The following is a 72,089-nucleotide window of genomic DNA, read 5'->3' on the forward strand; positions in this document are numbered from 1 at the left end:
GAAGATAAATTATAGCCTTTTTGTAAAAATAAACCAAAATCAACTGTTTTATCTAAGGACTAACTTAGTCACCTTGTTTAGACATAATCTCATTATTCTAATAAGGCACAAAGATATTCATATTTAGCTGAATGATGTCACTATTAGGATTCACTTTGAAGTCTGGCACGCTGACTTTGTTTTCCTTCAGTGGATTAGTCTCCACAGAATGACTTTTGTTCTACATGCTACTCTGTCAAGTAATGGCCATACGTACGATAGCTGCCCTCCTTCAGAAATTATTTTCATACAGTGACAAAACCCTGAGCAAGAAAAACAATATATGAAAAATCATTTAGCATGGGCCAACATATCTGAAAAAAGAGATAATCACAGCTAATACTGATCACATCAGTAAACTCCTTGGCACTGTGGGCTGAAGTTCTAATAAGAAGTGATTGCTCCCATATAATTTGCTTTACAGCCTGCAGCACTAAAATCCCAAACAGTACATAAGAGCAACACTCAAAAAACATTATGTAGGTGTGAGAAGGACAGTGGCTATCTGATAGTCTTGACTGGGATCCTAAATTGTGAGAAAATGTAGGTAGGCAGTGTGAGATAAAAGGTCAAGAAAAACAGAACGCTTGAACTGAGGAACAAGATTCCTTTGTCCATCTGCTTAAACTCAGAGTTACTATGAGAAAGAAGAATTTCTGCCCACATAAAAGTTTGCTTTAAATATTCCATGGCAAATATTACTTCTAATAGTTATCAGATGCTTAGTAGTTCCTTATTACTATCATTGCCACTGTGAGTACAGAATTCCTCCTCTAACATGTAGCAGAAAAAGCATCCAGAGGGATGGAAATAAAGATAAAAATAAAAAATAAAAACTAAAAACAGGGGTTGGAAAAGAAAATATTTCAAACATTTTTTCTTTAAGTTTCTCCTGAGTTCTGTGGAAGCCATCTAGTGTTTTTCAGATATTTTAGAAGCCTCCAGGTGCATGAGTGCATAAATTTTACCATTGTAACAGTGTACTACTTATCTAGTTACATGCCTAATTCTTCATGTACTGCTGTAAAAAGTCTGTTTTCTGTGGTACCAGTGTCCCAAGGGGAAATCCAATTGCAAATGTAGCTGTGCTTCTTTGGTATTATTACCAGAAATCAGAATTCCTTTGGAATCCCTAATCTTGCATACACCTTTGTGTGTCAGGCTCTGCATAAGCAGGAGCAGTCTTCTTATCATGTACTGAAGCATTTCTAGGATTTAGGATCTGCTGAGAGAAAGGTTTTTTCACTACATATTGTTTTTAAATGTTTTCAGATAAGCAACCGTTTCAAAGAATCAAAACCAACCAAATAAATTCTTTTCATTTGCCATGTAAATCCAATAAGATGTGCGAAAAGTGGCAAAAATCATTAAAGTCTTTGTTATAATTAACTCTTAAATTATTAGAAACTAAGTGATAAAAGAGAACATTTTTTGTAAGAGTCCATCTCTACTAGATTGAACTGCTTTTGGAAATTTTTTTTTTTCGTAGCATCTGTTTAAATGTACATATGTTCCTATTTATTTTATCATTATAATATTCCATCAGATTTTTCCCCACGAGATTGGTTATACAGTATCTTTAAAAAATAATGCCCATTTGATTCTATGATTCTAACAAATACACAGCAACTGACAGGGTTCTATTGACTGTACATTTCTTTAACCTCTGCTGGGGGTGAGAGAAAATGAATATCATAGACACTGAGTTTTTCTGTTTGAAACTAATACAGTACATCTGGATTGACAAATGCTAAATAATCAGTCTTAAGAATCTGACATACTGAAAAGTCTGGTCAGACTGCTCAGTTAATGGATAAAGGTATCATATGTGCCCTCTATCTGAAGCATTTACATCTGACATGAGATGCCCCAACATGAAACAAAATCCATGACCCTAATTTCTGACAGTAACAGTAGCTGCAAGTACTTAATATGTTGTAGAGCTGGTAGTAGTGAAATAGACAGACAGACAGACAGACAGATAGATAGATAGATAGATAGATAGATAGATAGATAGATAGATAGATAGATAGATAGATAGATATTCAGAAAATGCTGTAAAGGGTTTAATTTCATATCCTTCAAGTCTGGAATCACAGTTTGAGATATGTTCTCAAATTTTCAGGGAATCTTCACATTATGAAGAATTTCATAAATTCTCAGGTTCTTGAATGTTACACTTGGAAAACATTCTTTGAGGAAATCCTAGCACAGATTAAACCAGAGATCCCATACTCCATTGGTATAGATCAGATTAGTTGATTTTCCCCACTTGAGAAATTGACAAAGGAACTGTATATTATTTGCATTTGATTTGTAGGAACACACTGAAGCTTATATATTTGGATGATTAAAATTTCATATTAATTCTGCAAGCATATCCAATAATCTTCGCTCAATTTAATTTTATGAGCTGAACTGAAATACCCCATCCATGCAATTAATCAGATGAAAGAAAGATTGCAATACCTGGTTGCAGAAAACTGTAGAGAACCAGGAGACCTGTTCTCCCTCATCCTTCCTCTCACTGTCCAGTTTAAAAATGATGAAGAGGAATGACCCTGAAAAAATAATGGAACTATGTTAGAATAAATGGGAGCATAAATAGGACTTCTCAAGTTATGTATACTATGTACCACGTCTGCATAGGTACATGCAGAAATCTATGATTTTCCTCAATTAAACCTTTATTAGATTGTCTTGGGTTTAGGATGCTTGAATCAATATACACTGAAAAGGTTTTGCAAAGTTTATGCATTTACACTCTTGTTTATGTTTAAATCACATAAATATATATGTGATGCTTTGGTCAATTGTCTAGATTAGACTGACAATATTCTGGGGATCCAAGCCGGCAGCCATCCACTAAGATATACTATATATATAGTACGTAATCCAGTATTATGGTATAAATCTTGGAATATACAATACTTTTTAGAGCTATACATATATAACATTTACTGTAAAAGTGTTTTGCTTGGCAAGAAAATAACACATATGCATATTTCTTATGCCACCGGCAACCACAAATTAAACATCTAATTTTTATATATTCATTTCAATTTGATGCAATTGAACTCCAATGTGGACTCAAAAATGACATGAGCATCAACTGCATTAGGAATGCTCTTCAAACATGGCTTGTCCACCAAAGCTAGATGCAGCTTAATATGCATCTGCATAGGTATCATACCGTTTGAAAATATATGCATTTACATGGGGATTTCGACTTTTCTTCAGATCTCTTTTTAAACAACCAATATGAAAGGAAAAGAACTTTAAAAAGCTGGCTTTTCAAGGAGAATAAAACTTGGCTTGTCATGCTTCTTCTAATATGTTTTTCCTGTCTGACCTTTGCTCTGAATGTCTACAATGGAAGTTTTAGGGTTGTAGAACCAGGAGGTAAATGTTTGTCAGCTTCATAAGCTTTTTTGGAGAGTACCCAGCTTCAGATCCAGCTTTATAAGGAAAAAAAAAAAAGAAAAAAAAAAAGTAAAGAAAAAAGTAAAGAAAAATATTTTTCATGCTGCTTCAATTAGGCCCCCGGGTGAAGATCATACAGCTTTGAAATTGTTCCGTTTTGACAAAGTTCCAAAGTGCTATGCACATTAGGGAAAACTAGAGTTTGCTGTAATGTAAACTGTTTAACATGCACACAGAGGTCAAATCTAAATTTTCCCAAGCGTTTGGGTTTGTTTAAACATTAGAACATGGTTTGGTGTCAGTGAATAGGAAAACTTTAATGTTGTGGGTGGGAATCTACCCATCTTTCTTTGTTAAAGTTCCAAAGGCTACTGCAATAAAAATATTCGTTTACCAAGGGGGCTAATGTGATAAGCGTCCAAAGACATTATGCACTGGTGTGAAAAAGCCAAGCAGGAATAGACATCAGCATTGTGGGTGAAAAGAAACAAGTCTTCCTTTCTTTTTTTTTCTTTTTTTTTTCTCCCTCTCCCCCCCGCCCCCCCCCCCTTCTTTGTAGGAGTTTCAAAGTCCAGTTTTAAATGAGTTTTTTTCAGGGTGGTCTGGTTATCTGCACTTCCATATTTTTCTGGTTGAATACAATAAAGCTTGGATAGCTGTGAGAGTTGCTAAGTTCAACAATAACTGCATATTTTATTTCTGTTTTCCAATTATGCCCTCAAAATCAATGTCGACTGTATTTACCTGTAGCGCCTGAATCATACACAGAGGACTACCTGGTTTAATTCAATATAGCTTTTCTAGAACAGCATCACCAATTATATAAATCACAAGAGGTTCTGAGAATATGGTTTCTGAACTTAAAGACAATTTTTTTTCCCAATTAGTATAGAACCTCAGACATTTAGCACTAAGATAATATTGCTAGTTAATCATGATGTTTTGCAGTGCCCAAAAGTAGAGAATTGTCATCAGTAAAGCACCCTACTGATTTGACTGAAATGTCCTAACTAATGTATTATACATTTAATACTTTTAGAAGATTCTTGCATATTTTAGAAGATAAACCTTGTGTTTCTTTCTTTTTTTGCTTTTTTCTGCTTTTTAACTATGACTTAAAATTATTTGAGTTTTTAGTTTATGATACCAAGCTGGAGTAGGTAAATTTAATCCTTTTCTCCATAAACTTTTAAAATTCAAATGTCTACTACTTGCTGATTAGAGAAAGGAGATAATCTGACCCAATGAGAAAATCACATACTATGTTGAATGACAATCTATGTGTTAAAATACATACAAAAGAAGGCCATAATGCATCATCCTCCATTAATCTGGTATCTGGTTTTGTACCAAAAGGGTTACATTCACAACAACTCAGCCCAAGATGCCTAATTAAGCCATCTATGTTAGGTAGCTAGAAACATGCTGAGTCTCCTGGCCAGATTTACTTTGCTACCTTTCCTTATAGTTCTCCATATAGTTAGTGTAGACAACTAAGGTTCTCCAAAGACAGCTCAGAGCATTTAGAAAAACGCCTTAAAGAAATAATACATTTCATATCAGAGGAAAATAATAGAGAGCTTTGGGAACAAGTCTAACAGGGTTACAGTTTTATAAGAATTCTGCTTCCTTACTTCAGTGCCCAGTACATACACATGGAGAGCTCATGAGCTGTGCATTTTCAGGTGATCTCCACTGATGTTTAAACAAAACCAAACAAAAAACCCAACCAAGCCTCGCCCCCAGAAAAGCACCCCAGGAGTATTAAATAACGAAATTCCAACCTACGCTTGTTTTTGGAATCTGAAGCAGCATTCTGGGGTGGCACTCATGAGGGCAGAGTAGGTTAAAGTGTGCTCGCGTAAGCCTTTGCATAAATTATGGCTCATTGTTGGTAGGATTGGGAAATTTAGAATGTTGGGATGAAGGAAAAAAAGAGTGGGCCTTCTTCAATATTATTTTTCTTAGCCAGATATAATATTGTTGGTACCATTGTAGTCTTCTCCCCACAAAAAGCTGGCCGTGTTAGATAGCTGGAGATGTATGCCTATACTCAGTCCAATCCACCTGACTAAACTCTTACAGCTCTCTCTGTAATCAGTGCTGCAAGGTCCCAGCTCGGCACATGGCAGGGAAATAGTAACCTAAATAAAAACTGAATACAGAATAACTTGTAATACCCTTTATCCTATTGAATTTCTTAGTGGGAGTGTAGGACCAGATACAGAATTTAATTTCCATGAGTAGTTTGACATGACCAGTGTGCTTCCTACATTGGTCTGAATTCTATCCAAATTAGTAGCAAGTGAAATCCATTGCTATCCAAAAAGATGTCTAGAGGTCTCTGGGAGAAGAAAAGCATTTCTTTTCTTGGGTCTTTTTATTGCAGCCCTCTATACCTTCAAAAGTGATCACAAATAGTATAAGATAGTATGTCTTACCCAAATTATTGAACACGGAATATTTGACTTCTCCCAGGTAAGTGCTGGTTTTCTGAATTTGTGTGCATTGATGAGGTCCCGTATTTAAAACCTCTTTTATATGACTGTCTCTAAAACTTTCTGAAATGCAGTTTGGGGCTAAAGGCTCCCTATAAGAAGTGGTAGTTACGTGTCTGAATACAGGCTTTTAATTGAGGGAGAAGGAAAATAAACACTCTGCTTAAGACTGCAGAGACAGGTTGTTTGCAGTCCAAAGGAAAACAGCTGAGGCGGGTTCTGGTACATGAAAAAAGAGCTCTGGTGCACCTTCTAAACAGCTCCATCACCAAATTGGCCTTACATAGCTGTAATTATAAATCAGTTTTTCACAGAAAGGTAATGGTTACATAGGAATGTGTGAGCCTTTCCAGAAGTAACATGTTGATGCTCTTTCGGTCTCATGCAAGGACATGATCCGGATAAGAAACCGGGCATCTGTTTCTTCAAAGCAGAAGGAAATCATTTAAGCCTTTATTATAAAATAGAAATATAAAGATGATCATCTCTAGAGAGCTTCATGGGCTTCTTTTGTTCTGTATCCATGTACTTGCTGTGTGATTCATAGCATAGATGCAGATCTTGGTCCCCCTGGAAAAAGAGAGCTCTCAGATACTATCCCTTGACACTACCAAAATGCAAAAGCCAGCTGATGATGCAAATCCTGTCGAAACTGGAACTCTGAGGTATAGCTCTGAATACAGAGCATGGCTTTGACCAAGTTACCAAAATGTCTCTGTGCCTCTGCTCTTTTGCATATAAAACAGGCATATTGTAATGCTGTCTTACATAAGTCACAAACTGAATGCATTTGCTAATCGAATTTTAACAATAGAAGACAAAAAAGGATATTTTTGGCATTTTTACACATATAAACAAAGGGATCATCAGTGAAATGCCAAGAAATGCAAACTTCAACTGCCACCTTCTGCCCCATGCTTTGAGATCTGTAGGTGCAAATAGTATAAATCAGACTCCAAAGCAATGGCCGACCAGACTCCCAAAGCAGTGGGAATAGATCCAAGAGGTAGGGGAGATTCAAAAGCCAGCAGGTGTTCAGAATTAAGAAATCCTGTAGAGTGAGGTCTGTTATCAGTAGGATGATGTAATGAATTTATGAGCTGCAGAACACGTGCAGATTTGCCATAATGTTTCGCTATAGAAACGCCAGCTTCCAAAACCTGGGGTAAAGAAGCTATGTGTTAGTTATTTCTTGAAATAAGGCTCTTATTTCTGCTGTAGGGTAAATACTAGATGGCTGACCTGTCACAATACATTACATACACTGCAGAAAGGGGAGATGACAGCTTTCTGCCCCTCCAGATTGCTATGCATCTAGCTCAGATTGTGCTAAGACAAGCAACCACTTATTACACAGTAAGTGGAGATGTACTGCACCAATTCATGCAGGGAATTGCAGACTCACATAAAAACACTTTGTAGAGCCATGTTCAAGGCTGACTGAAAGGCTTACCTTTAGGCATATGGCCAGAACGCTGAATCCCAAACTAGTGTGTGATTGCATAAACATATCAGCTTTTGTTAAAAAAATATTAATATATCCCTTGTTATGCAGGTTGAGAAAAGAAAGAAAGCTTGACCACATGCATTATATTGAGCTAGTACATGGAAACAGCCTGGATTTGCAGGAAAGTTGAAGGCTTGGAGAAGAAAGAGTTGCCTCAGGCATGATGAGTACAGCACAGTCTATTTAAGGTAGCTAACTTAGAACCTGCAGTACCATGGAATTGCAGAGGACATGGTACTTCTGCTCTTAAAAGTCCCAATTTGCTACAGAAGGAAATGTCTGTGTATTAAAAAAATTGTGTTTGAAGAATCAGGAAATTTGTAATCAGGAAAAATTTGGCATCACCAAGAGAAACATTCTCTAAACAGCAAAACTCCCACTTAATTCACATGAAGGGAAGCTCTTTTCCATTAAATCTGCAAGCACTATAATCTGTTCTGCAAATATCTTTAATTAAAATCATATTTAATAATCAAAAATTACTTAGAAAGTAAAATCTTTAACATATTACAACTTGAATGAAGCCCAACTATATGGCATGGTTTGTAAGTTCCCCCCCACGGTGCTGTAACACTGGGTTAAACTGGTGATTTCTACCAGTCTGCATAGTCTATGGGATTTTCCATGTCTTAAAAGAATGTTAATCAATGTCATAATCAGCTAGAAATCAATGTCTATCAGCTAGAAATACTAGAATGTCTGAATGAAGGACAGAATCTCTTATCTGGGAAGCTCCCACTGACCTCAGGAATATCTACAAATTTTAAACCTTGCTTTCACTACGCCAGGCAATGAAACACTGACCTTGACGATTGTGAAAAACCTAGTATCTAGTCAATTCATATGAAGAAAGAACTGCTCTTATTGTCTACGTTATATCCTTGATTTTGTCATAAGTTTCAGTAGCTTCTGAGATCACTTCTTCCCGCAGCAGGGTGTGGGGGGTGGGGTAGTAAACTTATAAAATAGTGAAATGGGTTAATTAAAATAAAGCAAAACATCTCTTATTCAAACTCTGTTATATATTGCTAAGTGCTGGGTTTGCATGCTACTGATATGAATTTTACTGATACCTTTACAGTATTACCTTTAGGATCTTTGGTCCATTTTCATTCTTTCCAATATACTGAAATAGTAGTGGAAGAAAGAGCATTCCCACCCCCCACCCCCCCCCACCCATCCCCAATTTCTCTTTGCAGTTCATGGACAAAACCAAGCACCTCCAGGGCAGAGCTGACCTAACTGATATTTAACTCCAGTGACTGTGCAGGAGGCCTACAGCTGCTTCATTCAATTAGATGGGCTAAATTAGTAAATAAACAAGTCTAGCCTTGTTTAATATAAGTCACCATGGCTTCAGCTCTTCTTTCTGCTTTATATATGTATCATCTGTAAAGCCTCTTGATTAATACATAGATTTTCATTTTCAACCTCCAGATGTGTCACAAATAGAAGTTGTGATGATACTTCTCATTTTCTGTTGTTGACATTGTGAGCAGATGCTTTTCTCTTGGTCAGATTAGTACAACATATCAAAATAAGGAACTGAAGATTTGCATATTACAACTAAAAGTGAACCCTCTTATTCTTATCACCCTGATCTTCCTCCTAGCTACCCTCTTGTGATATTATGACCTCCTACATTGATGAATACTGCAAGAGCAGAGAGGTAGATATTAAGGGTGTATGCCTGGCTTTTCTGAGGTCAATGGCTGTTTTGCCAACAACTTCAGTAGCTCCACAGAGTCATTTCATGGAAAAATTTGGCATCAGTCCTGCATTAGTTACAAACTAATATATCATGCCTCCTACTCAAAGTCCAATTAAGGTTGGTTCTATATGTAACTACAATCTCTTCCACTGAATGTTGTCAAAGACCTATAAGCATAGATGGTTGTTACTCTAATTAGCAAGGACAGCAGGAGGACTTTGTACAGATTGAAGGGGAAATGATGCAGATGCTCCTAGGAATTCATGGTACTATTTGAGCATAGGGAAAAGATTACTGAACCATCATCTTATCTTTTATCCATGGCAACATAAATGAAGCCAATGGAATTTTTTTACTATTACTATATGGACACAAGTAAAAGCTCCACTGAGAGGAGAATTTGAGCCATTACAACTACTATTTTTTTTCTTTTGCATTTTTTCACCCAAAAATGAAAAACCACAGGATTCCATCTTGCACTGAAGGAAAAGGTAAAGGTCTGCTTAATTAAAGGCCATAAAATTTAGTCCACCACTCATACTGTGTAAAGCCAGTGCACATTTACTAGGGGATGTTGGTAATATTCATTAGAGAGCAAAGGACCCTCAGTTTGAAGAGCTATGGTGATATTGTCAAATGTAAAACCATGCAGAGGAATTACCAAATTTGAGTATTAACAAAATCACAGTTTTCAAAAGAAGGGAAATTAATTTCCCTTATTTTTATCAATATGGAGGAAAAACTTTCTAAAATGTGAGCAAAGTTGATCTCATTGGGCATGTTTTCCACTGTCTGTAGTATCAATTCTCTCTGATCTTTTTTTTTCTCCAGTTACCAGATGCAACTGTAACAGGGGCAGCAGATGCCACCCTGTCAACTGCAACTCTAAGAATAATGTACATCACTAAAGCTGCATACAGCAAGATATGGAGCCATACACATAGTAATGTCCCAGCATTCATAAGGAAAGCAGAATTTGAAAATTCCAATTCACCATGTCATGGAGAATATAAACCAATACTTTTCCCTTCCAGTGCAGATTTTCTGTCTGGGAAGAAACAATATATATAGTGTTTACCTCAACTGTAGTATAAGAGATAACGTCTCCATGTAAAGGAAGCACAGGAAAATAATTTGTTTCAATTACATAAAACTGCACCTCTGAATTTCAAAATTATTCATTGTATTAATTTCAAGAACATGTCCAGTTATGTTATATGGCTATCAGATTTTTATATTCTGAAAAAAACTCATAAACCATGGTTATATGTTATTGTTGAGACACTAGAGAGAGAGAGAGATAAACAGAGAGATTGGTCTAAGAATCATACTTGAACTAATAACAGAACCTCCTTATCTGAAATCTTCATCCTCACTTTTTTTTACCTCCAGTGGGGGCCAGAGAATTATTATCAGTTTTGTAAAAACAAAACCAAAAAAAAAAAACAACAAAACAGAAAAAACCCCAAAACAAACAACGACAAAACCCAAAACCAAACCCCTCAACTTTTTACTTGTGCTGTTTTCTGCTATTTCACCTAGGAAAACTTGGAAGCATTGAAAGCTGCTTCAAGAAACTCATGCCATCTGACCTTATTTCATGTGTTCCCTCCTATGAGCTGGAACAAAGGAATGGGCTGGGTGGAATTAAAGAGTGGAGCGCGCGCACGTGTGTGTGTGTGTGTGTGTGTGTGTGTGCGCGCGCGCGCGCGCGCATGTGTGTGGTGCATGTGTGCCTGTGTGCCTGTGTGTATAAAGAAGTGGTGATCAGACGTTACTGATAAGAGAAGCCAGTGGTGCTTCTGGGTGATGTGTGTATTCAACTCCAGGCTGACTCCTCTTATGCTAATACAACCAATTTCCTCTTTTATTTCATTTCTGGAGCCTGAATCTGTGATCTCTGATAAGGTTCCCAAGGATACCGCCTTCACTCACAAATGGGCAAGCCAAGGGGGGGTAGGTGACGGAGACGTGTAAATCGCAGAGAGCACTAGTGGATGAATAATTTAAAACTCCGCCCGGAGATTTGAGGCAAAACCGAGAGATAAGAGACACCACAGGGTCTTCTCTGTTTATTCAGAGCTTCATCTTCCAATGACAGGTGACCTCCGAGGTCAAGGGCGTTATGGGAAATGGAGCCAACAGTGGGAAAAGGTACTACATCCCAGAAGGAAGTAATGATTCACTTCATGTCAAATGAAAAATTGATCCTTTTCCCCCCTCTTCGCAATTTTTCTTTCTCCTGGTTTTCACGGAGAAACTTTGAGCCCAAGGCGGACACAAGTCTGAGCTGCAGGAGCCAATCGCCAGCAAAATGGCTGGTAGTGCTGGGATTGCACCAGTGCGAAACTGGTGCAAGATAAGAATCAGGATCTTTGTCTGAGCAGCATGCTGTCTGTGTCTGTACACAGGGAGTCTGCTTCGCTAGCACTTTTATCAAATCAGATATGTATAAAGGCAATACCTCAGAAACATCACAGACTCAATCCACCGCATGTAAATTGTTGTTTTCCAGTGGAGCAACCTTAATTTAAATCCACTCGGAATCTGCCCTCATGTTTTAAAACAAAACACTCCCTCCTAGCAGTTTTATACCTTAATTTCATTTATTTTATGTTGACCTAAAAGTGTTTACTGTCAGGGTTTTATCTGGTGTTTGTAAAGAAGCTGAAAGAGCTGACAATTCTCAAGAAATACATGGTCTTCCCTGGGCCATAAGTGAAAAACAAGGCACATTCACAAGCTCTGGCTCTTGTTGCCTCTTTCATTTGAGAAATCCCAAACTCGATGCCTCCTTTGCAATTAGAAAAATCTGAGGGCTGTTCACTCTGGTCATATTTATATTGTTAGCTTTAGGATCTTACAAATTCTGACAGTAAGAAGTATCCCTAGAAGAGCTCTGTTCTACATTATCAAAACCTTCTGCTCGGTCATTCCTATTTGTTTCAATATAATGCAGCCATGACCTCTACAGTAAAAAAACAGGCAAAGTCAAACGTTTCTCAGTGCTGGTTTACATTTCCCTGCCTCTTAAACTGCTGTTTCTGCTTTCCTCTGTTTGAATGTTACCCATGTTTTCATTCCTGAGCAATCACATACCTTTTATCTTTTTAGATAAACATGAAAACATGCTAAGGTCACTACCCGGTGAGAAGTTAAGGTTTTGCGTGACTGCCACCCGCTTGCACCATGTATGCACTTCCCTTCCAGCTCCCCCACTCCCACTGCGAGCCGGTCCCATCTCAGAAATGTTTCTCGCAGGCTTTTGGAGCTGTTTGGACAAGTCCTGGGGCTGACTCACATCACACCATACTTAGTAGCTAACCTAACCCAAGCAGAGAGCAATGTGCTGGGCGGCAGCAACCTGCCTGGACTTCTGGGGTGGCTCACACCCAGCCATCTTGCCCACTCCTTTTCATGTCCTTGTTTTCATAGTCATACCCTGATGAAACAAATGTGCTCATGGGCCTAAACCTGAACATCTCACCCACAAAAGCCACACCACCAGGAGGGCTTGAAAGAGTTAGGTGAGCCCAACAACCTTGCTGATACTTATGTTCACAACAGATGTTTGCCATGAGGGTCCCTTTGGGTTCCTCCAGCTGAGCCAAAGACAGCTTTTGCCTCATTTATACCAGTTGAACCAGGTACAATCCTTGCAGTCTGAAATGGTGTTGAACTGGGGCAAGTTAGATGGGAATCATCCCTCCTGATCTCACAAGGGTGTTTCTCCCTAGCTATGAGTAATGGTGGTGGGTAAACGAAATATGCTCCTTCACATTGCAAGTGGCAATAGGGAGGTAAGGGATGTAGATACTGCCTTTGCTTTAAATCATTGTACTCATTCAGTGATGGGGTTTTGCTCTGGAGGACAGGATAACAGCATTGAGTCTAAATGGTCAAATATTATAATGGCCATCTATGTGTACCATTTTATGTCTCAAAACCAAACTATGCGTTTGTACATGTGCATACTTATATACTGGCGAAGTCTGGAGTATTTCAAGACATTATACCTAATTAAAGCAGAAATGTATACATATCCACACTATGTCTAAAGCAAATGTATATTACTTCCAGTTCAGAGTCATAGCCATAAAAGCTGTGCTGGACTATACTGCTTAATTTATTCCTCTCTAAGGCAGAGGGGGGCTTGCACTTTTCTTTTGAGATACAGTTATAGTTTACACTCCAACATTCACTCCCTTTTCATAGAATAAGAAAGCAATTACAGAAAATGCACACAATGTGGGAGGTTTTGGTTCAGTTCCTTCTTCTATCCAAGAGGGTTCAAACACATATTTACAGACTGTTTTGGCTTGGTTAAACATTTGGAAAAAAAGTTCAAAATTTCCTGCAAAGAGAAGAGGAAATGCATTTTTTCCCCATTAGTTACTTAACGAAAAATGTGTATCTAGCTGCTGGAGTAGGACTCAGAACTCATACCACCTCCTCAAAATGTGTCCTGACCACTCTGCATCTCCTCAATTATTTCCTGTGAAGGGGAACCACTTCAAAAGGAAGCTGAATAGATGGAACCTGTAGACTGGAGGTTAAATAATTTTTGAGGGAGGCTTTTTATGTGCAGCCTATTAAATGAAGTCTAGCATTTCTTGGAATGAGCTTAGTTTCCAGGGTGGTTTATGACAGCAGAAGGATGATGGCACTGTATTTTTTAAGCAATGTCATGGACAGTTCCATGTTTTGTAGGTTTGTTCTAATGATGGTAAAAGAACAAGTAAAGTATTGTATCTCCTGGAAAACAGAGAGGAGGAAGGTTTAAATGACAGATCCTAACAGCACTGATGTGAATTAAAAACTTTCTCTGCCGGAGAGAAAACACCACACTGGGTTTGATGAAAAGTTGTCAACAGAAGTTAAGTCTTGATACACCATCGTATTAAAATTTTGTCACTCTCTTTTAATTTTTTCTAGTTTTAATGATTAAATGTTCTCTTAGTAAGGGCACTTCAGTTTTGAAGCTGTGAATTGCTGCAAATTAAATAGTAACAGCTCTTCAAAATTAAAGATACTCTATCAGTTTTGGTCAGAAGCCTACGGCGATGTTACAGAATCTTGAACTGAATCTGAAATACTGCATTCACAGTATCATTCTCTTTAAATTATGGGGAAACAAAGAAGCATTTATGACAACGCTTTTTCTTAGCTGTTCACAAATTAGAAAGAAACAAAGTTAGATGGCAAGTTACCACTTTTTACACTAACTGAGAAGGTTTTTTTCCAATGAACTGGCCTTTGTCTCCCTTTGCCCCACCCCAACCCAATTCCGATTGAATTAACATATTAAGAAAAGAAAAAAGATAATCATGCTGCTTTAGAATCTGTCATTTACAATATCCTCATAATCCACACACTCACTCTAAACTTTAGAAAACTGTATTCTGACTGTTCTAAGTAATTACCAATGGGGAAAAAAATGGTGCAGATGTTATTCAGTCCTGTTTGTTTTAGCACACTGCAGTGAAGATTGCTATGGGACTTCCATTGCTGAATGAAAGGACGGATCAACCTGATAAAATGAAAAATGGAACCAACGTGAACACAGGAAGAATCTGGTTAATATATTATTTTTTTATCTCTGCCTTTCTTTTAAACATCACCAAATACTCCCCCTTCCAGATTATGGTTAGTACAGGAAATTAAAGTGTGAAGAGACTGGCTACAAGACTGGACCTGGTTCAATGAGGTGATTCACAGTTCTCTAATAAGTGTTGATGGTTGAATCTCGGACCCATTAAAATCAACGTCAGGCTCAGTGATTTGCTCAAGGGCTACAGTTTTCTGTCTCTAGCAATCATACTCTCCGTTTCATAAAAATGGGAAGAGGAAGGACTGTAGACATTAAATAATAGAAATAGGACCTTGCATCAACTCTTCTATGCAACAGGTAGGAGTAGGGCTCCTGAATCCTAAAGGCATACTCCATTCAGAAGACAGACTCAGCTTTTACTGCTGAACAGACCTTTCAGGCATTTAAAATTGGTTCAACCAGTGGTGGAGAGAATTTGTAAAATGAAGGGCCCCAACAAGAGTATAAAAGTGAGATAAAGGCTGTACCACATATTAGGGGTTCCTTTTAAGTGCACCTCCCGCAGAAAGAACAGTAGCAGGAAATAACATTAAATACTTTTCTTTCATTTACATCACTTTTACACTGACATAATACCATTCAGTTTGGTAGAGCTACTCCTGATTTATGACGAGGTAAATGAAAGCAGAGTCAGACCCCAAAGGAATATAATATAGACCACCTGTTTAGAGAGAACAACTGGGCTAAGAAATGACTTGTATACTGTACATATAAGAAGCATGTGAAAAGGGCATGGTGGGAGTAACAAAAGCCTTCAATTATCCAGGCCTAGACTGGATTACATTAAGTGGAGGAAATAAGGTTGGCAGTATGTTTGTGGATCTGGGACAGGATTGCTTCCTAATTCAATATGTGCCACGACCAACCAGGAAGGAAACCATATTAAAGTTCTGATTAAGCACTGAAAGGGCATGATTGAATACTTTCCCTCCCCTTCAGAGGTAGGGGACACACAAAGATCATAAGCTCAAAAGCTCAAGAACAAACTAACCAGAGAAGTCGGACTTGGGAAAAATGACCCAGTTCCTGAATTTGGAGAGATTAATATAGGAAATACTTGCTGCATATTGGTTAGATAAACATGTGCGTTTGACTTCTGTTGTCAAGGTGATTACATGCCTTGATACCACTAAAAACAACCCATTGCAAATTCATAGGCTGTGGCAAAATCTCCAGTTTGTTTATAATAAAAGTAAAATCCATATAGGCGGCTGCAAAACCAAATAAAACAAATAAAGTCTCATCTACACTTAGTTTTATAGGGATAGCTACACTAACAAAACTTTCTTGTGGACACTGCTTATACTGGCAGAATCACATTTTGTTGGAAGGGTTTATATTGGCTCAGCAAGCGCTATGAGCTAGGAAAGGAAACCCAGTATTTTGCTGGCTTAGCATCTACCCTGGAACAGGGTCTCACCTCCTTTAACCTTATCTCACTACTTGTCTAGTCACTAGCTAGACATCTAGGACACACTATAGTCAACAGAAAGTGACAGGTATTTCCAGAAGAGGATAATTCCTACTCATATTTAATAGCAACCTTATGATGGGTTCAGTTACCTCTAGGGTTTCTGGGTTTCTTCATTGACCTCAGGAATACTGACAGCCAAAACTAAATGTGCTGTCTCCTACCATCAAGTTTTTTGGATAACTACACTTTGCAAGGATTTTAAAGGTACCCAAACTACTTGTGAAGAAGCAGGTGTGACAACACAGTTTGGGTCCTACAAGTAGTAGGGTTACATCACTGTGGCTAGTTCCTGGGCTAGTTAACCTGTTCCTCTGGTGGTATTTCATGTCAGTGTGGTTCCACTGCTTTGGGGTCCTGAGTTAAGCCCAGTGTTAGTTAAAGAAATCCCCACACAGTACTACTTATCAAAGTCAGATCCTTCTGGCAGATAAACACCTGAACAACAGCAATGAAAAGCATATCTCTGAACAACATGTGGTGAGGTTTTTTGTGAGGACCTGGCTTAAGCTGCTGATTGCATCCTGTTTTGAATTCAGCTGCCCAGGAGAGCAGGTTCCGACATCAGGTCTCCCTCCCTCCAGGAGTCCATCTGTCACATGAGGTCGGAAGCACCTAACCTTACGGACACTAAGAAAAGCAGCTAGAACTCCTGTGCCTCCAACTCATCTGCTCCCTTCTTATAAACACTTACTGCTTGGATTGGTAAAAAAGCAAAAAGAGTGAGTTGAAAGAACTGGACTGTGGACATCAACTCATGGTTTTGACAGGACAGTTCCATTTGGATAAATAAACAAGGAATATAGCCTTTCCAGTGGTTGTGTTTTATGAGTAATTGTATGCCAGCCAGATTTTAATTTGAAGAGCTACATAATTTCCTTTCAAACTGGAATTTCAATAGGATAAGGTAACACAATTTCCAAAGGCTCTTAGAGGATTAATTAAGACACACAGTTTCTTTTAATTTCACATCCAGGAGCAGTGTACACCTCACTCTCCAATATGCTTTGGAAACCCTTCTCCCAGTATACTCCCTTTCCTGTGTTATATTATCCAGCATTTTAAGCCACTGTTTTCCACACCACAGTGGCTTCATTAGTGAAGTTATCTCTAACTGTCCAAACTCTCTGAGAATCACTGCTCATTCTTATAGTCACCGTAGGTCTTCTTCAAAACTGGTCTAGAGACTAGAAAATGGACAAGTACTAAGATGATTAAGCTTCTCCTAAGGCAAAACAGCATCATTACAATAGCTTTGCTTTCAAAGTGAAATAATGATTTGTGTCCTGTTTGCAGCCCACACATGAGTGCTGCTTTCCTTCTTTTTCTTTGGTTCCCAGATTTCACAAGGAAAATAGAGTGGCAAATTGGGACTATGAAAGATAGATGGGAGTGGGTTGGAGGTAGCGAAGAGAGGAAGGATTAATAAAATATCAGTAAACAAAACTGAAGAGTCATAAAAAACTTACCAAAGAAGGCTAGATTTAGCAGAGGGAACTGATAAACTAAACAAAGAAAAATAATCCATAAAAGAGGTGGATAATTTGAAAATGAGTCAGTAAAGGCTGCTTATAGACAAGTGTGGGAGAATCTGTGACAAATGAGCTTAACTTTTGGCAAGAGTTTCAGCTAATTCTCCCCGGCATAAAAAGATGTTAAAAAGTAGATATCTGAGACTATCATACAGATCTTTAAAGAACAGTAGTAGTCATTTGTCCCCTTACTAAACACTGGTTGATCAAACAGCTGGGTTCAGTACACAAGCAACTAGACGCAATAAGATAGTTTTCATTTTAAAGGGAGTTGCATCATTCTACAGTCCTTTCTAGCTCTAAAATCTTTATTTCCATGAACCTGAGGTTTTCAGAGGCAGATACATTCATTAAGCATCAGATCATTAATCTGTTTAACACGACTCCATCGTCAGTCTGGAAAGCTGTATTGCTAACAACAGATTTAAGTTAAGTAAGTGCTTGACCACCTTTCTGAATTAAGGTGTAGATGACTTTTTTAACATTATGCTTTAAAACTAAGGTGAGATCAAAGACTTGGAAAGAAACATTGCACAGTCAGAAATTTCTATGCATGTTCTGACTCAGTAGCATTTTAAGTAGCCTCTTGTGTCAGGAAGAACTTAAGCTAGACTTTACATTACATGTAATAGCAAATATCAATTACTAGAAGCAGCAGAATCGTATCGCCATGCTGATGTTCCCAGGCCTACTGTTCTGTATTATCTTCCTAGTGGGGGATTCAAGAGGGAAAATATGAATGAACAATACATTTTTCATTCCTTTGTTTATTTCAACCTAAAGAAACAAACATTCTTTACACAGTTTAGAAAACTGTCATTGTACTTCCATAAGGGAGATACCAACACAAATATTCCTGTGTAAATGCTTATGATAAAGACAGAAGAATGGAGATTGCTGTTTTATAAATGTGCAATTACATTGCTTCTCCAGTAATGTTATCTGTGACAGATCAAAAGTAGAAAGTAAAGCCTCTGATGCTTGGTCTAGTACCATAAAATTGACGCAAAGCTTCTCATCCAACATATATACTCATACATGCCTATGTATGTATAAATACTTCAGGTCAAATAATCATCTTGAAAATACGTAAGAACATTTATGTGGGACATTTCATATATCCCACCAGTAATTGCAAACAGGAACATAGCCAAGCCAAACATATGCATGTTCATTCCCATATCTATTCACTTTTCATTGTTCTCAGCCAGGTTTTATAATCAGAATGTCAAGCATTGAAGAAAGCAATATAAATAAGATCCTGAAAACCCTAAGTCTGGCTTATGAATCAGGAGTTGGGCACACATTTATATGCTCGTTTCTGTTTCATTTTACATTTCTTTTTCCTTCTGTACAACTATGTGTTCCAGCTGATTCAATTGTAGCTCATAAATAACTTGACATTTTTTCCAACTTTGTCATACCTGAAGTCATCAACAGCTAATACCGGATAATAGTATCTGTGACATATTTCTTAACTTGTGACCAGAATCAGAAGGGTGAATTTTTAATTTGTTTTAATGGAAATTGAAATCTTTACCTATTTGTGTAGTTCTGCAAACTAGGATTCACAAAAGTAAATAATTTTATAAGATTAGCAATATTGGAATAAAGTTATGCTGAGGTTCATTCGTTTATCTGTCTGTTTCTTTTCATCACTGTTCTGCTGCATAGTTTCATGCCTCAATTTTCTTTTGAAGAGCAAAAAAATTATTATTGCAAATTTTAAATACAAATGCGTCTTACATGTCAAATACATGGGTATTCAAAATGAAAATGACTAAATTCCACTATTCTCAGTTGTTACTGTTATGAGTTACAGGAAACTAATTGTATCTGCCTGACTGATCCAGACCCAAATGATTCAAATGAAGGTGTCCTATACCTGGCACTAACGCAAACTCTTTGAAGAAGTGCTATAGGACCTGGGAACACATCAAGATTTCTTCATGGTGTTTTGTGGAGAAAAAAACCAACCCTGGGTGCTGCACTAATGCAGGATGTGCATAAACTACTGAAATATTTACATAATTTCTTGGAAAATGACATGTTCCTCCCATCCTTGATACAAATCTGGTGTTGATTTCATAACATTAGTCCAATTTAAAATTGATTGGCTAGTTGAACAAGGGCAATGTTAGCAGACGTGACAAAATATATATCATACTTATATCCTCCTAATTGCACATAGGCCTGTTTAAATTCCTCTAGGGAATTTTGGTAACGTTATTAGTCATAAGGAGAAACTATCCCAGAGGTATTCGAAATCCTTGGTTCACCATGTTGCAGCTAGTATTGACCTGGTATTTTTAAAGCCTGTAGTTTATTAGCCAAATCTACCTTTCTATCAGTCAATCTATAGAACACATTTAGGTTCTTTTCGTATTCAGTGTACTTTCTTAAATTTCTTTCATTTCTAATTGTGCAATGTATGTCTAATTAACGTGTTGCATGTAATTAATTCTCGATCTCACCCTTTGCCCAGAGGGAGGTAAATGATTGCCATAGAACATTTTGTTTTGGTAGGGCTAGATGGGTACATGTAACTTTTTATTAGGGAAATAAAGGTGAGATACACCTGGTCTGAATGGAAAACAGAGCAATGTTTGGGATAGTCTGTTGAACACCCCATAGTCTCTCACTTTTTTTCAGGGAAACTCTGTGTTATGTATAACTTCTGTTATGATTTCTGCAAAATTTTGACACAGGACAAACCATACTAATCACAGCAAACATGGGTGAGGTAGTATTGGACTGAAAGGTTCTCAGTTTTTCTCCTATTCACCAGAATATTTTTTCCCATTCCTTCAGTAATGTTTAGTATCTTTTGTGGGGACATTAAATGTCTACTTTTTTCTGAAGAACAAACCAAAGCAAACATACCTGACTTTGAATGGCACAATGGGTGGACTGGATGTGTATCAAAATCAAATCGTCTCAAAACAGGAATATTTGAGAATTAAAATGTTTTCAAAATAATTAAGCTACTGTAATTCCTCTATAGAAATAGGTGTTTATAAAACCATCATAAAGGTCTTGCAATATTTCTCCAGCAACATGCTCATCCCAGTTCTTTATTTTATTCAGAACATCGGGTATCTGTCTAGCTGGCATGGGCTATATTGTCAAGTGTGACGTGCTGTCGTACCTCAAAGCTGATGCAGACCTCTCACTGTATCATCACAAGCCTGTACCCTCAGACCCAGAATCACACCTAACTTTAGGGGCTTAGCTGGAGTGCCTGAACTAGCAGGAGTCACACCAAATTCTTTAACAGTGTCTAGAGAAACAGACACCTGAGATTTTAAGATTCAGCTTTCCTCTGCAGGTGATTATGGTTTTGGTTTTTTTTTGCTCGTGACACAGGGGATCTCAGATAACCGAAAAGCTAGGTACTGCTATCAGAAACGGGTCCTGAACCCTGGATACCATTTATATTCAATGACTTTGCGCACTAGAAAATACTATGGAAAAAAACCTCAGCCATTCAAAGCACATGATTAGGAAGTAAATGCTGCTCCTAAACATCTGAAGATGCATCATTTGAAAAAAACGTTACAACAGCAGTGCTGCTAAAATCAAATGAGCTTCTCAGTCCATATGGTGTCCAGGGTCAAATTCATGAGCAAAACAATTCCATCTTAACTGATCTGGATGTTTCACAGCTGCTCTGCCTCCTTGTTACAAAGTAAGTATAGTGCACCAGTGAATCTGATGCCAACTGTAAATCTTATAAATATGAAATAGCCCAGAGGGTCAAATTCATCCCTGATTGAGATGCAGTAACCTTGTTCACTACCTTGTGTCTCTTATTTTATAACTTTGCAGTGGTGTCAGCTTTGTTTAGGATGTATTGGCATAATAATAATAGGAAAATGACATGAAATATGATGGTCAACCAGGTTTATAGATGGGTTATAATCATACGACTGGTAAGCAAGACAGAAATCAAACTGCTAATGACTAAATACCTCCAGCTCACAGTTTGGCTGAGATCACTTGCACTATGCGAAACAAATCACAGCCAGCTATTATACCCAGAATCTTCCTGATTTAGTCATAACTTCTAGTTGTCACAGAGTATGTTACTCCCTTCTTTACTTCACATTGGATTTTTCCTGCCCCTACACTGGGAAAGAATCATTTCCCCTCTGTTTCTATTTATGTTCCTTGTCCTAAGTGGAGATGTGTTTAATAATGGACAAGGACTTGGATTCTTCATAAAAGCACTAAAATATACCAGTCACTTCACTTTTGTCTGTGGAAGGGAAGGCAGGAAAGGGAGAAAGCTTTGAATGAAAATTATTAAATTGGGATTGTTTGAACTCATTATTGGAATTATCAAGTTTTCTGTTCACTTGAAAGAAAAGTTCAGACAAATTATATGCACTTACTACATGTTCTTATTTTTCTAATAGCCCAAAGATAGGAGTAGGATTTCTTGCATACAATTGCAGTTAAGGCATAAAAGACACATTTTATTTCTGCAGCAGAAGAAGAGAGGAGAAGGAACAAGTTTGATTGCCATATCTTGGTTTTTCCATAGAAAAGAAAAAGGTCAAAATCTTCTATCAAGTCTTCTACAGATGTCCAGTTCAAGCCCCAAGCAATATTTCAGCTCTCTTAAACCCCTGAGATGGCGTTTATGTGCTGTGGACGTCTGGTACCAGGATGAGATGTGTTTTCTCTGATATGGTGCAAGGAGGGTTTTTTCATGCATATGCAGTAGCCCGTGGTACCACTGGATGGCAATGGTTACATTTGTCACTAACACTTTTAATTCCTCCAGTCACTGTGATCGTCTGTAAAAAGAACTGCAGCATTGAGGACCTGGTTATCTTCCAGCAAAGCTATTGAGAACTTTTCCATTGCTGTCTGCCAGAGCAAGATTAGACTTAATATCTTCTAAAGAATGGATAAGTACCGCCCGGCTTTCTCCCATGTTCATACTCTTAACTGCGTAGACAGAGACCCTCACAATATGGACTGCAGGTTGCTGAGCATTGACGACTTTCATCCTATATATATATATATATATATATATAGAGAGAGAGAGAGAGAGAGAGAGAGAGAGAGAGAGAGAGCGCATCCCAAAGGCTGCTCTACCACTGTGAGAGTGCAGGAGAGAGCTGGCATATCACCATAATCTCCTTGCACGCCCCATCTGCCACGTGTGCTATGATGGATCTGACTCTGCTGGTGTATGTCAGCTGTAGCAGCCTTCCCCGCAACAGGAGTTTGTCCATGTTCTCTTTTGCACATCACATATAAGTAGCACAAGAGGGACTACCTGTACTCAAGAACTTGGTCTATAGCCTACACAGAAAAAAAACCCTACCAACATCTTCTTTTTTCTTAATCTTCTCTGGCTGTTCAAAAGAGTAGAGTCACCAATTATACATCAATTGTGCATATAGTCCTATTCAGGTGATGTGAAGCTTTTCAATGTATTCGTTTTCCTTCTAATCTGTGCAGTGACAAGTAATATGTTTGCAACCTATGTGCTCAGTTTTGGGTCAAGTGGGAAAACCATGCAACCTCTGTGATTTTGCAGACCTGTAATTTATTGGGGTTTTGGCTTCATGCAGCTAGCAAGCAACAGATCTACAGACAAGTGCAGAGAGACAGGGATGCTTATACCTGTTGCATGTAGCCCTGCTGGGAGCTCAACCAACATCTACTGTTGGAAACCACAGCATCCAATATTTACAGCTAAGGTTTGCACTGCTTATTTGCTACTGATGTCTCAATCATGTCTGATCACAGAAGGTGCTCAGATTTCTGATCCAGAAAGTTTGGCATTATTGGTCACCCTTATCATTCAATCACTTAAACAGAATAGATCACATATGAACAGTGTAAATACTATTTTGTTGTTGTGATAGTGTTTTAGACCTTCTTTTCTGTGTTTAATTAGGCAGAATATCAACTATGAATTTCAACAGCTCTACTGAGAACTTTTTCAAATCTAAAAGTTGGAATAGATATATTTTACATTTCCAAAGACAGGGAAGAAAATATCATTTGTTGATAAATGTGCCAGATAGTCATAGTCATTGTCTTATTGGTACTATTGTCAATGTAGAGATGTAGGCACATATATGGTGTGATACACCTGACCTGTGATATGAACCCACACTGACAGAGAAATCTGTTACTTATAGACATGTAGCTCCACTCACTGACTCCAAAACCAATGTCCAAGGTGAAGTTGTGTGAATCCCACTGTTTTCTGTTGCTTTTTAGCTGCAACAGAGGAAGAGCACAGCATGCTGGAATGCTTCATTAAAAAAAAGTGCAATGGTTAGATGATGCTGATACTATGTTGGTTTCAGAAGTTGCTTTGTCTCATTATATTGGAGGTTGTCTCCTCTATGTGCCTAGCTAAGAAAGTTGTTGGTTTGTTTTTTTTATGGGTTCAGGCTAAGAAAATAATGAATCATAATCTTCATGGCAGAGCTCCACAACTGTCCTTTATTGAGTCATTCAGGTGGGAAGGGACCTCAGAAAATCCCTGGTCATCTTCTGCTCAGAGCAGGGTCAGACCAGTGTGGTTAACACTTTCCCCAGCCTAGTCTTGAAAATCTACGAGGACAGAGATTTCAAACCATCCCTTTGTCTCTGTTTCAATGCTTAATTATCCCCATAGTCAAAAAAATGTCCTCATGTCCAGTTCCCTTATTATGTCTATCCTGTTTTAATTTATGACCATTGTCTCTTGTCCACCCACTATACTTTCCCATGAAGATCCTGAGCCACCTTCTCAATAACATCCTCTGATATTGCAAGGATCCTATCAGGTCCCACCAAGCCATCCCTTCTTCAGGCTGAACTAGCCCAACTCCCTTAGCATGTCCTCACAGTGCAAGTGCTGCAGCTCCCAGCCATCCTGATGGCCCTCTGCTGAACTTGCTTCTGATGTATCAACATCTTGCTTGATTTGGAGCTCAAAACTGTACACAGTACTTTGGAAGTATTTTTCATGATGGAAACTCATTTCTGGTTTGTCCTACGTACCACTGTGAAGAACTGAGAAGCTCCTTCATGTTTGGGGTCTGAGCCTAACTCTGGGCTGTAGACAGAGGTGGGAACTGTTGTTTTGCTTCCTCTGTGGAAATGAAAAGTAGTCAGGGCTGTGAAAGTGGAGTCATGAGCTAGTCTTTAACAATCACAGTGGGGAAAAAGGGTAAGGAATGATGATGTAATTTACCATCTTTAAAATCAGCAGGACTCACCTTTCTCCTGCATGGGGGAAGAGCAAGGAGACAGTACCTTTGAAGGCATGTGCCCAAGTATCTGACCCTGCTCAAAATGATTCCTCACAGAAAATCCTAGGATTCCGTGCGGGAAACTGCAGATAAAACACTTCACTATTATCAAAATGAGCTCATCTCTGAAGTGGAAACGGGCACAGAGAGCAAAATTGTACACTCCTTTCAGCTCTCACTCTCAGTCACAAAGTAAACACAAATTGAAAACAGGAAAAATTTTAAATCTTCCATAACTCACTGAGCAAGTCATGTCATCTAGCTTTAGGTGAATGCCTTGTAAACTTCTGCATGAGAATGAGTTATCTAAAGTCCCCTGACTGTTAATGGGGAGATAAAGGCCTTTCTTGGGTACAGCTCAGTTCATCCTAAGGTGGGTATTTAGATGTCATACTGTTAACTTCAGTCTCTAAAAGCTTATACTTTTATTGTTAGGAGAGCAGTGGGTGACTGACTCGGCTGTGTACTTTTAGCATCTAAAGGGGCTGTAGGGGCTGTTAAGAGTTACACGATTTAGTATTAATTCATCTGCTCCATAAAATTGAGAGCTGAGGCATATGGAAAAGAAAAACAGGGTGAAACAGGGGAGGCATGAGAGCTCAAGTAGAACAGAAAAGGAGATGTGAGAAAACAGGAGGAAAAACTTGGTGATAGGAAGAATGACAAAGGTTGTACTTGACTATATCATTGTCCTCTACTATTTCTAAATTGTGGGAAGTTTTGAGGCTTTTTTATCTTTTTCCCATTAATCTAGCTTTCTTTAATATTTTCCCTCTGTTCCATCAGCAGTTGAATGCAACCTTCCTCTTTCCTCCCACCCACTCTGCACACTCACTCTTCCCTCCTCCCACACCCAGGATGCTTGACCTTTCACTGATATCAACCATAAATTAGCTGACCCAGGTCAGAACTCTAATCATGAGAGCAGGCTGTAAGGAAACAGATTGCTGTGCAAAATTGTACAAATTTAAATGTACCTTTTTTTAGTTCACCCAGAAATGCTGAAAATGCATCTTTATTTGAGGAAAAGGTTGTTTGCAACAATGTGAGAAAGAGACTGAAAAATTCTTTCCAGGTGGAGGAAGGACCATCCCACAGACTTTGTAGGCAGCTTTTGCTCAGCTGCCAGCATCAGAGGAAGATGTACTTGTGATAAACTATTGGACTCCAGAAGATCAGCCACCTGAATGACATTTTTCAGGATTGGGTCTATTGAAGGTTTGGAAGTATTGCACAGTTTTCTGAAAAAAAATTTGAGCAAAATCATATAGGTCAGATACTCATCTATGATAAGTTAGAATAAGATCCATTCAGTGTTGCACTCACAAGTCTACATCAGTCCCCACATCACACCATTTTTAGCAGGCTATATTATATGTACATTAACTCTGGGCCTTCAGCATTGCCATTGTTACACAGAAGCCTGAAAGATGGGGAAATACTTTCTCTTATATGCAAGGAAACAACAAAAGTAGATTACAATGACTCCCCAAAGGTGATTTAAAGAGGAAGATTTTAGCAGATGGTTCCTCAAGCCTACCCAGTCTACTCCAGTGTGGTACCCATCGCAGAACATACCATATACACTTGTTTAACAGGTTAACAGCATCTGCCTAGTTAACCTGCAAGGTTATGGTGGCAAACCATACTGTGTTCTTCCAGTACTCTCTGCTAGAGAAGGATACAGAGTCTGGACTACTGTGTAATTAACATGAAACTCAGTCTGGGTTCATTGTCCAGTCATTACCCCTTTTCCATTTCTAGCTATCCACATTCTTTCTCCTGGGAGCTGGATTGTGTATGCTGGAGATCTACCAGTGAGGACATTAAATGAATGAGAGTTACACTGGAAATGAGACCAGGTTCCTTTCCCAGACTGCTGACTATTGGTTATGAAATCCTACAAAGATTAGTCAGATCTTCTTGGTACAGAAATTGTTGTCATCTTGGGCATAGTTTTAAGGGAAGATGGTCACTTATCCTTTCAGGTATCCCTGCTCCTTCATAGCACTTGGAAAGTAATCTGTCAAGGTCTGGGATTCATATTTTAGAGACAAGGAGAGGGTGAGGAATAAAAAGCTGGTTGCTCTGCTTTGAAAAAAACTTGAGCTAAAGAAAGCTGAGAAAATATATTATCTTTACTCCTATGGAAATCATGTGTGGGATAGAAGAGGTAGAGATTTCATTAGAGTTGGTGTGCAGATCCAATCTAAAATAGGATTGAGTTAAAACAGCATTTACTGAATGACCTTCTGAAATGAAAAAAACACCTTACAGATCATTCCCTCTTGCACCTCCTGTCTGTGATGACAAAAGGTATCAGAAAACAGAAGGTATTAAAAAACAAAGGCTGAAACTGTAGTGAGAATTTCTAAGTCCTAAAGTTTTATTCCTGTTTATGGTTATACTAATGCAAGCCTGAAGTGACTCTGTTCAAGTCTGAGTGTACAAATGAGGCCCGCAAATTAGATATTCAAGAAAAACAACCGGTAGACAACCAGAATTACCCAAAACAGAACATGGAGCCTTTTACATCGAGTCAATAAACTATTGCCGTCTGAAGCAAAGGGCAAGACTTTTAATTGCAACCTTTGTTCCAGCTACATGTGCTCTGCTGCTTAGACATAGTATATGTTGAATAACAGAGTGTAGACATATTTTCAAGCCATCAAAGCAACCCCTAGGCCCTGTCCAGCAGACCTGACATCAGAGAGCTTGTTGAATCAGTCCCACTGATGGCAGTCCCTGTGGTTATATATAACATTTACACTTCTCAAAGAAAGAAAAAAGTATGATGCAGACTAAAATCTCTCACATGCCTTCAATTACATCGATATTGACTACAGGAGCACTCCTTATTTTCCATGCTTCTGAGTGACTGAATTCAGTCAGTGGAGTCTGGTCTTAACTTTGATGTTTCACAAGCTTGAAAAGAAACTATGCAATCAGAAAAAAAAATCTAATCAAAAGAAAAAATTATAAGATCTGAAAAAAGTTGCAGGAGTCAGGAGAGAGGGGGAGGGAGCTACGTATTAAGAGCTTACTTTTAACTCCAAGAGAAGTTCCACTTTCATGTAAAAATAAATAAAATACTTTGTTTTTAAAATTCTTTTTTTTTAATGATAGTGAAGCAAAATTTGTGCAACTACATAGAAAAATAGAAAATTCCAATTTAGAATTCCATCATGAAACGACACCATTCTAATTTCTCCAGGCCACGGTTTGTTAATATTCCACAAAGTCCCAGGATGCAACTATAAGACAGCATTCAAATCTATGAACATGAGGCAATCATGCTCAGCAGAGTATAACAATAATTATAATAGAGATTAAATAAAAATAATTAGAAAAAGTTCATCTAGTTTTGATGTATTAATTATTCTGACCCTGTTCTATTCAGAGTCTAATTATCTGGTTCAGTGAAAATGCCAAGATTTCTACGACTCATAAAAATTACATTCCAGTAATTATGTCAGCAAACTAAACAGTATTCATTTACCATGCCTTTTTATGCACACATTTGAATATGCTTTTTTAACTGTTTTTGCTCTTTGTTCCTATTCATGGGAAATAATACCTGTAGAGAAATTTGAAAGTCAGTAGCACTCTAAACGTAATGTGCAATTCTTGCTGATATTTTTCTTTTGTGAGTCTTCTGTAAGTCTTATATAACCTTTGTTTAAAAAACATGAATTAAAGTTCACTCTTCAGTTATTTCAAAGAAGCATTTTGAAGTCTGTGCTGTAAAAAAAAAAAAAAAGTTTAAAGTGACAACACACAGCAGAATTTCATTTCAAATATGTTGGCCATAATGGAGATTACCAACCAGCTCATTCCCACGATGACCATGGTGCAGAGTGCTTTTAGAGGGACAGATCCTCATCCCTGTGTATTCTCTTTTTTGCTTCATGCAAAGGTAAATAAAATGTATCTCACCAGCTACACAATGCCAGATGATATAAATCACTGAACCTTATCAGAATGTAAAAAATTTGCAGTCAGGTGAGGATCTGGCCCTTATTTTGATGAGACTGAAGCTGAGACTAAGGCTGCCTTTTTACAGCAAAACAAACTTCATCTCACCATAGGGCTGTCAAGATCTAGTTGGTATTATATAATTTTGACCTATCTAATTTTATGTCATGCTGCAGCCTTGTCCCAGTCCTTAAACACTGAGCTCTATCCAGATGAAATGATGGAGTAAATCAGAGTGTTACCTACCAGGAGGCCAGTAAAATCACTCTTAGGGTAAGAAGAGGGTGCAAATGGGTCATAGTATTTTACCATAGAAAGCAGCATGGGTGCTGTGTGAGGGGTCATAAAACAGTGACAAAAGCTTTCTGCAACAAGGAAAAACCTTCATTATATGAAATTTATTTGCACCTGAGGGAACAGCCCAATGGTTAACAGACCTGGTTTAATACTACACAAGAAAAACAAAATGTCCCAAATCAAAATGTTGCAAATATGCAACTGATTTAAATATTGATTCTTCAGATCATATCCTGTGGTCAAGACCCTTCAGCTTCCAACTGATATTGTTTGACCTGCACTGAGCAGGATTTCAAATATATACATATCGGGGTTTGGCTTATTTGAGTTTTGGAGGTTTTTTTCAAGAAAAAAAGATGACAGCAAGCTGATGTCCCTAAAATATCCACTAGAGTTTGTCTAAAACAATATCCTCATTATTTGTTGGAATAATTTCTCCATTTGCTGTTGCTAGCAGTAGTTGACTGGCTGCATAGGTGGCCAAGCAAGGAGAGGAACCCAAGAGGAGGACACATCCCAAGACTTTACTTTATTCTTGTGCACAGATATGTAACTATAATCCTTACATGCATTTTAAGTAGAAATTCACATCTGTTGCTTCATTACTTGTGCTGAAACAAAATTATGTTTAAACTATCAGAAAGTATTTAAATTTCAGCTGACTGCTGAATTTTTCCTTTTGGAAGGGGAAATGCATAAAATATCCTAAAATTTCCCACTCGAGTTTACTTGCTACTCCCTAAACAAGTATATCTTAGGAAATTTCAGAGTCTGGGTGGTTGTTTAAGGCTTTCCTCATAGCATTAATCACATTTCAAGTACACAGTTTTCTGGTTATCGGTCTAACAATTTCCAGCTGCTACAAGTCAGTCCCAAATCTACTTTCCCAAATAACTACCGCAGTGATATTTTCTGTTCAGCAACCAACAAAACTGGTTTTATGGGTGTTTTTTTTCTCCTTGCTTTCTGCTTTATTGTAGGTTGAAAGACCCTGTAACATTGGCCAAACCTAATGAGCCATGAAGCAGCATAAAATATTACAAGAAAAAGACCTTTAATGCACAGCTCCTATTCCATTTCTGGAATTGCCACTTGTCTAGTATGTTTAGCTATTTTTTAAAATGTCACAGTTTGAAGCTTGCTGTGTTCATAAACTATGTATTGCTTAGGCATAACTACCTGGGCTTTCACTTCTGTTGCTAGAAGGAAGAAATTCCATTGCACATTACTCTTCCCACCAGAAAAAGACACACCCAAACCCAAACCTTAAAAAAAGAATTTTAAAAAATTTATCTGCTGAAATTCAAAGTCTTATTATAAGTCATATTATGGCTGTATGGTCAGCTTTCAGGTAGAAGCAATATGTATCTGTGTTGGTAATATTTAATACACAAAAGATTATGTCCTGGAAGACTGAAAAGATGTTGTTGTCATATCTCATAAAGGACTATGTATCATATGAAAAGACTGCCTGCCTTAATCAGTAAGATAAATTCTTAATAACTATGGAATTAGAATAAACAAGTGTACCCTTCCACTATAAGAGACTTCTAAATTATCACAGCTGATTTTGGAAATAAAGTTGTTTAAGTGTCTCAACACATGAAATTTCTTTTTCTTGCTATCAGTACCACTGATGGATTGACGTTCAACTTCAACCTGCAGTGCTACAAACAGTTTGATCCAAGTTGCTTGCTGCTCCTATGCATTCCCCAAATGTTGTGATATTACTCTGTATAAAATATGCGAAAAGACTAAAAACGTACTATATATTTCATGTACTTTGATATTTTTCATATAGCTTTGGGACAAGGAGGGAAAAAATGCAGACCTTTGTAATCTCCTCTTGCAAAATCAAAAGGCAATAGGCAAAAGGCAAAAGGCAAAAGGCAAAAGGCAAAAGAAAAGAGAAGAAAAAGAAATAATGTTCATATCAACATTATCTCTTCTACAGGCAAATTTTGTTTACACTAATGTGCTAAAAAATCAATTAAACAGTTCCATACAGTTCAGCAGAATAACTGTGATTCTTTTTTAAAGTACAAAACAAACCAGAAAACACTCACTCAAAAATGCCATACAATGCCTCATTTTGTGGAGATCTAAAATATGTCTGTTGTGGAAGGAATAAAAGAATGACTCCCTATTATTCCAAAGAAAAATTATTTGCCATCTAAACAGAATCATTCCTCAAAAAAAAATGACTGCAATAGCAAACCAAGGTTTCTCCCTGCACCACCTCCCCACCACCCCCTTCCGCCCCCATCCCCCCTCCCCGCACCTCCCAGTCCTCTAGCTGGAAAGGTTCAGATCATCTAGCAGTACCTATGTCAGACCACAGCATTTTGATTTAGTGTTGAGATGTCAACCTAAATTATTTCTATGGATAGTTCCCTTATGAGAGGAAAATTATCTCCATCAAAAAAATCTATCAGATGGGTGGGCTGCAGCTATCAATTACCCTCTGAGTACAAGCTTTGGCTAAATCTTGTTTGCTGCTTATTCCCTCGTGGGCCAGAGGTTAACCTGTTAAGTTGAGAACTGATCCCAAAGTAGACATTAATGTCTTAATGCATTTAGTGGCTGTGGATCTTTTTGGCGGCAGGCCCCTGGGATTGTATTGTTTCTCATACTTGACTAGGTCACCACTTGCAGAGGGCACCTGGAATGCTTGAATAAATATGGCTCGGTTTACCCTCTTCCCCTAGTTATTATTTCAAAGCTGTATGTCTTTCTACTGTTTGAGAGGTTCATGTGTCATGAAATATTTCCAAGGAACCAATAAGAATAATACAATTGGTCTTTGAAGCGGCACGGACCGCCTTTCATTGTGTTGTTTCAGGAATGGTTATTGTAGCTTTACAGGACTGTAATTTTTACTAAAGGAAATTATTTGGGCTTCACCTTTCTCTACATCACACTTCAGTACTGGAAATGAGCTAAATAAGTGTTCGCCATGGGTCAAACTCTAAGGTCTGGCACCGGTTTGACCAGCAGACTCAATCAGCATTTTTTTCCCTCTGATATTCACATTTAGGTGTTTGACTAGGTTAGGATAAATTAGAGGATTAATTCATAGCATATAATAGGTGAGAATGCTTAGCGTATTTTAAAGGCCTTTTAGGACTTTTCCAGCTACTGGTGTTAGTCTCAGAACCATTAGCTCTCAGAGCTGATAAAACATTTTCACTGTAAAATTCTCTGTATAGGGGTTTGGGAAATGCTGGTTTTGTGCAGTGCTTGATATCTATCCGTGCCCAGTCTTAATCTTTGGTAGAAAGACCACACACGCTCTGTGAGCACGGTGGTTTGTACCTGCTGGCATGGCTTTGCCTCGTTGGGGTGCTCCGTGGAGAACTGAGTGATTGGCTTTCACAATCAGTAACACTTCTGCAAACTTGACTCTGGTGTTTCCAGCTAAAATCGAGTGTTTTCTGGAATTGTTAAGACAAAGACGAGAGAGTTTTGCAAATCCTGTGCCAGAGTTTCTAAGTACACTGCAAATTAAAAAAAAAAAAAATAAAAAGAAAGAAAGAAAAAAAAGAAAAAGTAAAAAAGAAAAAACCTCACACACGGATTTAACCACAAATTTCACAACGAGGACTATGTCTACAGGTATTTTATATCAATTACAGTGGCTGCTGATGAAAGAAAAGTACAGTAAAAATAATCAGACTTGAAGGAAAACAACATATGAAATAAATAACTGCAAGACGGTGTTTGCAAAAGCCCTGTAATGAGGGGCTGCTCTTCCAAAGTACCACATTATCTTCCTGCAAAGTCCCAAGCTTCTGAGTCCTTTTAAAAGACTCAGCTGCTCAGGGGTGATATCAACCTTTAGCTGGATCAGTCCCAAAATGAGCCACCCAAGGATCAGACCACACTGTTTGCAGCCAGGACTGTGCATGCATAGGCAATTACTCCAGGAGAAAGTGATGAGAGAAAATGTAATGTAAACTCTGCACTCAGCCAATAAATCTTACAGTAGCCTAATTTTTCTGGGACTGATGCCTTGAGCAATACCTGTGTGGGCCGGAAAGGAAGGAAGAAGAAAAAAAAAAAAAAAAAAAAGGAAAGAAAAAAATCTTGAAGTTTCTGAAATTCCCTTATCCTGTTTATCAGAACACTGCTGCTTCTCTTAAATTGTGACCTTTCCCTTGGGGATTTTGCTCTCCAGATGAAGCTTCAAAGCCTTTGGGTTACTGCAGGAGACATCCTTGTCCAGGAGTGGACCAGAAACACAACTGCAACTAATTTCATGCTGTCAAAGCAGAGTATAACCTCTGAGTCAGCAGCCATTGCCTGTTTTCAAGTGACTTTTGTAAATCTGACCAGTGTCAGCTGACTGAGGTTTAGAAATAAAATTTTTCTTTTTGGGTCATATTCTCTACTTTCTGGTCAAACATTTCAAGCAGGTAGACAGCTCAGCTGCAATCTGCTTATGAACATTATGCACTCAGAAAAAAAAGTTAGTCGCAGTCTTCAGGCTTACAAACCCTTTGCCTGTAGCAGGGAGGGATATATAAAATGACTTCACCTACCTCAGTCAATGAGGAACCCATTACTTTTGCGTAGTACCCATCAGAGGGAGTAAAAATGGCAAGGTGAAGAAATCATAACAATTGTGAAGGACTGAGGTTCTTTCTTCTTTGCAAAGAAATCAAACAGGTATTTGTTTTGTCCAGATTTCCCCACAGACTTTTTTTTTATTCCAGACCAACTTGCAGAGTTTTTTTCATTAAACAAAATGTGAAGTCTTCAGTTATTGACTTAGCAGGCATCTGGTTTCAGTCAGTAAAAGAAAAATTTCAATAGCGATTTTGAGAAAAGAGTTGCTGAAAGTTTTTGCTAAATAGATTTTAAAACATTGTTTTGGTTTTGCTAGATTTTTTTTGGTTTCCTAGGACTTCTGTATTTCCAATTTAAATAAAGTTTCAATAGGGGAGAAAAAAGAAATAAAACAGGAAACAAATCCCCCAAACTTATTTTCAGCTATATTTTCCCCCAAGAAGGTAAAAAATCTCTCGTACCTCTTAGTAGAACATAAACCACATGATTTTTAAAAATAGACAATGTATTTAACCCTAATTTCATGTCTTCAGCATACTTACTCTTATTGAAACATTAAACTGAATTAGCAGAACTCCCTTTCCTGTGCTAAACCAAACTTTGCTTTGTTGTTACCTCTCACTTACTACAGCTCAAAATCACGTACAGGGGACAGTTAAACCACAGGTCAAGTAAAGCATTGTAACATTATGCTATGATAACCACTTGTGAGTCTGAGCACAAACTTGCATAAGTTAACTACATTAAATATATGTGTTTAATTAATGGAACTGTGCCTATATGGACAGGTAACTGTGGTTTAAAAACAGCTAACCTGAGAATACTTAACCCTGTTATGCTATTAGTTTAAGTCAGAAAAAGTGTGGTTTTAACCAGATCAGGTGTATTGAAGGGAAGATGAATAGGAAATAAAACAAATCCAAAGTTTTGATCAACTCTAGTTCTCATCAAGGAAGGTGGAAATTCTTTTCAGCCTTCATTGGGGTTGTTGCGACTGTTGTAACTTACTCAGCTATTACTCAAGTATCATGAATTACCTTGCTATTCTGTGATTGTAGGATATATATTAACCCCTTTTTTTTCATATATTGGGCATAAATGCAAGGTAAATTAATTGACAGACCTTAAATATACGTTCTTGGAGCATACAAGACTTGAGGTGTATTTTCAATCACCTTGTTAACATCAGCACTATGAAAGCTCTTAAGGGTTTTCACAAAAATTAACCTCTAAAAAGAAAAGTAAAACAAGCTGTTTCTGTTAGTGGTTATGCTGACACAAGCTGGTCCTACCTTTTCTGTCCACATTTTTAGTTCTTGCTTCTGCTCAACCTCAGTCTTTTCTATCACATAATAGTGGTGTTAAATGGTGAAAAATAACATTTTATCTATTTGGACTAAAATAAGTTTGTGTTGGTTTGGTTTTGGTTTTTTTGATCATTTTGACTGCTTGTTTTTCAGCAGAATTGGTTGCCTGATCCCGTTTTACTCACGGTCCCACAGCAGCGTGAATTCCACGAAGACAAGGAAAAGTAGCTAGGAGGGACATGGTGGGGGAAACCTTCTCACAAGCCTCACAGCCTCCAGCAGGAAGGTATGTTTAACCATCCCCAGAAGTTTTATGCACCAACGGGGAGGAGAAAGACAAGGCAGCGCTTGAGCTTCAACTTTGAAAATGTCATGGTGGATTTAGGTACCTAAATCCCTTTAATAACCTATCCCTAAGTGATTTGACTGAGGTCATAACGACATTTTACAACAAATCAGGGAATGAAGCCCAGATGTGCTATGGCTCATACAGGCATCCTAACTTGTGTTATAGTTTCCCCTTTTCCCCTGAACCAAAGAGAGATATGCCGGCTAAACCCTTGTGACCTTTCCCTAACGTCTTTAAGACAAACTCCATCTTTGGTGGTTTAGAGCATCAAGGACCATCATAAAATTACCATGAGGGACAGGATTTGAAACACCACCACCACCACCACTGAGCACGCAGAGCTTTTTCTCTATTTCACTCCCAAGGCGAGGAATTTTTACAATACCCTCTGGAGTTCCCCTGGCCTCAGCATCAAACATAGAGTGCAGCAGCCAAGAACAGGCCCACACCCTGCACAACTTGCCAGCAATAATTAATTAACTAAGGAGCAAACAGCAGCAAATATTCCCTGCATAGGATCACACGGTTTCATTTGGTTACATTCCAGTGATTGGAGTGTCACTGCAACTCTGTTTTGCTTTTTGCCCCTTTTATTTTTTTAAAAATGTGTGGGTGTTTTTCTGTTGTTCTTGTTGTTGTTTTCCTTTAGATGAAAACTCAGAATCTGATTTAATAACTTAAATCTCAAAGCTGGGCCCCAGGAATGAACATAGAAATCCAGCAATTTAATCTGTTTTATACCTTGCTAAACTTGAAATCTCAGTGGCTCATCAACATCCTTCCAAGCCGATTACTGCTCCTGCATGAACAGGGCAGCTACTTCTTGACAGCAAGGATCTGCTCCTACAGCGAATGCTTCTAGAAGCACTGCTCCTTGGCAGGTCTTTTGGCACAGTTCTGTCAAGAGACTCATATGGGACTTCAGCAGCTTGTTGTCAGCTTGACTGATGCTGCTGCTACCTAATAATAATGCTCTCCAGAAGCCATAAATGCCAAGAACTACCTCACTCAGAAGTACTACCTCACCAAGACTTTGGAGTTTGGCTTGTATGTCATTGCTAACCCAGAAAGGTAAATACAAATGATGCGCTTTTCTACTGGCTCGGAGGAGTCCATCTGGCAGGTGTTTTCAAAGCATGTGAGCACAAAGCATAGCTGCCAGTTTAGGAGCAGTCCTAATTGTGGTCCCGTTATGTATAAGGGTTCTCCAGCTAGAGTGCACCCCACTGCCAAAGCCCTATATTGATTGCTGTCCCTACTCCACACCTCTCATCTAACAAGTAGACATCCTAACCTAAGGTTTGCATCTCTTGCAAGATGCAGAGGATTGCACTCCACAGCTATTGTCGCTGTCCTGGGAGCTGCAGTGTGGTCAATTGGTTATTACTGGTTGTAAGCAAAGTGCAGGATAAATTGGTCGAGGTGTTCTAGGGGCACAGATGATCTCTAACTTCCTGGCTGAAGCCATTCCAGATTGCAGGCAATATTCAATATTCCTTAAGCCTAAAGTAAAAGTGCATCAAAGCACAGTAGGGAAGCTGCAGCTACTATGTGCATATGAGCTACTCCTGGAGTTCCCCCTCTCCTTGTCTTTCCAAGGTATGTGTTGCTGTGTGGATCTTGGCTTTAAAGACATCTTGATATGGCACTGTGCTGTTTCATAACCTAGTTAAGGCGCTCACCTGGCATGAGGGGAGAGGGAGTTTGGGTTCTAGCCTGGAGGCCACTAAATATTTCAATACCTGCTATTAAGTATTCAATGCAGTGAGAACTTGAGTCTCTCTTGTCATTAAACTATAGATCTGTGTTTAACTGTGCTTTTTCTTTAACTGGATTGATGAAAATTCATGCAGAGTGTAATAGCCTTGATCAGAAAGATTGTGCAAACTTCCCCCCGCACTTCACAACCCAGGACACTTAGCAACAAGATGCTGAATATGGGTTAAAATGGTTCCAAAGAGAGAAGAGATTCAGTTGTTTCCCGTTTTTTTAATAAATACACTCTATTTTGATGTTTGTTGAAAATAAAGGATTGATGCATTTATTTCACCTAGCTTTGAAAAGAAGAGGTCTGGGTCTCTAATTGAAAAATGTTATGGGATATGCAGTTTAAGCGCAGGGGGGCTTGCAAGCCCTGGGAATGGATAGGAAGCAAACAAACTTTCATCTCAACCTTTTCTTTCCGGCAGAATTAGGCAGGATTTTGCTGAATATGATAACTTTTGTTGCCTGTATTGATAGGCAATTAAAACTCCATCTTTTGGGTAGCTACATGAAAATTGATCACCAGACTGCTCAACATGGTGATGCCCAAGTTCCCTTAATGGATTGAACTTTATGAATTAAACTGACCATAATGAAGGGCAAACTCATGTGCTTTGGCTTTTGTGCTTTGCAGAACATTGAACATAGCTTTCGTGAAGACAGGAGAGGGAAACTGGCCACTTGTCAAGTCACACCAAATATGTTATGCAGGTGAAAACCTGGGGATGGAGCACTGTGAGCTTCTCACATCGTATTCTTGATTCTCTGCAGAATCTAGCCTATATATGTATACAGCAGCTTCTTTAGTATGTTTCTAAAATTGCCTGCTTTTTCAGGAGTCTAAGACTTTTAGAGGTTATATTATTTCTTCAGTGTGGCTACAGACTCCACTAGCACTCATTAGGATGTTTTTTATTGCCTGGGCCCGCCCTCTGTATAATTGTTCCCATTTAGTCAAAGCAGTTATAAAACCATCAATAGTTCTAGAAAGCTCAGATTTGCTACATAATCCACCTCCCAAATTTGGCCTTTCCTTTACTGGATTACTCCATCTGTTAATGAACACGAACCAGCTATCCGCTCCTCTTATAACACTCATTGGGCCAAGTCATATTTAAACATATGTTATAATAGATAGCTTGTCTTGTCTTGACCAGATTTTTAAATGCAAAAGAGCTAAGAAAACGAACGTGACTTTTAAGTATGTGCTGATAGGCTGAAGAAAGTCTTAGTCACGTAATGAAAGTGGCCAGAATTTACTCAACAAGACATTCTTGGGAAACTTGTCCTGGCCATAGGTGTAGCATTTGAAAGCCTGGCTGTTGTGGTTCTACTTTATTAAACTTTGTTTCCTATCTGTGCAGTCTGAAAACTACTTATGGAGAAGAAGGTGAAATATTCTTTCACACTCAATAAAAATTACTCAGGGGAGATCTTTTTGCTCTGTTTTCATCCCAGCTCCTTTCCTGTGTTTGCAACAGTTCCTCTTTGTTGTTCTTGAGTTAAATCTCAAACAATGGCACATGTGGAAGATTTCCCAGACCTGACTTATCAGGAGATGTGTGTGTAAGGAATTTCAGACTAACTTAAGGACCCATCATCTCAGCAAAGGAAACAAAGAAAAGAAAGAAAAAACATTTAGACTGGTCTTCAGTGCCATGCATTGGTTACAGGGGAAGGTTTGGAAGCCAAATGGCAAACTTGTTTAAATTAAAAGGTGAACGATAACGGGGGGGGGGGGGGGGGGGGGGGGGGGGGGGGGGGGAGTGGGGGAGGGGTAAGAAAAGAAAAAAATAGAGAGGATAGAGTTTTCTGGAAAGGAAAGCAGCAGGCTATAGTCTTTCCTTTTGCTTTTGCTGGGCTCTTTATTTACTTATTTATCATCAATTAATTAGCAGCACTGCAGAAACACTAGCTCCCAAACAGCTTGCCACTTGTGCTCAGAGTAAATACCCAGTACACACAATGTAATTAAAAATGTAAATAATGCTATCGTCAAATACTAGCTTACGTGTCAGTAGAAAGGACACTGCAGGACTTGGGAGAAGGAGTAACAGTGATCTGAAGGCTACAGATCTGCTCATTGTGTGTGTTGACCATAGGGTAACACATGGGTCTAATCTATTTACTCATCGTGGTAGTACCTCATTGTTGATCACCATCAATATGCACACTGAGCACCAGCCAAAAAGAGAGCAGCCACTGTTGTCATGGTGATGTTGTGAAAAAAGGCAGCAAAGAAAGCTCATCCAGTTACGGGAGCGGTGGCTGGGGGCTTGGGAAATGTAGGTTTGAGTTCCTCCCTTGTTACAGGGCTTTGAATAGGACTCCGGCAACTCACTCATTGGCTTGAATGCCATTAATTTCTTTGAAAGAGGCATTTAAATACTTCAGAGAGTCCTGCCTCAGTTCCACATCTTTACTACCTCACTACTCACCAGTATCTTTGGTGTCTATGTGCATTTATAATTTTCCTGGCCTTCACCTATATGTAAGATCTCCCTTCCATGTTAATTCTTAGGTTTCTAATTTAAATGATCTCTCCCTTGAATGGCAGGACCAATATCTTCTTAGTGAGTTTTGGTAATTTGCCAGAACACGAGTATTCTTCCAAGCTGCAAGCCTCTGTCTTAAAAAGATTTTGAAGGACATACTCTGACAGATACATATATACAGATTCTGATTAAACATTCCCTACTTTCCCCTCAAAAAAAACCCCAAAAACAGATTGAAAGAGTGGGGAAATGAGCCTCTCAAATTACAGTCATTATGAGTGAGGATCTGCTGAAAACTCATTGAGACTAACAAAAACTAATGCTGCTGGACTTTGATTTTGGTAGGATTTGCCATTAGCAGGAAAGCTGAGGGTATAAGGTAGATTGTGTGCCCCTGTCAAATGTAGAATAAAAATGTATTGTGAATCCAGCACCGCCACTCATTTCTTGCCTAACGATCTTTTTTGCTTTTATCTTGCACTAGCCTTGCTGTAGAGGTGGGCCCTGCCAATGGCTTCTCCTGCCTTGACCCCAGCTTCCTGGAGAGTGAGAGATAGAAAAATCTCTGTGCTTTGCTTCTTACTGGAGCTAGAATTTGGACAGGTCCTGTACCAAAACAGCATGGTGGTTCTCCAAGAGCCTGTAGGGTTGCCAAGCTCGAAAATACCATCTGTCCACAGATCATCCTTTTGAAACAAGCTGAAGAGCTGTGTTCTTCTGTTCATGTGACAAATCACGAACTCCAAGGAACTGAAGACATGCACTGGTCTAAAAGGGGCCACCTCTGCAACAAGGTGTGATGGTCCTCCCACAGTGTTGCAGATAAAGCAGCACTTCTAGCAGGACCCCACTCAGTATCTCCACCCCTTCAGCTCAGATACACTGCTTAAATTCCCATGCTCTTTCAAGAAAAGGTGTAATTGCTTGCCCAGGAGGAAACCTTGCTCAAGTGTGTTGCCACAGAAATCAGATTTTGTAGGGGAATATCCATAGGCTGTGAAAACGCTGAGGAACAGCTCTGTGATTGCATTTCCATGGTTCCATGGAGCTCATAGGTCGGCCTTGAGCTAATAATTGTGTTGGTACTGATTTTGATTAGGTGGCCTACACTGAGCACTGCTCAGAGATAGCTCCCACAGCTCAGCTTTGCACCCTCCAGCCATCCCCTCCAGAAAGGAGATTGTCACTGCAGACCCCCTCCTGGCCGCGGAGACCAGACAGCCCTGCAGGACACCTCTGCTTCATGACTCTGGAACTAGGGTGAAAAAGAGAGAGATTACAAACTTTCAAGTTAATATCTCCTTGCAGGCCTCCTCCCAGCGGAGTGGCATGTCATTACCCATCCTCAAGAAGAAAAATCTTGCTTTGTTCTTTTCCTGACCTCACTTTGGGTTTTTTCTGCCCTTGAGAGCTGTGAAGCCTTGCCGCTGCAGATCTATCATAGAGCTGACTGACTTCCTTGCAGCAAGATTTGTAGGAAATCCAATACAATGGATAGTGTGCATTTCCCCAGAAGCAACCCTAGATTTAATTCTTTGGAATAAAAATAGCTACTTAGATCACAGCAGAGCATTATTATCTATTAATTAAGTTGTTGAACATGATTCCCATATAATTACACACAAAAAAATTAAAATGGACAGTGTCTTTTCTGTGCAGTAGGTTATTTTCTAGGAAGTGACACCAGCTGACACAAACAGCAGCAGTAAAAGGTTTGTTTTAATTCTCTTTTTTATTTTAGATCCCATCACAAATTAAAGGTGCTTTTCTACCTGTAAGATGAACTACATGTTTTTTTAGAATAAAAAAAAAATCCCCCTTAAATTTATTAAACTGCCTCTGTGTTATGAAGTGAGGTTCTGAAAAACTGTCCTTTGTCACTGAAATGCTCATTCCCTCCCCGCTGCTCTGTCCTTAAAGATGAACAATTGCCATTGCTGTTAACCCACTGCCTCACAGGAAAGTCTTTAAGCATGTGTGTATGTGCACATATGTGTATGTGTATGTGTATATAAATAATTTAATCCAGCGCATTCAGTCTCTGATTTGGGCCACTAATTGCAACTGTTATATTAAATAGTAATAATAAGTAATCTAGGATATACAGAAGGAAAAGGGCTTTGAAGGGAAGTCTGCAAGATTAACAAAATCACTTTTTCTCCATTTCTTAATGCAATCTTAATTTAATATTCTGATCAGGAATGAAGAATGAGTTGAGCAAAAAGCTTTGCTTGGTTTAGGCAGGGGTTTTGCATCATTAACATTATTCCTTGATAGTAATATTTTCTAAACTGAGGGCACTGGATATGGGTTCTGCTAAAATACCACACAGAAGGGTTTCTACTGCTTTAGCATGTTTGTGTTAGCTGCCTTAGCAAATGAACAGTATGTTTAAAAAGCTTAGAATTTGTTTTTTATATCATTGTATTGGTCACAAATTGTATTGATCAAAAAATATTATTCATTTTAGATACTACCCAAATCAAAACACTATATACCATAAGGTTTGTCTTGGCATATTCTACACATCAGTAGAAAAAATCAAATTATGATCTCTGCTCAGGGCCTTCCTATGATTTCTTGAAATTTTAATTAATAAGTAAAGTAAGCCTGAAATGACTATGAGGTATACTTGTTTGTAGACTGCTCCCTGAGATACGTCATTTGAATACTGATTACTTTTTATTGGAAAACAGCAGGAAGATTTTTATATTTTTTATTGAAAAATAAAACGGTACATTTAGTCACTTACAAGCATGTAAAGCCTTTCTTCTTCCCCTTTGACAATAGAATTCTTACTTTTCAGTTTTTTCCTAGTGCTGTTTATATGCCATATTATACTCTCTAATTTCCTTTTATCTTTTCTTTATTTTGCAATGTCTCAGTACATGTCTCTTTAAGACAAGTTAATTTAGTCAATTACTCCAGTTTGGTTTCAGATAAAATCTTTAATTTATCCAGGCCCCTCTTTATTCTTTCTAAGATCCCCTTTCCATTAATTTCATGAAACATTCTAATTCTCCATTTTAGGAAAAAGCTAATTTCACTCACTTGCACAGACTTCCTCACTCTTTTTCCTCTACTGCACGTTTTACTTAAACTAAAGCATGTGGGGATTGCTGATGCTCTTACATACCAAGAGCAACTTTGCTTTACTGCGCTGCCTGAAAAAAAGTTACAGATCCATTTGCCTTCTCCTGCACCTCTGTACAACAGGGAAAATGATGGGTTCACAAAAGGATGAGAAATTCTTCCTACACAAGTGTGGGAGGACACATGGGCCACAGTCACTGCAGCCATGCCATGTCTTGCAAAGGCACCCCTGAATGGTATGGCATTGCCGATTGTTGTTTGGGATGAGATGGGACACTGGTGGGACAATGCTGCTGCTGCCTATAGATCAGCATGTAGATAGAGGTAGGTGTGTCATGCAGCCCTGCTGGGGTCTCTCCAGTATTGGATATGGAGGTTGCAACCGTCTTAAAGCCTCTCCCTCCCCTCTCACCTAGGATTTTGTTTTTCATGTGTATTTCACATCCTGACAGCTCTCCAGGCTCTGACAGGGACTTGTTTTGCCTCCTCCAGCAATTTGCTTTCTTGTGCCTCATTTTCCTCATTTATGAAATGTGAAAGATAAACCCATTGCAAAACAGCTTGACCACCGATAGCGCCAAAGGGCATGAAGCAATGAAAAGGCAGAGACTGGTCATTACTCTAAGTGATTATATTGCTGCAGAAACACCTTTCCTTGTTTAGCAATTTTCTCACTCATCAGCAGTCCTTACTAGCTTCAGATAAATGGTCTTAGAGACAGAACATGTGGTAGGTCCCTGACTATGGTCCCCTTGTACTATCACAATATTTTAAAAAGTGCAAAAACCTATATACTGTTACTTGTGCAACAGAAGAGTGCTTCCTGCTTTGCCACGCAGATATATGGACAACAGGACCAGGAAACTGAACTTCCTAAAACTTAATCAAAACAAATAAGGAAAAAACAACCCCCACGACAGTTTTTAGGTGGCTTGCCAAGCCGTGTACAAATCTCACCTTGAACATAAGCAGATGGAAGTGGGTTGGTGGCTACAGTACTCAAAACCTGAAAGCAGTGGAGGACTTTGAAAATATGCTGATTGCTAGCAAAAAGAACACCTAAATTCCTGGAACTGTGGATTAAAATATATCCTTTAAATCTGTTAGTAACAAAAACTTAGAGCATTCAGCAAAATTAACCTATTTTATTAAGAATAAGTGTACTCTTTTTGCAGAGTTTTATTTAAAAAAACCTTTTCATTAAAAAAAAAAAAAAAAAAGGAAAAAAAAAACCTAAAAAACCCCCAAGACCTCAAGAAAGACTGGGTACATTTTGAAATGCCAGCATGATACCCAAAGGGAGATGTACATCAGGTTGTCTTTTGCTCTCCATCCTTATAAATGGGTCTCATGAACAAAAGTACAGGTTTTATATATATATATTTCTCTTCTTTGTATTGGGAATGGGTCAAGGACTGGAATTTCATATAGCAAAGTACTCAGAACCCCAAAATGCATTGCAAAAGATAATACAACTATAACTCTGCAAAGGATTGGAAAATATGATCCAGAACCTCAGCTGCAGGGTAGCAAGGCAGTTTAGACTAAACCTATTTGGTTCAGTCGAGCTGTGTTTACACATACAAAATCCCTCTATTTCTGTGCAGAATATTGACCCGAAGTCCTCTAAATTAAACCCATTTTTGCGAAAGCACTTCAAAAAGCAACCTCCTTATAGAATTCCACCAATTTGAACTACGTTTACAGAGATAACCCCATCACAGTGGACTCACATTTGGAATAATATTTACATATTCAATTTTTTCTATCATGAAATGCTCTATCAACTGTTACATTCCAATAACCATGAACGTAAATGAGTGCAGACTTCAATGGACAATCATTAACCTATGCTGTAATGATTATACAACATCCTTCAAATACTGAATGTTTTGAATGTGATCAAGTGATTCTTTCTTGTTATTTTGACTTTCATACTAATTATTAAACTTTAATTACCCATTATGGGTAATTAGTAATATTTATTGTGCATTATTGTCATTGTTCATGGGCTTTTATAAAAGGAACTATAGTTGATATAGAAAAAAACCCATTAAATTAAATATTCATTTATATGTTTTTGCAGCAACCTATTTCTAAAACAAATGGGTATGAGTCTGTTTTTCTATTAGTTGTTACGTTTATAAATATTGATTTAATACCCATTATTCTTCCTGACTACACCTCTGTGACTTTGTATACCTTTATGTTTTCTCTATAAACATTTTCTCCCTTGTTAAGATTACAAATGTGAACAGAAGGAAAAAAAAAAGCATATTAGAAAACCAAACAAATAAAAAGTTTCTACCAGTCACATTAGCACTAAAAGTTATTGCCAGTGTTTGTACTTAGAGTAAGACAGAAGTAAGAAATGCAATCACTGGATGCTTAATTTAAAATTAAGTAACTAAAAAAGTAAATATTTCCTGTATTATTTTCTCCAAAAATTGAGACAGGATAAAGCAAACTGACTTTTCAAGAAGCATGCACAGCTTAATTCATTTTAAATGGGCTTGAATCTTAAAGCAAGGTGCCCACTAGGATTTTCAGAAGTCTCTGTGCCTGGACCACAAACAAGGGGTTTTCCTGTCACAGGGTTTGGCCTGGGGGTGACTGAAGACCTTTGGTGGGACATCTATGGTCCACAGAACAGAACCCACCAAAGCCAGAATACCTGGAAGCTGCCCAGAGGTGGCTGTTGAGAACACACTATGGGTTTGATATATTTCAAACCCGTCCCCTCCCTGGAGCGTATTTTACTCAAAGGTACAATGAATCATTTCCCAACATTCTCATTTATTGGTAGCCACCTACACCTTTACTTTCAAAATCCATGTGGTTCTGGGTTTCTGTTTCCTTTTGAGACACAGCTATAAGTGTTTTAGGGTTAAAGTAGTCATGCATATGCATAGAATAGAATAGAATAGAATAGAATATAGAATAGGATATAGAATAGAATAGAATAGAATAGAATAGAATAGAATAGAATAGAATAGAATAGAATAGAATAGAATAGAATAGAATAGAACAGAATAGAATAGAATAGAATAGAATAGAATAGAATAGAATAGAATAGAATAGAATAGAATAGAATAGAATAGAATAGAATAGAAATTTGAGTTGGAAAAGGCCTACAATGATCATCTAGCCCAACTACCTGACTACTTCAGGGCTGACCAAAAGTTAAAACTAAGTCCTTTTGCACTTTGGAAGAGTGTAAGGCCACTGTCATATCAGCAGTTCATAACGTATTCAGGGGCTAGTGAGGGGAGGAAAATCCTTAGTCACTCCCCAGGCCCTTGGTCTCCAAAGCCCAGTGCCTCTTGAAATTTTTGCATCTTGTAAGTGGCAGATTTACTGAGCCAGAGAGCTAGTAAGGAGCACAAGACCATAGCCTATTGCTATGGATGTTTAATGTTGATGATGAAAGCTCTTCCTCACAGTCTTTTCAAAAGGCCTCCAGAGTGGTGCCATGGTGAGGAGCTGTAGGAGAACTCCTAGGAAGTGGAGGGTGTCTCTTTGATTTTGCTTAGGATGAGGCAGGACTCAAAGTGGAACTTTCTATTTCTGTATACTCAGAGCAGTCTGGTGTATGCCTCCTCAAATTGCACTTCAAAGATTTTTTTTTTTTTTAATAAATAAATAAAGCAGGTTCCTTGTAGCTCTGAGTCAAAGCGTCAAATCTGCACAAAGGGGTTTTAAGTCCTATATCTGATCTGTATGGGCTGGACAGACCTTCTGCATAATCCAGAATTCAGGACTGGAGATGCCACTGTGATGGTGAACTATCTGAGAGTTAACAGTTGCAATGCTTAGCAACATAGCTCCATAATTTTTGATGGATGAGTAATAGGTAAAAGTATCTGGAGCCCCATGTGAGGTTTTAACCCAATGATTATATCCTTGGTGTCTGTGTCTTGATGCAGAAGTGCACAAAGTGTGCTCAGTGTAAGGAACACGTCAAAGAAAAAGTCAAACCTGCAGAAGAGTGAAGGATGCATTATGTGCCCTTGATAAGTAACTGCTGCATGTGACCTTTAGACTTCCAGAAATTATATCTGTGATCAGAATAAGAACTGTGAATTGGACTCCCAGCCTAATTGGTGTTGAATGAGTGAGCTGCAGAGTGGAAAGGAACTTTCTAGGGGTTAGCTCAGCTTGCTGAGACTCGCTGCAGCAGGATGCCTTTCTGCGGTAGCTGGTGAGAATGGGAGGGAGGAGGTGCCCAGGCAATGAGACAGACTGCAAAGGAATACCCTTTTTCCTGCTCCATCAGCCTCACAAAAAAATGAGGAAACCCTGCTGCTTCTCACCCTCTTTCTGCTCTTCACCCAGCACCAAACTGGCATCTCACATTTTCTTTACTATGTGTATGCTTGTACACAGCAGCCACGTTAACCAGAAAAAAATGGGGCCATACTTACAGGGATCTAGAGAGTTACAGGGTTAGGAACAGAGAGATCAGTTGGGCAACTAGCAAATGAAACATATAAAGGTATCAGATTCACCGGGTGAAGCAGAACCACGTCGCAGAAGGTGAACAGACCAATGAGTAGGCTGGTATTTGAGGACCAGGTTGAGATAGTGGGGCAATACACCAAGTTTAGGTTGGGACAAAACTATACTAGTGGTGTCAAGGTCCAGGAATCTGTTTTAACTTTAAATAGGCAGAGTGGCATTGCAAATGTCCCAGACCAGACAGTAAGGTAGTACATAGGGTCCAGAAAAATTTTTGCTAACAGATTCCTTGAAAAATTGTCCAAAACTGAGCTGTGAATACTTTGATATCTTTTACTCTAAAACATTCCTTAAAATATAACTCTTGGTTGCTTTTAGCCTTCAGCAGTTTGCTGAGGCAGTCTCCAGTTGAAGGCCGTGTAGTTCAGTGCCACCGTGCTGTGTCCTACTGACACGTGTGCTCTACCAAGCTCAGGGCATGCATTCACTTAGCACAAATACAAATTCAAAACTCAGCCTCAGCCCCAGACCTGGCTACCATACACTTGCTGAAAACATTTCCAGCAGGAAACCTCATATTCTGAACATTTATAAAAAGTGAGCACAAAATGAATGTGTGCACGCCATTTAAATTAATTTTACAGATTATTTTGACTAACAGTATAAAAAATGAGTTTTTGCAGCATCTACCCTTGTACATGCCAAGCCTTTTCAGAAAAATGTATCATACACTCATTTCCATGGGTCTGATATGACTGTAGACCCAAGCAGAACTAGTCATACATAAGAACTTCACCACTTTAAAGGATTTGGATCACATTGGAAACAATGTGTGATGTTCTGTCTTTTAATGTTAAAAGAGGACTGTATCATTTGTGGGTTTATTTAAACCTCACATAATCAGATGTGATATTTAGGTTTGAAAAGCCTTCATTTTCTGTGCGTAGCTGGATTGCTCCTGCTCCCCTAGAAGCCCATAAGAACATGATTTGAAGCAAAACACACCCAGCATGCAAGAAGACAGGAGCAGCGTCTGGTTTATATACACTTATATGCATACTGTTATCATTCTTACAGGTTCATGTAAAAATAATCTCAGGATTTACTTCCAAACAGTCCAAATCCCCCTTTCCCTTTAGGATAGGCTCCACTGTGCTTGTTCAGATTTCCAGGTGTCATTTAAGAATGTGAAGTGCTCCTGAAACAAGAGACAGAACAGCTAAACCTGCTTAGAAAATAAATAACCTCAGCTCCTCTGCAGAACCGAGCTGGCCAGTGGGGTTGACCTGGATGTATATTCACCTGTTTTCTGAGGGCAGAGGGTGGGTATTTTCTTGTGCTTTGTTGTTTTCTTTAAATATCATTCCAATTGAAATCTGAGTAAAATGCATTAAAAATAATGAATGTATATCACCAGAAAACACTGCAAAGGTGTAATCTTTGACCTGATTTCCCTGAAAATGTGCAAGAGACATTTCTATGAACACAGCAGGATTTTTACAGCTCACATTTCTGCTCCGTGAAGCTCTCAGAGGGGCAAACTGCATAGGAAAACATTAGATGCTCGATTAGATAATAGCATTAGCATTTAAGATAAACTTTCCTTTCTTCACAAAGATAAACCCTCATTATTTAAAATGTGTTTCATCCTCTAGTTCCTCCATAGGATATACTTCTGCGAACTACCTGCCAATAGCAATTAAAGCTTAGTTTGCAAGGAAAGCGGGTTTAATTGCCAAAGCACTATTTATAGGAAGTCTCCCATGAGGATTACTGAGCTGCAAGACTGCAGATTAAGCAAAATGAGGGCAGCAGGGAACGTGATGCACTTTGGCTAAACAGCTCTGTCAGGCTCAATAGGTGTGGGTGCTGTAACAGCGCCAGTGACAGCCCGACGCTGCTTCCCCCATGCAGAGCTAGGTGTTTCAGACGGTTTGCAGTGTGACAGCATGTCCTCAGACATTTCATAGCAAAGCATCTTCCCTCTCCAGGTATTCACCACCTTCCCTAACCACCCAATAACCATCATGGCTGAGAATTTCATCCTTGGGGGTTTGCTGGCTGTATGAGTTGGGGGATTATGGTGGTCACCATCCCCAAAAGATATACAGGGGAGCCCCAGCTCTGCCCCAAAAGGGGCTGGAAGGCTTCAGGCAAGGGAATTAGTCTTGCATTTTATTGTATGCCTTGCAGGGGCACATAAGTGAGTCTATAACCTGCCTTAGCATTGTCCAGAAAACAAAGAACATGACAGGTAATGAGAGAAAACCTCAGTAAACCCAGGGGGGAATGTGGGGCCTCTTCAGTGGTCTGTCACCACCTGCCTCCCTCGTGGTCTCCAGCTGCCTAGTGCAGAGCAAAAGCTGGACTGTGTAAATGGAGGATCAGGGAATCACAGAATGGTTTGGGTTGGAAGGGACCCTTAAAGGTCATCTAGTCCTTTATAGCAATGAGCAATCTCAACTAGACCAGGTGGCTCAGAGCCCTGTCCAGCCTGACCCTGAATGTTTCCAGGGATGGGGCATCTACCACCTCTAGGCAGCCTGTTCCAGTGTCTCAGCACCCTCACTGTAAAAAATGTCTTCCTTATATATGGTCTAAATCTACCCTCTTTTAGTTTAAAACCATTACCCTTGTCCTATAAAAGCAGATGTGCTTAATGCCTTCTCTGTCCTTACCTCTAAGCCTCTTCAGCCACCTCTTTTTACCTGCAGAGTTCACCTGCTCCATTTGCCTTTCCAAACAATATCTTCCCCGTATTCAAGTGGAAGCCTGCTGGGAAAATGGGAAACTTTATGCTTTGGTGTTAATTCTTCGTAATCTTCATTAGCATTATCTTCATCGTCAAGTTGAGCAAGAACATAAATGTTGGGACGTTTTGGCAAAGCAGGCACTGAAAATATAAATATCTTGGCCTAACACTGATTAAGATCAGATGTTTCACTAAGCTTTACAATTATTTCTAATTGTTTAAATACAGGCTTTTTAACAATCTTAGATAAAAATTTGTGATAGTTAATTATAAAAAGTTAAAATAAATTATTTTATTTTTTAAAGATTTCTTCAGCCTTATTTAATGAATAAGTTAGCTCATCTGACAGAAATTCACAGACAAATAGATGTTGTCAAACCTACATCTTCACTGAAGGGGTTCCAGCTGAAAATTTACATCCTTCTCAGATTAAATCCCTCATTAAGATTTAGGTCTTTTCTGTCAGTAAATCAGTAATCTGGTAAAAAAGGGTAATATCATCACATTCCTTGTTGGCTTGTCTGTGTCCATCTTATCCTACCTTTTTTTATATACTTTAAACTCCTTGCAACAAGGATTGTGTTCATAACACAGTCCATGACTTGCCCAGTTCCCAGAGCTCTGTCACTGCCTATTAACTCTTACGCTTCCTGAGCTGCAAGTGCCACAAATTCTACAGCAATGATAATACAACAAAATAATGATATTTCATCTCCTTTCAGGTTTTGCATTGCAGGAGCACATGCTTGGATCTAGGCTAAATTTTCAAGATTTCTCTGTGACCGTGAAAATTTGATAGTTTTTTACATCCATTTTTAAGGCATATTGAATGATGTCTCATAATGCCTTGATTGTTGGAGTCGGAGCTTTAAGAAAAAGAAAACACACAAGGGAGGAATTAGACTGAAACAAAGGTTGTCTACATGCATGTGTCTACAGAAGGACAAGCTGTCTAAGCTTCTGTTATACTCCATGGAGATGATAGTCTGTTGAGAGTCAGCAAGACCAACAGCAGAAACTAACAGTGCCATAACACTTAATTTTTCATTTCATCATTTCCACACTGTCTTTTTACTTGAGCAGACACAATATTGTATGCTGTAGCATGGCATTGTATGATTCATTTCTAAGTACCTGCACAAAACAGTTCCTCTTGTAAAACAGACCCATGCATGCTGTGTAGAGTGGGACAATACATGTCCTGGCTTTGCCTCTCTGAGAACCACCTCCACCTGGAGCCCCCATCCTCCTGGTGGTGCAGGAGCAAAGCCCTAATGAGTGCAAGTCACTGCAAGATTTCAGTGCTGAATCAGGACAGATATTTAATAACCTGGACACAGAGATACATAACAACAGCTCTCAGAAGCCAAATTCTTAGAAGAGTGGTCCATTTTTCTGCCATTTTTCTCTGGGGCAATCTGGGGAATGGAGTGTGTATGTATTCACGAAGTGAAGCAAGAACTGAGTGTGAGTGAGACAATATTGGATCTTGCATCACTCAGCATTTCAACAGCCAAAACTATGTCACTCACTGTTTTTTACAAGCATTCATTCTCCGCCTTATTTTTCTCTACTTCTTCCCTCTTTTGAGACCTGCTGTCTCACAGGGATCAATGGTCCCACTGACTCCAACTGACATTAAATGGGGGCTCAGAAACAGATGAGCCTACACAGAATCCAGGAGTTTCTTAAGATTGAAGCTTAAGAATATCCAGATCTGATCAAGGCTTGGCTCCTCCTTGTTCAAAATAGTTCTGTATTTTCCCATCCTTCTGACTGGATCTTTGTTCTTAGCTGGCAGAGGGACAATGTGGTGATGCACAGCTGAACCACACTCCCCAAACAGAAGGCCAACGAAAAACAGGGTCTGCCTCTACAGCTGACTCACAAGCACCAGGAACAAACTGTAACACAAAGGTTTCGAGGGGGAGAACCCTGTGCTCAGAACCCTGTGAACTGTGCTCACTGTTGAGCACATTCTTGCCAAACATTATCACTTCTAATTAATCTAATACAGCAGGACAACTATGTTCTTAAACAAACCTCAGAAACTATTATTTTTAAGGCTGGTAAATCGATGCTAGCCAGTTATTGATGCCATGTTCGAAAGCTCAGATGGAGCTAAATTATGCTTCAGATTAATGTATTGAGCAGCTCAGAGGTTAGACAAACAGCTGTTTCTCAAGCAGGCACACTACAAAGCTTAACTGTTCATTGGAAGGGCAGATACAGCCTAGCTAAAGTCCCAATGGGCTAACTTTTATTTGTTTCTGATTGGGAGATATCCAAAGCTGACTCCATGCTACTGATGACCTCCCTTAGCAGGGGCAGAAAGTTGAACCTCTGGAGCCAGTGTGATTTTACCAGTCTCTGGGAAAAAACACAACAAATCTTCAGTGACTCTGAGATAATCTGCAAAATGTTGCACTTTCAGAAATGAGCTTTAAAAATTCTGGAGAAAAAGTGTATGTAAATAGAGACAGACTACAGGGAAAAACCATAAAAATCCCTGAATCAAACATGGCTTGTGACATTTTGCAAAGCTGTTAGTTAACCAAGAGCAACCATTTCTTCAAAAATGGTTATATGTGACATGCATGCTAAATTAAGTATATTCTAAATGCCAGGTTACTCAATGGGAAAAGCACAACACAGATTGTTTTGTTACCTGATACCATTGTAAGTATTTCAGCAAAGCAATGAGATTCTCATTCAGAGCAGCAGCTACACACTTCAGAACAATGCTTAAGTGCTTACTCTGTAAAAGAACTGGCTATATGGGGAAAAAAAGCCAAAACAACCTACCACCCTGAATTGGAATATGTTAAAAAAAACCCAAACCAAACCAAAATCAGAATTACTGGATTAATTGGTAAAAGTCCTGTTAGTTGAAATGAGTGATTTGATCCCAAGCTGACACAGATCAGCTCCCCAAACATCATGGGAAACATTCAGATGGTATGTATTAGACATCCTCCCTCTGCCTCATATTTAGAGGCTTGTGTCTCTAATGGTCCAGAAGAAATGCCTTCATTCACTGCTCTGTTGGAAAGATGTAAACTAAGCTAGGTAGACAGAAATGATTCAATAGAAACCTTGGAGTTTTCTGGAGTTTATGGATACATGCTCAGAGTGCTTCTGTGCAGTAATGTGTTTTCTGTGGCCTGTAGTGACTTCTCTGATAGTTTTCCTGCCACTAACCTGTCTGATCCAAACATGATGAGACGTGACTAGAACATACCCCTGGACACTTTGATTTAGGAAAACCCATAACATTCATGAAGTGATCTCTGTTGATCCCTAAGAAAAATTATTGGTCCAGAGAATCAGAGCATATTGCAGCCTATGTTCTGAAGTAAGGAAAAAGAAACCTATCCCACTCAAATAATGAATTTCTAAAATTATTTACATGCTTAAATTGAGGTGTATGTACAGGACCTTGCAAAGTACATTTCCAGTTTTATAATTGTGAGACAACCTAAAAGGGTTTATTGGCCTCCTGAAGGTGTTCTCGTGGTATCTCTACTGTCTCACCACTCAGAGTTCATTGCCTTTTCAATGCTATGCTGCAGCTCACCAATTGCTTAGAACGTGGGAGCTAACCCAAGGATGGGAGCCAGGCAGCCTACAAGACTTTGGCTGACAAGGTGAGAGCACAAACTAAGTTTTTGGGGGTCAGGCTGTAATAGCTAAACAGATGTGTAAGTGCAGGGCTTGCTACAAATTCTCCCTGCACCCACACTGTTTGCCTTTTAGATCCTGCTCCAGCAGAAGACAGTGCAGGTACCACACTTGCAAGGTTAAATTAGCTGTGCAAGCTCAAGCCCGCCAAAAGCAATAAAGCTTAAAGATCCCAATGTGTTTTATGTACATCAGGAGTAGATCCATTTTAAATGCAGACAAACTCTTGTCAGAGCAATGGACCATCAAGGAATGCCATGCTGCTGTAGGATGTGTGTCTGCAGCCTCCTTTCCATCAGGAGGTCACCAAGAGGTCTAATGGGGGGTTCAGTATGACCATATGACTCTGCTGGGTGGCTTGGAAAGCTGTCTTGCAGCTTAAAAGCAAGTAACACAGAGACAATTCATACTGAGAAATCCAGGGGGAATAACTGGTTATTAGTTCACTTCTTGTGGGCAGTATGGAAGAAGTGAGTCATTACAAAGGATAAACCCAAATTGCAACCGGCTTTACTTTTGTATTGATAACATCTATTGCTAAATTATAACAATAACAGTGACGTTATCTTGAGAAAAGTGCTTCAAAGTGCCACTTCCCATCTTATTTGTGCTCTGTACCAAAAGGAACACTAGTCGCCTAGCTGAAGCACCAAAGAGATGTGGGTTTGATTCCTGGTTGTGCTACGTGTTTCCTGCCTTGCCTTGGGCAAGTCCCTGAATCTGCCTGTGTCTCATTTCCCCCTCTGTGAAACGGGGATCACAGTACTGCATGCCTTTCATCCACCTCTATTTAGAAGGTAAAACCTTTGTGTCGCAGGCTGCTTTCAACATGCCCGTGGGTATGTGTACATGCACATAAAGAGGGGAGAGAGCTTAAAATCAGACTCACATTGTTGTTGGGTGCCAATAGGTACCGAAGTAATAGAAACACTGATAAATGATGGGATTTATTTAGAATGGACAGTACACGCAGAGTGAAGTCCTTCTAAACAAATATTAATGTTTCTGCCCGAGCTTGCAGTTCAGAATCGCGGCCAGCAGGGATGATTAGGTCCTTCTTCCCCAAATGTATCCTGGGCTGCATAAAAAGAAGTATGGTCAGCAGGTCAAGGGAGGTGATTGTCCCCCTCTTCTCTGCTTTTGTGAGACCCCACCTGGAGTGCTGCATCCAGCTCTGGGGTCCCCAGCATGAGACATGGATCTGTTAGACTGGGTTCAAAGGAGACCACAAAAATGGTCAGAGGGCTGGAACACCTCTGCTATGGAAAGGGCTGAGAGAGTTGGGGTTGCTCAGCCTGCAGAAGAAAAGACTCCAGGGACACCTTATTGCAGCCTTTCAATGCTTAAAGGAAGCTTATAAGAAAGACAGAGAGAGACTTTTTACCAAGGCCTGTAGTGATAGGACAAGGGGCAGCAAGTTTAAACTGAAAGAGGGTAGGTTTAGATTGAACATAAGGAAGAAATTTTTTACTATAAGGGTCGTGAGACACTGGAACGGGTTGTCCATAGAAGTTGTGGATACCCCATCATTGGAAGTGTTCAATTTCAGGTTGGATGGTTTTGAGCAACCTGATCTAGTGGAAGATGTCTATGCCCATGGCAAGGGGCTTGGACTAGATGATACTTGAAGGTCATTTTGAAACCAAAACATTCTGTGAATCTGACTCTGTGATTCTAAAAGCAGATATCATGAACAGTTGAATATAAAGTCACCTGTTTCTTCTAGTACCTATAAAGGAATCCTTTCTGTCAAAAGCTAGGTGAAATATCTCCCCCCGTTAGCACTGTTGTTCTTTTTCTGCATATGGCAACATCACTAGAGACCATTACAGAGCACGTTTCAGGCCCAGGGAGTAATGATTGTTTGGTGCAAGTCAGCAAAGAGAATTGTAACACGAGAAGGTTGAAAGCTCTGGGTAAAGATAATATTTTCATTTGACAAAGCTTTGTTGCCATTAGTAACATGAAATGGGCAGGGAGAGCCCCTTACCTCCAGCACTTTGCCTCTGATAAAGTAAGTGCTGCCACATTGTTTAGAGGAGAGTGGGAAAAACTGTAAGCAGGTAGATTCCTATGACCTACATCCTACTACATCCTTTACCCTAAAAGTTGGAAAGGACGCTAAATCCTGAAATACACACTTTAAACCCTTATTCCCAAAACAATGCCAGTTTTTACCGTAAACTGAGATATTTCCTTGAATCCTTGGATCTGATTGCCTATGAAGTTCTTGGCCCAACCTTTCTTAACAGCTGAGGACTCTGTTGGAGTTGACTTTATCTGCTTATCAACATTACTTAAAGTCACAGCCAGTTCCCCAGGTGGCTGTTAAAACTACTCTGAACAAACTTCACTACTGCTACTGGTGGCAGCTGTCCCAGGGGTAGAATCCCTTTAGTCTGTGTCCTTTCTTAAGGTGGTGGATGGTTCCTTTTCCCCTACCTGCACCTGCTCAAGCACAAAGGCTCCTCTGTCAAGCAGATAAAACTTGCCCATCCTTGCAGCTGGTAGTCATTGTTGGTAGGTTTATCCATTAGCCAAGCTCAATGGCCATGCTCCCAAAACCATTTGTCAGTGGGTTGCTGGAGCCAGTGTTTCACTGTTTGGATGTAAGTAAGATTTGTACACCAATGTTCCTCCCATCAACCTGGCTCATATGCAGAAGTGTGAAATTCAGCACATAGGCAGTTTTTACACCTTGCTTCATATGCCATGCTTGCTAGGAAAATGATCCTACACCCACTAAATTCATCAGCATGCTTTTCAGTGACCTCAGGGGTTGCACATTGAGACCTAAATGGATTATCATCTCCTGCCAGGAAGTGATATTGTTTCAATCTGCACACTCAAGCAGTTCAATTTTATTTATTTTTATTTATATTTTTTTGCCTCCTGTAATGGAACATTTATCTTGAAGACACATGAACTGCTGAAAGCTGCCACCACCTGCTGGAGTTTCTGAAGGTTAAAATGTCAGCAGTCATATGGATTTTCACATTGATAGGAAAAAATAAAAGAAAAAAAAGGAAAAAAAAACCCAACCAAAAAAAACACCACCACAACAAGAAAAATAAAATAAGAATTTTGTGATTTTTCTCCATGAATAGTTGTATGTTGTTGCATCAGTCATCTCAAATTTACTTTTCTCATTCTCCAGTTTCCTAATATTCACCACCGATAGACAAAAATAGAAAATAATAGAAAAACCATGGTGTTCTGGCTCATCATCTGCCATTATAATGCTGCTGTATTGTTTTTCACAAAAATTAGACCAAATCCTCTTTCAGTAGGAAAAAGATTCTCTCTCATTCTCATTCTTGAATTTCTAATAAATTTACAAACTACCTGCACCTGAAATGACAAGAATCATAAGCCTCATATTCATTCTGGCTCATAAAATATTATTGTAATAAACAGCCAGCAGACTGTTTATGAACATATGTCTCCTTGGAGCAAACCAGTGGATCATCTAGCTCAAGAACCCTTTCCCAACAATGTCAGGTCAAGATTCTCTTTAGGATGAGCACAAAATCCCAGACACATTCAGCAGTCTATTATTCCAAATCATATCTCTCAAAGTGCTTGGAGTCCTGTTATGTGACTTTAGAGTGAATAGGCCTGAAGCATGTCATTAAATGATTTGGTCAAGATCAAGCAGAGATTCCCAAGAATATACTCAAAGTGTAGAAGCAAATTCTATACCAATCAGGTGCATTTTTCCATATGTTTTCCTTCAAGCTAATGTTTCACCCAATAAAAGGAACTTTTATTCACTTGATAGCATAATTTCACCATGTTATGGTCGTCTGTGTTACCCAGTCACGTAATTTAGTAATCATGATCTTTCAGCTGCAATGACAGCAGAACCATGAATTGTCCTGACACTTTCCACAGAAAGAGAACACTGCACCTATAATGCTAATAAAGTATTAAATTACCATTTGCAGGCCTCATATTTCTTAGATTAGCCTGTGCAGTCACACAGGACAACCAGCTGTGATGATGATTGTGGACTACAGGGTCTTGCAGGTCTTCACTTACCCCTCCCTGATCTCTGCTACCATCAGTTCCTTCGTGGATTGGAGAGAAGTGGACAGGGAAGGAATCTGGCACATCTTTCCCTTGCTCTGTGAAATTATGCAAGGAGTGATGAAGCAACGTCTAACCAATTGAAAGTCGCACAAATTATTTTCCCATGGGAGCAAGTGGAGGGGCAGGAAAGGAATTTTATAAGTAGAATCAGTAAAAAAATAGTGTAGTTTTATAGATGATGCTTCAGTTGCATCAGAGATCTTTTCCCTTTCCTTTCCTTTCCTTTCCTTTCCTTTCCTTTCCTTTCCTTTCCTTTCCTTTCCTTTCCTTTCCTTTCTTCCTTTCCTTTCCTTTCCTTTCCTTTCCTTTCCTTTCCTTTCCTTTCCTTTCCTTTCCTTTCCTTTCCTTTTCCTTTCCTTTCCTTTCCTTTCCTTTCCTTTCCTTTCCTTTCCTTTCCTTTCCTTTCTTTCCTTTCCTTTCCTTTCCTTTCCTTTCCTTTCCTTTCCTTTCCTTTCCTTTCCTTTCCTTTCCTTTCCTTTCCTTTCCTTTCCTTTCCTTTCCTTTCCTTTCCTTTCCTTTCCTTTCCTTTTTTCTTTTCAGGATGTGGGAGACACTTTGGAGGCTGCAACCTGTCCAGTGTTCTGTCTGAAGCTGAAAAAAGCATTTCATAACGAATACACAACTGGTAAAAAAAAAATCATGTTTCTGCAGGTTCATGAAAAACAAGGCATCATTCATCCCCAGCTGAATGGCTTTGGAACAAATAAAAAAAGCAAATAAAATGAATGTATTTCTGGTTTGTTGTTGAGGGGAAAAGTTCATTACTGGGATCATACTGGGGGGAAAAATACAACTTGCCTAAGAAAATGATGAATTCAAGCCTGGGGCAAATGCATGACAATTCTTCATTTACCTGAGAATAAGAAACAGATCTGAGAGATACTGCACCCAAGGAAAATCCCAGTTCCTATGTATTTCCATAACTTCCTTACCATAAACCAAATATATTTAATTAAAATATTGGACTGAACCTGACTGTTTGTATAGGCAGCCTCCTGTCACTGATCAAAACCACTTTCTCCTCTTTGAATGTTTTGTCTTATAAAAAATTAACCAATGCAGGTTTTTCCCCTCTGTTTTGCCTGAAGCAAAACAGTATGTTTACCTGCCAAAGGCAACCAGTTTTGAATTTGCTTTCTTATGAAAAGGAGTCACTAGTGTTCAAAGCAATCAACATGAGCTCTTTATCCTTGAAATGTTTTTCTGAGCAGCACAAACCCACTTGAACATCTGAAAACTCCACCTGTTCTGTTGTTCACCATGAGACATATTGCAAATAAAAAAGTACATTGAAAGCAAGATGGATGTGAATGTGTATATGATTGCATGCATGAGCAAAAGAGAATTGAGGGAAAAGAGAGCAAATAACGAGGGCCAAAACCTTACCAACCCATTAGAGTACTTGATTTTTTGATAGCATTTTTTGGCAAAACAAACAGTTGTGAATGAGGATGCCAAAATCCATGTATTTGTTGATGAATGTTTTTGATTTAGAATTGAGGCACAAACTAGAAAAGACCACGAGGTATCTGTAAATATCTGGAAAAGCAGCACAGAGCATTAAAATCAAATGCTTTGATTTTCTTTCTTGATTTTTGTGATTGCATTACTAAATTCACCTTATAATATGCATCAAGGCGGTTGAAAGTATTTCATCCAAAGCACCAAACCAAACCAGTTGATAGTAGCAGTGGGGAAGTTTCCAAGAATTGGTCATGTCGGGGACTACTTTCTCAGGGGCTATTTGTTGCCAGATAGTGTTTCTAGATTCCCAGATATTAGATATCTGTACCTCAGAGCAATTCTGGTTCCTAAACTTCATTTGTCAAGAATGGTTCTTCTGATACAGCCAGAGCCATGGATACTTCACCCCTACCTGGGTTCCTATGTCTGTCCTTACCTGTATCCAATATTGAGAAGCACAGACGGTCTAACTAATGTAAGCCTTTTTTGGCCACCAGGGAGAAGATCAAAAGTGGTTGCACCTAAGTATCTTCTTAAAAATAGGAAGTACTTTTAGCACAGAAAATTTGCATATTTTTTTTCTTTTCACTCAAATACTCCCCCACAAACACTGAGTCTGCAGTAAGACAAGGATAAGTTAACTGTATATTCATATGGATATTCAATAACCAGCTCCTCTCTTCTTTGGTGCTCTGAAGCATAGGCTTCAGAACAACTGGTGAAGGCATGTGACTTTCTCACAGGATTTTCCTTTCTTATGTGGTTGGATCCTTTCCAGTTATTCTGGGTCACTCATGAACCTTCTGGTGGTATCCATGGATGATCCAAGGCAGTTCCCACACTGCCATATTTAGAAATGTGTCTGGGGTAAAAAGAGATCAGTTGGGTATATATGAGTGTGCAGGTCCACCCAAGCTCACCTGATACGTCTGCAGAGACACTGTTATGCTGAGCTGATGTGTTATCTGTACATGTGACCCTCTCTATCACCCACTAGCCACAGTGCAGTATCCCTATCATGGTAAAGATTTCCTGTAACACAGGAAAGGGAGTATGTAGTGTGTGACAGCATATTTGTAATAACTGGGGCTGCAAGTGGAGAGACACCTTAGTAAATCATGAGGGATTACCTTTCTCAAGCCAGTGACTAGTCTGGGGTGCTCAGGTCCAAGTATTGACTGGTTTCCATTTGTTTTACTCTTTTCCGTTTCCTATGTCTTAGTGTCATATTGAAGAATTTGAGTTGTACTGAATAGTTCAAAACACTGCAGTGTTAGCAGGAAGACAGGGACCTGATTTTTTTCTGACCTTTAGTAAAAGGCATAGTAGATCAGTTGTTAAGAATCGAATGGTCTTTATTGAAATAATTTGGGTTGGCTTTTTTTCAGGTGCCACTGAATGACTAGATTCTGTGCAATGGGATCTAGTAACCCACCTAATGTCTTTGGGGACAATACAAGCACCTGGGTCTGATGAATTGCTCAAAATTAAATCTTGCCAGAGTCAAGAGTGACAGAGTAATTCATCCAATCAACAGGCATAGCTGAGCAAATACCTTTTTAGAATTGACAATGTACCAGGATCAGAGCAAATGTGTAGGAAATAAGGACCATAAGAAATCTGGGAAGCAAAAAGTCGGCATAGACTGTCTGAGTAACTCACAACACAGTGGTGATTTGAGCTGACAAAATGTTATTGGAGGGATCACTCACTTCAACACTGTTTGCTTTGGGAAGTCAGGGAGAGATTTATTATGGCTGAAAGCCTTTACAGCTGTCAGATATAAGTGCTGGTTAAAAGAAGAGAATATACTAGTTGAATTAACAATGGGGGCTTGGGTCTGAATTCATGTGAAAGCACAAGGTTTTATCTGACTGAGGGTATCGTCAAAATCTTGCTGGGAAATGCATTACTTTTAGGTCACCTTACATACTGGCAAGGTGTGTTTATTTTTCATGTATTGTGCCTTTATTAGAATACGCATTAGTGATAAAGAAGTAACGTTACCATCAGGCTAAAAGCTGCTAATGAGATCCCCAAGCTCTGTCTTACAGCATGGCTGTTAGACTGGGGTTTCTTCACCACTTCCTTTAATAAGACTGAAGGATATGGGTGAACACACACTGCTAAAACACTGTTCATAGATATTACTGGAAAGATCATTAAAATGTAGCTACTTCTGTTCAGTACTGATGATGAATTTTTTGAGCTAGCCCAGAGGAGCAAATGATTTGGGGAAAACATAGCATATACAAAAGCCCAGAGTTCACCTTTATATAAACTCTGCAGCAAAATGTATAGCTTTTTATTTGCTTTGGAAAAAGCATAAGTCCACACGTAAGTAAACACTGAAACCTGAAGCTGTATTTTAAAGGGAAGTGGATGACTGAAAGGAGAGAATATTAGTTTATATTTTAATGGTACTTGGGCTCTAAATATACTTGAAGACCTGGTCATCATCCCTTCTCAGAATACATTCAAGTTTTTCAGGAATATGATGTCTTGCCTTAGTCATTCTCCCTTACTCAGATGAATTATTCCAAGAATTTTGTCAGTCAGACTCCCTGAATGCAATGACCAGCTCTGTCTTCAGACAAATGTGGGTACAGACACATTACATGCACATTTATGTACATTTCATAATAATGGGAGGGTGGGATACAGAAGGACACTGGAGGAAGACCTAGAGAATCTAATTTAGAGATAAAGTTATAATTATAGCCCCATATTAATATTTAGATTGAAAAGGACTGCTGGAGGTTTGGACCAATCCGCCTCTCAAAGGGCCAAATTACATTACATTAGTTTGTTGCATCCAAAAATAACAACAATAACACATCCAGAGGATATAAATATTGGAGAAAGGCACATTTTGACTTTTTTTTTAAATGACTCCTGGGCCACTGTGTCCATGTCTGCCACAGCTTAAATAAGTGTGTGTATATTGTCCATTGGCTTGACTTGTTCCTGCTTCTGTGCATGCTGTAGAACCAAGTGAGAACTATCGTTTCTTTTGAAAAGCCTGAAATCTAATTTGCAGAAACAGGCTGAGGTTGGTGTGGGCCTCTGGAGACCGTCTTGCACAACCCTCCTGCTCAAGCAGGGCCACCCAGAAGAGGCTGCCCAGGACCATGTCCAGACAGCTTTTGAATATCTTCACAGATGAAGATTAAACAAATTAATCAAAAAATTAAACAAATCAGTCAAAAAGCAGGAGGATAGAGGGAGAGCAACTCCCCCAAAAATGTGATGTGCCCTATAGTCACCAAACAGATCAAATGTGCTTAGAAAGCAGTCCAAAGCCTAATAAAATATCAAGGTATTTCTAGGCAAATTACATTACCATCCTTTTTACCAAAAAAAAAAAAAAAAAAAAAAAAAGAAAACCTTCATCGTGCCAGATTATCCAGCATTAGAAGTTCCTTTTAATAAAGCCTATTTTTTCCATCATAGTTGTTAACACTTCCAAGAAATAAGAGGGCCCTGAAGTCTGCAGCAAAGCGATGCTTTAAAGCTCATGAAACGTCTGTACGTTCTTTATTATTAGAAGTGACACCATTGTGCTGTCCAAATGGAGGACTGCCAGAACATGCTGCCAGTCACATTCAGAGCAGCATTGAAAACTCTAACAGAATGCTCTCCTTTTGCAAGTGTTCTCCCAGTTCAGCTCACAAAAATAATTTAGCGAGAACAAGGGTTGTCTGAATTATTACTGAGCTGTTGAGCAGAAAGAGATAGCTTATAGTTGCAGCTGGCATCGCAAGCTTTCGAGGTCATGCAGCAAACCGCTCTCCTCACATAGACTTGCTTAATATGCTGGGTTTGTTTTATGGCAAAAGTCCATTTTTAATAATATAGACATTATTACAGATTTTATATGAGAGAAGGTGTGTGGTCTAATGAGTTGAAAGCTTTGGCACAGATTGACTGTGTGACCAGGCAATATGTCTATGCCCAAAGATTGCCAGCTCTCGGGCGAGGAGGGAATAGCATTGCATTTTGCATATATATAGTGCCTATCACAATGGGAGCTCTATCCCCTGACAGCTAGTAATAAAAAACCCAGTCTGCTGCTTACTCTGGGAGTTTAATCAAGGGAGGTGCCAGCCAGGCACATATTTGTTTTCTGTTAACATGTGATATATATGATTATCGTATTTGCTTGCCTAACAGCTGCTTGTGTTTCCCCAGATTTCTCCCTTAAAAACCAATAGCATGGCCATTATTTCAAGCATTGCTCATGACCAGTCAGAAGGTGTGGTTATACAGCAAGGCCATTGCATGTGCAAGGCTGTTACGCAAGCAAACACAGTGTTATTTTAACTTGCTGTTTGGCTTGAAACATGTTGGCTAGAATTAATTTGAGTTGTGGTAGATGGCGGTAGATTCAGTCTGGTTGGTGGCCTGTAGTTGCAAAGGTACTAGAAACAATAATAAAGGCAGGCTGTGAAGGGTTCGGTGTTTTTCCCGCCCACTATGGACTAAGAGGTTAATTGTGCAAAATCTTGATGTACTTTATTATTTCTCATTTTAATAGAGGGGAGGCTAGGAAATCCATTGGCGAATCAGAGAATCAGAGCCACACTAGACAGGGGATGCCATAAACGAGTGAGAAGAGACAGTCCCTGAGTTTGTAAGCCTACCATCTGTACACCAGACAGCATACAGCCATGGAAATTAAATGGACAAGTGGGAGCTGGCCTGGGAGCGTGGGGAATGAGGCAACAATAAAACCTGGTTAATTTAGTGGGATAGAAAAGGTCTGGACTTGTTGCTTGCTTCACCTGAGTACTCCCTATGAGCCTGGGAACAGCTCATCGGCTCTGATGCAGGGTGAGAAGCTACAGGCTCAAGGTGGGCAGAGCTGCAGGTTCTCCAGCCCCACTGCACGGAGGCAGGCAGGGACACTCCACACGCATTCAGGATTCACCAGACAAGAATTTCAAACTTGGGTACACAGAATAAAGGCCTTTACTAAAGTATCTGCTGTCCAAAGCTGTCAAGAAACTGACTCAAATAATCCTAGTGCACAACTAGTTTAAACCAGGGTGTGACCCAATCTGCATTATTTTGGCCCTAGATTTAACCAAAGAGAAAGACTAATTCTCTTACCCTGTGACATAGATATTTAAGTTGTTCGTTACCTATGACCTTACAGCAATGGCAAAAATGTTGGTAATCTGGAGCCAGGTAGCTTCTTCTGTAAGGTAAATTTGTTCCACTTTATTATGCATGTAAGTTTTTGGTATTTATGTCCAATGCACAGTCATAAAATCCTTTGGAAAAGATTTCTTTAAACTTGGGAAAGCAAATAGCTCCTTTGGATTGATAACATGTTTGGCAGGGTAAGGACTGGGACAGTTTTGGCCTCGTGTGTGGGTAAAGATGGGAAATAGCAGAATGAAGAGTTTGGGAGAGGTGTACTCATGGGCAGAAGCATTTAGCACAGATTTATTTTGCTGCAGTGACGGGAGGTGTCAGTTTCTGCTTCAAACAAACCTGGGGCAAGGGTTTGGGTGCGGTGGCAGAACGAAGTCACAAGCACTTCCTAGGAGGCTTCAGCCCAAATTGCCTGTTTTTCTTCACACAGGGGAATTGTCTCGATTTTCCTCCATGTCCCTAGCAGGGTAGGAACAGGTGTTTTTTTTAATCTACTATCCCACTGAAAAAAGAGAAAGGACTGAGCCCGAGTGCATCCCAAAAACAAGTGGTTTAGAGAACCATTCCAGTTCAAGTTCATCTCGCATTTAATAGCAATCCTGGTGTTGCACAATCCTCCTCCAATTTATTATTAATTCAGTTCATTTCCATTCAGTTCTTTCCGCAATTTCTGATAAGATGGCAATAGAACTATTTTGTTTAATGAAAATAACTACATACATGCACACCCCCCCACACGTACAATCAATCACATTTTAACTATATTAAATAGTGGTGCCATAAATACTGTGGGAAGTAAGTGGGTTTAGAAAGCATGACCTTAAAACAACTGTTAAACAATTTGTTGCTGACAACATTTCTTTATAAGGAACAAGTCTGGATTTATTGTAGTTAAATGGCCCATTGGGAAGCATTCACTATTTTCAATGTCACACACAGGAAACCCACCACATATCTTAGTAAGACAGAATGTGTCCTTTCAGATTGTAGATCTTGAGTGAAATGTTACTCATGTGTCTCATGAAAATAACTCTTTTTGTATAGCAAGGTAGGTTTATTTTATCATTTATACATTAATAGATATATGTAAGAATAAGGCAATTGACCAAAATTGCTAAAAGCCTGTTTCCTACTGTGACTCCAAAGTAGGGAACAACAGAAAGCTGAGCTGTGCTAGAAACAGACCTCAAAACTGCAACAGAGATTCCAGACTTCCAAGCTGAATATAGACAGATGTGATCTTTTCTCCTGCTGACAGCTGGCCAGGTGGAAGACAGCTCTGGGCTGGAAAAGCTATACAGCTGTAGGAGCTTGCAGTGTCCTCTCTCAACATGAGCCTCTCGCTAAGGTTTGTGTGCAACACTGCGACGATGCATCCCTGTTAACTTTCAAATTAAAGATGGTTCATGTGCAGCTAGCTGGTGCTCTGCCTTTACAGACACTTAGCACAAGTGTGTCATGGCTCTGCACAGGTTGGTTCCTGTTTGCATGGGGATTACGTAGGAAAAGTGTTGGGGGGATTATTCAGGGCCTGGAATAAAAGTTTGGGTCTTAAACCCCCAAGTCCTGCTCTGTCTGGGGTTCTCTGTGAGTGTGCCTGTGCTGCTGAACCACCTGCAGCAGGATGGGGTGGAGGTGGCTGCCTATGGTCCTTTGGGTCCAGCTATCATCATGCTTCATGGCACAGATCTGGGCTGGGACAGCAAAAACTCTCACAGATAATGTCCAAAAATTATTTGGGGCATAGCACAAGCCAAGCATTGTTCTCAGTAGGCTACTGGATGCAGCCAGCCTGTTGGGTTTTTTTGCCTTTTTTTTTTTTTTTCCTAGGAGGGAGAGTTAGGCATGTGGACATGAGTCAGGCTGCACCACTTGGCCTCAGGGCCAAAGCACGAGGCTCGCCTGTGTGGTTCAGCACTGGAGAGGTGCTGTATGAGTGTTTCCAACTCTCAGGCCTGCAGCTGTAACATGGGGATCACAACAATTCCCTACTGAGAATGAGAGCTCTAAAAAAAAGTGCATTAAAAAATAAAAGACACAGTTTTCATTAAAAAAATTATATTTTAACGTATACTTGTGGCTTGAAAGCATAAGCTACTGAGATTTCCAAAAAAAGCAGGTAAACATTTTGATTCTCTTTACCTTATGTTTTTTTGTAAAAATACTTATGTTAAACCAAAAAGTAAAACCAATAACATTATCATATTTGCGGGTTTAGTGTATTTTCATGTTTTAAATATGCTGTTATAACTGCAAACTCATGTTGAAATTTGTATCTTTCCAGTCCTCTGACATACTTGAGAAACCTAATTTTTCTGTATTTATTATGAAGTCAAGGGAACTGGCCTTCTCCTTTACATTCAAAATTTATTTCAGTCATTTTTGCAGACAAATATTTACACATTTTCAAGTGGAAAACAAATTGCCCATAAATAAATGAAAATCATTAATTTTTTTTCATTCCAATTTTAAAAGTTCATAAAAAAAAGAAGGACCAAGATAGTGAGCAATAAGGAAAAGGGAAAAAAGAATGGAAGGAAAGAAGAGAAAAAGGAAAGAGAAAAGGAAAGAAAAAGAAAGACAGGCATTTGTCACACAAATAGGGAGAGAAAAATAAATGTTTAATGAGACATTCTTGGAGTATCTCATGTCGAGACTTCAAATGCCAGAGGACAATACGTCTCACAGCCCCGAGTAGGATACTTGTACGTTTGACTGTATGTGAAAATTGGGGGGAATTAGTAACTTTGTTTATGTGTTTTTGCTCCGTGTTACAAAACAAATCTCTTCATTGGGTATAAAAGGTGGAAAAGCGGTGAAGGAGAACAGAAAGCCAAGGCCGCATGGCAATGAGCAATGGAACTGGCAGGAGCGATTACTTTACATTCTCCTTGCCTGAAATTATCTATTTCCATTCTATAGCATCTTTGTTTGTCATTCCCCTGCTTATGTGGTTGCACATAGACTTTCTTTGTTCCTACATCTAAACCCATTATCGTGTTACCTTTAAAGTTTGGCATCCAGAGACACAGGGGTCACCAGTGCCACTTTGTGCAGGGCTTGTATGACTTCATTAGCTAAATAGAACTGTGGGAACAGATTCTGGGTGACCCTCAAGCCATGGAGAACGGTGGTTTGCTTTTTCTTTTTTTTTTGTTTTTTAATATGTTGTTCCAAAGACACGCAAAATGTTCTTTCAATGGTGTTTTCAGTGACAGTCTTACAGAGACACAGATGTGCTGGGAATATAGGATACATCTGCTTTTTGCACAAGGCCAAGTCCTGCCTCACCATGCATAGCTGTCAGGGTGCTGTCAGAGCCTTGCGATCTGCTTGTTTGCTGCAAAGAGTTCCCTCAAATGCACAAATTTCATAGTGTCTTAACTTGTTGCCAGAAATCCGCTGTTTTATTCAGACATTTAACCTATGGAATCAAATCATTTTCCTTCCAGTATCTGGAACCAGATTTTGTGCCTGGTATCTCCTTCACATGAGGCTCTGCATGAGTCTCATGCATGGTTGCACATTTTTGAAATCAAGCCTCCTTTACCAAAAGGTAAAGTCTTGGAAAGGTAAAGGTTTGGAAGCAGGAAATAAAGATGGGCTGGCATGATATTTTTTCTAACCATGGGGGCTCAGGGAATCTCTCCTGATATTACGGCATCTCTTGTTCTGAGAGACAGAGGCTGGCCAGGGAGCATCATCACTAGGACCTCCAGGAACTTTCACACAGTTTCTCAGGTGTGTTGGTGTTTTGCTGCCAAATAGTTTTCCTCATAACAGTTCAGCTTCCACTACACAGGAGGTGCACAGAAGAGAAGTAATTGCAATTTGTCTATTAGCAACATGCTGAACTGTCAGCACAAATTTCATGGGTGCCTTTTTTAGTGACGATACTGTAGTTTTACCAGAAACTACAACATGGCTAGGGTTCAATCTCTTGGACTCATCACAAGAAAAAAGAGAGCCATTTTGGGCTTTGTTTCACATCCTTTCTATACACCTGTTCACATAATGCTTCAGTGTAGGACTTTCTTCAATGACTAAACCTATTCGCTGCATTAGGAATGGCCAGCCGGGTACTGACGGGTCTTCTGGTCTGCAGTTTTCAGCCCAAACCCTACAACTTGTGCTGGAAGTGACCCTGCCCTAAGAAGACACCTGTCTTATGGACAGGCAGCTACAGCACATTGCACTGACTGAAATTATTACCCAATGTGCTTCAATGGCTGGGCTAAATTCTTATTCTCCCACATGATTCTCCAACTTTATTTTATTGAAATACATTAAAGCCCATTAATGACCTACATAAAATCAAATGTGTAGGAGATCAAGTGGAAGAATCAGTGTTTATATTTAGATGTTATTGTTTAAAGCAAAGCCAGATCATTAGATCAGTAAACAGTACTTTAGCTAGAAACGTGGTCAGATGATAAGCATATAGTTTATTAGCAGATAGTACTTTATTATATTTTCAAAGACGAACCAGATTAACTGGGTGAAATGATCATTTTCCACTAGTAATTAAAGTGATGCAATATCTTTGGACCTGAACAATGATGAATTTTGAAAGGAAACAGATTAGAATTTCAACATAGAATGGGCTCCAGACTTTTATGGGAAGGCTTATGTTCATACTGTTCACATGGAACTTCACAACTTACTTCAAAAGGCCGCTAATCCAAAACCAATGTCTGTTTAAACGATCTTTATTTGAAAACAATATTTAGCTTGGATTCAATAAAAATCCAGCTCTTTTAACCTAGCACATCATGACAAATCCATTGCAGTCAACAGTCAGATTACCATGCCAAGGTCCAGATCTTTCAGAGGGTTAAAAAAGGCAGGAATAAAAGAGGAAAGTAAACAAGATTTCCAAAGATTCTTGATTAGATGTTCAGTGAGTTTATATCTCTCCCTAGTGCCTACACATGAATAAGGACCCAGAGCAGGATCTCAGCCTCCCACTCTGCCTTTCTGATGACAGTAGATACTGACGTGAATCTTTGGGGCTGAGCCAACCTGTGAAGTCTGGCTTTTGGTTCAGATCCAAAACCGATAAAAGTTTCTCTCTTGGATTCACTTTCTATAGAGTTTTACCACAGCAAAACAAATGAAGAGATTTCTAGCTTGTCTCTGGAATGAACCTAAACCCAAATCAAAAGCTGTGTTCTGTTTTTATGCATTTCTGTATGTTACCTCCTGGCCCACCTCTGTATGGTAGGAAATTTGGGATATTCTGCCTCCACAAACACATCTACTGCATCATTTGGGCTATTCACTGCCTCCAGCTGCCTTTGAAGTATTTATTGAAAACCTATGAAATCTGTACCTTGGATTCTTGTTTGTGGTTTGTCAAGCTATGAATTAAAGTCCCAAAGTTATGCATAAGTCACTGATGTGTTAATTTGGTAAAAGCTAGAGGTGAGCAGCTCATCTTTGTGACTGACAGATACAGTATTAGTGCCTGTGTCTGCCTTGCTTGGCTTCTCTCTCTTTCAGTTGTAATTGCATCTAAAATCCGTATACTGGGAGAGTCAGAGTCACTCATCAGAGTCAGTCTTTCTTGGAGAAATGGTGGCAGTAGCTTTTTGCTTTCAATTTTCATTTAAAAAAATAAATTAGGTTTTAATTCTTGTGCTGATCTGTTGCTGGTGGCAGACGGCAAGTAAATTTAGCAGTATTTACCATTTCTCAAGTGTCAGCTATTTCTTATTTAGTTCAGTATGTTGAGGTTCACGATTGAAGGATCTGGGACAATCTCCCGCTGCCTCTTTGCTCATCTTCTGAAGGTTCCTGTCCTGAGTCCAAATTTTGCAGCCATGCCCTCTCAAGTGAGAGTGAGTTTAATGCACAGTTCTATAGTTTGTCTATCTTTTGTCCTTGCATGCATGCATATGGAGAGCTCTTCCAATGCAAGTCAACTGCCCAACCTCACATCACTACACTGAATTCACTGGGAACATGCAGCTGATACCAGCAGGACTGAGAGCCACATCCAGCCCTAGCATGTGGTTCATGCTGCTTATCTGCCATTGATGAGAATTTATCTATCTTCTGCATCTAAATTTATTCTGGATGTATTTTGGATTACTTCCTAGTATTTAGGCTTCATGTATATGCTCACTGAAGATATGTTGGACAGACAGTAAGGTGTACACTATGGTGCATAAGAGCATAGGTTTGTGGGATTGAAACAGAAAAGCAGCTTTGTTGTTGTTTTGCTGGGGGTTTTTAATCAAAGGATTTGAACATCTACATTTTACTTCATAGCATTTTTATTGGTGTTTTTGTAGCAACCCAGATGTATCTGTATGTAACTGAGGAGAGCATTCACATATAGAGAGGTGTTATTCTGAATTTTACTACTCAAAATAAAAAATACAACTTTTCCTCTTTTCCAGTACTGATTTTCAAAGTACTCAGGGAAACATTAGATAGGTATCAGGAGCTTCCTTAAGCACAGAAATGTCGTCCTCATCCATTTGACCTGCTAAGGAATTAATCTTGTATCATTGTAAGTTTGAGAGAGTTTTTAAGAAGGTAAATGCTTTTTTTTTTTTTTTTTTTTTTTCATTTCCCCCCTTTTAATAGCAAATACTATCAAGAATGTTTGAAAACTTTCAGAATTCCCATCCAAGTTAATCCTTTTAAACCTAGCTATGCTTATTAGCTTTCTTTGAACAGATAAGGCTTAAACAGATGTGTCATTTGGAGAACTGAAGTCAATTTAATAGCAAAGAAGGATACAAAATAGTGGCTACAGAAGGTGCAATATGGCATTTGATGAAATAGCGGTGATACATTTTTAAATCTCTTCTAAAACTATATTGTTGAAATGACAGAAATTACTAGTGAGCTGTTATGGTTTTAGGAATTATAGGCATCAACCTATTTAGTGGTGCTAAGAAGCAGCTTGAATCCCTGGCTGTCTCTCTCAAGTCATTTCTGATGGCATGGCAGCTTCTGCAGTTAGCTGTATCTGACGACAAGAAGTGCCTTGAATTTATCAGCCAGTGGATTGAAATGTAAAGATAGGAAACCTCCTTATCCATCTTTAGGAGCAGAAGGAAATTCTTAAATCATCTGAATTAAAATGGCAATTTTAATTGAGTTCTTGCCTGTATTTCATTGTATGTCCCCCCGGACAGTGGCAGCTGAGGAACACAACATCAACTCATTTGGATTGTCCTATTGTGCCAGTGGATGTGTCTGCTGTGGCTAGGCAGGGTGGTTTAACGGGGATGCGTATAGCAAGTGTCTATGGAGTTGAAAGACATTTCATTAGACATATCTGCAGCATACATGAACGGCAGAACTTTACAGTGAGGTCACATCGTGCTGCATCTTCAAGGAAGAGTCAAAGGAAATCTTTCCACTTCGCTATACAAAGCTTATTTTGGAAGGGTATTTACAGTTAATATTCCAAACAGGAGGTTTTGAGTTCCAGAAACCTCTCTGAAAGCATGCTCTGGGAATTTAAAGCAGAGGCAGTTTTGGAAACAGGAGGTGTAGGGAGAGCTGGAGGGGGAGGTAGTGGCTGAACAGGTTTGATTTTCTGCCTATGGCTCAG

Source organism: Falco biarmicus, chromosome 5, assembly GCF_023638135.1.
Source record: "Falco biarmicus isolate bFalBia1 chromosome 5, bFalBia1.pri, whole genome shotgun sequence".
Lineage (NCBI taxonomy): Eukaryota > Metazoa > Chordata > Aves > Falconiformes > Falconidae > Falco > Falco biarmicus.